This window comes from Ursus arctos, unplaced genomic scaffold (genome assembly GCF_023065955.2).
Source record: "Ursus arctos isolate Adak ecotype North America unplaced genomic scaffold, UrsArc2.0 scaffold_1, whole genome shotgun sequence".
Taxonomy (NCBI): Eukaryota; Metazoa; Chordata; class Mammalia; order Carnivora; family Ursidae; genus Ursus; species Ursus arctos.
Window position 1 is genome coordinate 97,232,322 of NW_026622763.1, and position 72,089 is coordinate 97,304,410.

The 72,089-nt window shown below is 37.1% G+C and overlaps 1 long non-coding RNA gene and 1 other non-coding gene across 2 annotated transcripts; one reads left to right on the plus strand and one right to left on the minus strand.

Annotated features, from left to right (window-relative positions):
- The first annotated feature begins 724 nt into the window (after positions 1–724).
- LOC130544543 (uncharacterized) lies at positions 725–2,853 on the plus strand. The gene is made up of 3 exons (XR_008960913.1): positions 725–873; positions 1,546–1,703; positions 2,603–2,853. It is a non-coding gene; the product is annotated as an uncharacterized LOC130544543 (long non-coding RNA).
- A 14,470-nt stretch (positions 2,854–17,323) lies between these two features.
- On the minus strand, positions 17,324–17,426 carry LOC113250949 (U6 spliceosomal RNA). Its single transcript, XR_003314272.1, has one exon. It is a non-coding gene; the product is annotated as a U6 spliceosomal RNA (small nuclear RNA).
- Positions 17,427–72,089: the final 54,663 nt, after the last annotated feature.

The window sequence follows — 72,089 nt, forward strand, 5'->3', positions numbered from 1 at the left end:
TCAAAGTGGTATGGAGGGGAGGGCATGCTATGAGGTGTAGGCTACGTAAATAGGGACTGTGGAAACAATTCAGAGAGGCTCTTAAAACCAACTTTAGGAAAAGTTGGCCAGCCATCCAGCTGAATTATTAGATGAAAGAATCAAGATGACACTGAAAATGAAAATATTATAAAGCTTAGAAAATCAAATTAAGGGCGCCTGGGTGTCTCAGATCAGTGTCTGCCTTCGGCCCAGGTCAGGATCCCAGGGTCCTGTGATCAAGTTCTGCACTGGGGCCCCTGCTCCTTGGGGAGCCTGCTTCTCCCTCTGCCTCTGCTCTTCTCTCTCTCTCTCTCTCTCTCTCTGTTTGTCTCTCATGAATAAATAAATAATATCTTAAAAAAAAAGAAAATCAAGTAAAGAATTCCAACTATTTCCAAATACACTTATTACCCAAATAATACATTATACATATGCTGATATTTGGGGTTATACCACAAATAAATTTGATGTTTCATTTCATATCACAGCACATTTGTCTCCATTCTCAGTCTATCTTCCAACTCCACTTTCTATTTTCATCCTTCTTCAAACATCCTGATATTTGTCTGCCTTGTCATTCCAAGTGAATGTATGCTGCGATCCATCTCTGATTGGCTCAAGGAGAACGAGGAGGGAGGAAGTCAATCCAGTTTGGCATCTCTGACTAGAATGTCATTTCTATGGCATTCTTCATTCAAGAGCTTTTAGGAAGAAGCACAATCCTCAGCGAAATGCCAAATGGTTGATCTCTGTCTGTGGAATTCTTCAGAAATAAGATTTGGAAATTCAAGAATACAGCCACACCACTAGTGTTCCCCTGAGACCATAAGGAAAAAGCAATTTCATTTTGAGGTAAGAGAAACCAAAAATAAACTTCCTACATTCCTATTACTAAGTGTTAATTATTATGTTTGGGGGATATGATTGTTATCACAATAGTGAACTTGCAAGAGGAGAGTGTGAGAAGAAGCAGGAGCTGTTCTAAATAAGTAGGCAGAGGATGTTTATGTGGGCTCTTCTAGCCGGAGACAACTAGAAGTTTCTCAAAATGTTAAATATGTGCTCAAAACCATAAGAAAGCTGAGAAAGTATTTTCAAATGGAGATTGTGGGGGAGAAGAGTGCTGGACAGAATGGGAGGAAAGAGTTCATTTTTTTTTTTTTCATTTTTCATTTGTTTATCTCATTTCCTTTTGGGTGACATTTGAGATTTTCCCCCTATAAGGCATGTACAAGGGAAATTTTCCTCAAACAATCTGTATGCTTTGAATACGATATTCTTAGAACTAAGTAGGTTCTTAGTGCTGTGTGGGAAGCTGTGCTTCAGAATGCAAGGACCCTGAAAGGGTTCATCCCTTTGAGATAGAATTTATGATTCATCAAGAGATAGGGTCCACTTTCCTCTCCATTTTCTCCTCCATGTTCTGAAATCAAATAAGGATTGCAGTAAGACTTTTTTTCTTTCCTTCATTCAAATGTCAGCTGACAGCATCAAAGAAAGTAATTTCTGTATTTTGCCATCCAGCATAGTTAATCCAGTGGGGTTGGAAGACAGACAGACATGGAGGATCCAACTTCCATTTATCAGCTATGTGACTTTGGACAAAGAACTTACACCTCAGTGCCAGAGCGTCTCATCTATAGAACGAGAAAAGTGAAGATGCTTGTCTCCTGGAGCATTAGGTAAAATGACCTGTAGACAAGTGCTTGACGCTGAACTGGCACACTCTAAGCAATCAATACGTGTGAGTTACCATTACTACTGTTATTATGATTATAATTATGGAATATAGATGTGATTTTGATTAGTAGGGTGAGAAATGAACAATTATTTTCCCACATCCCAATTCCCTATTATATTATAGCTTACCTTTTTTTCAAGGAATTCAGAATATTGCATCAATAGAAATTTCTTAATTCTAAGTAGTTTTTATTTAATTCTGAAAAATGAACTTTTTTTGGTGCAGAGAAATATAATTAAAGTTCACTTTATAAGCACATATTTTTGTTGTTTTGGTTGTTCAGGGTTTAATAAAAATCTTCCCAGTGTTATAAATCTCACCTTGGAGTTTCAAGTTCCAATTTGCAAAAGCTGATCAAAAAGCAATTATCATAAAAAGCCAGTCAATGATATGAACTAACATTAATCATCTTTTACTCAGTTATAAGTGGGTGATAGATGATTTAATCTAAAAAAGTCTTATATTTCTTTTTATCATTCTGTTATAAGAGAGAGCAGTGACAACAAAATTTAGAGTGTCAGCTCTGTATAACCTTTATCTTTAAAAAAATTAATAATTGTTAAAGATCTAAAGCCTGTTCAGGACATCGATAAATATATGCAGACATTTGTACATATATATTTTATATTAAATATTTTATATATATTTCTAATATATGAGATAATTTAAAGAGAATATATTTCTTTATGCTTCCTTTACAGTAACAGCTTTGGCTCAGTTATTTTTAATATACCATCTCTGGATTGCTATAGTCTTTCCAAATTTTTTATCTCCAGGCTTTTCATTCAGAGCTTCAAAACATCTGAGATGTGAATCTCAAATTTTGTTTTTCTTGTCTAGGACATTGAAGAAACACACTAAATGTTCATTAAAGGAATAAGTAAGTGACTGAGTGATGAGCAAATGAATGAATGAATACTCTCTTCGAGGGCTCAAAGTATGTTTAAGTCTCAAAATTGTTAACTTCCTGCCTCTCACCTGCAATGACCCCAGAGACATAAAGAAACTTCCATGTTCAAGAAGAAACAAATGAAGTAATTTTTGAATTTTTACTTAGTTTTTATTTTTTACAATCTACTTAGTTCAGCAATGCCCATGCTCATCAGAAGGTAGCCATTCTCTGAGACCACATTTGTGGTCTGTCCTAGTACCCCCACCTCTTGCTGTCCCTCAGGCTGGGCTGTTACCTTGCTTCGCTTCATCTCCCTCAAGGGGGTGTTATCTGGTTCAGCTCTCTACTTTACCATTTTGCAACAACCAGTGTTCTCATTCCCAAATCCATCTTGAATGACTCAAAAAAGTCTACATATGCAAACCCAAAGTGGCACATCTGGGAGTTATGTGACTTCATTATTAAGAAGTATGTAGATGTTAATTCAATTTAACACAACATGATGGCAGCATGTATGGGGGTGCAGGATGAATTAAAAGTCAACATTTTTCAGTATACTGTTCATCATTTTTTAAAAGATGTATTTATTTATTTGAGAGAGAGAGAGTGGGAAGGTAGGGTGCAGGGGCAGTGGAAGAGAAAGTCTTAAGCACACTCTGCGCTGAGTGTGGAGCCTGGCTTGGGGCTCAGTCTCATGGCCCTGAGATCATGACCTGAGCCGAAACCAAGAGTTGGACAACTAATTGACTGTGCCACCCGGGCAACCACTACTTTTCATCATTTAAATATTGTATGTTCAATTTTCTCCACTTGAATATAGATTCCATCCCTTAGCTAGTTGCTATTGTTATCTACATTTTATTTTCTTGTTTTTTTTTTTTTTAAGATTTTTTATTTATTTATTTGACAGAGGTAGACAGCCAGCGAGAGAGGGAACACAAGCAGGGGGAGTGGGAAAGGAAGAAGCAGGCTCCCAGCAGAGGAGCCCGATGTGGGACTCGATCCCGGAACGCCGGGATCACGCCCTGAGCGCCGGGATCACGCCCTGAGCCGAAGGCAGACGCCTAACGACTGCACTACCCAGGAGCCCCTATTTTCTTGTTTAAGTAAAGGGTGAGATCCTAAGACTGATACTCCTTTTCATAATAGTTGAAAGAGCTAGGTCTTAGTACTTCATCCTTGGTGCCTTCTAGAATTCTCTGATGCAAAGAGAAAAAAAAAGCCAAATGGAACATGAAGTCCATTTTATTGATAGTTACTGCACACTCAATATGTCTCCTCATGCAGGACTTCTCTGGCAAGCACTGCTATATCAAGAGACTCAGGCTGAATTTCAAAGTGTTGTTTCATTCAGCCTTTATATAAATCCAGAATAACTGGCCTGTGGGTGAGGTTCTTTTTTTTTTTTTTTTTTTTAAGATTTTATTTATTTATTTGACAGAGAGAGAAAGCAAGAGAGGGACCATAACTAAGGGGAGTGTGAGAGGGAGAAGCAGGCTTCCCGCCGAGCAGGGAGCCTGATGTGGGGCTTGATCCCAGGACGCTGGGATCATGACCTGAGCTGAAGGCAGACGCTTAATGGCTGAGCCACCCAGGTGCCCCTGTGGGTGAGGTTCTTAATCCATTTACACAGCTAGTAACTGACCCATGCTTAGCCCCTATGGCAGAGAGGGAAGGAGGCAAGGGCACCTCTACTTGGATGCTGGAAGCAAGGAGAAACTTGCCTGGCATATCTCTTGATACTTACAGCATGGTAATTCTTCCAAAAACCTGGGAATTGGTTAATAAAAGTTTCTCGATGGGCAAAATGGCCACGTGGGATGGAATTATCCTTTCCACCCGACTCGTGATTACTGAGTCCGTGTCAAGTGCCAATGCCAAGCTCTTGCCTATTCAATTTACTTGCATTTTTTTCATTTAATCTTCATAAGAACCCTTAGAGATAAATACTCTGTTATGACCTTTTAACAGATACAGAAGTTGGGGCTCAGGGAGTTAAACAATTTGACTAAGATCACATGGTTCATAACAATCAGAATTAGAATTTTCATCCAAGTCTGGATGGCTACGTCTGCTATTTCCAAACATTATGATGCATGCTCTGTTTGGCCAATGGTTGTCAAGATACTGTGTCTCATGTAAATTCATTTTGAAAATTTCTAATGTGTCCACACTGGCAAATCCGTTACTTTATTTCATCATTTGACAAATACATTTATTGGGAGATTTTTTATTACAGCTTCAATTTCCTTGCTCATTATGGGTCTGTTCAGGTTTTCTATTTCTTCTTGGTTCAGTTTTGGTAGTTTATACCTCTCTAGGAATGCAACCATTTCTTCCAGATTGTCTAATTTGTTGGCATATGGTTGCTAATAATATGTTCTTATACTTGTTTGTATTTCTTTGGTGTTGGTTGTGAGCTCTCCTCTTTCATTTATGCTTTTGTTTATTTGGGACCTTTGTCTTTTCTTTTTGATAAGTCTGGCCAGGGGTTTATCGATCTTATTAATTCTTCCAAAGAACCAGCTCCTAGTTTCGTTGATCTGTTCTACTGTTGTTTTAGTTTCTATTTCTTTGATTTCTGCTCTAATCTTTATTATTTCTCTTCTCCTGCTGGATTTAGGCTTTATTTGCTGTTCTTTCTCCAGCTCCTTTAGGTGTAGGTTTAGGTTGTGTATTTGAGACCTTTCTTGTTTCTTGAGAAAGGCTTGTCGTGCTATATATTTCCCTCTTAGGACCACCTTTGCTGCATCCCAAAGATTTTGAACAGTTGTGTTTTCATTTTCATTTGTTTCCATGAATTTTTAAAATTCTTCTTTAATATCCTGGTTGACCCATTCATTTTTTTAGTACGATGCTCTTTAGCCTCCATGTATTTGAGTTCTTTCCAACTTTCCTCTTGTGACTGAGTTCCAGTTTCAAAGCATTGTGGTCCAAAAATATGCAGGGAATGATCCCAGTCTTTTGGTACTGGTTGAGACCTGATTTGTGACCCAGGTTGTGATCTATTCTGGAGAATGTTCCATGTGCACTCAAGAAGGATATGTATTCTGTTGCTTTGGGATGGAATGTTCTGAATATTTCTGTGAAGCGCATCTGGTCCAGTGTGTCATTTAAAGCCCTTATTTCCTTGCTGATCTTTTGCTTAGATGATCTGTCCATTGCAATGAGGGGGCTATTAAAGTCCCCTACTATTATTGTATTATTGTCAATGTGTTTCTTTGATTTTGTTATTAATTGGCTTAAATAATTGGTTGCCCCCATGTTAGGGGCATAAATATTTACAATTGTTAGATCTGCTTGTTGGATAGATCCTTTAAGTATGACACAGTGTCCTTCCTCATCTCTTATTACAGTCTTTGGTTCAAAATCTAATTTGTCTGATATAAGGATTGCCACCCCAGCTTTCTTTTGATGTCCATTAGCATGATAAATTGTTTTCCACACCCTCACTTTAAATCTGGACATGTCTTGGGTCTAAAATGAGTCTCCTGCAGACAGCATATTGATGGTCTTGCTTTTTTTATCTAATCTGATACCCTGTGTCTTTTGATTGGGGCATTTAGCCCATTAAATACATTTATTAAGGGTCTCTTATTTGCCAATTATCACGTGAGGCCCTGGAGAGCCAAGATAGAAAAAGGGAGGAAAAAAAAACTTGTTCCCTTGGAAGCAATCTGAGGAGAGGACAGAAAAATCAATAGAATAAAATGATAGCATCCAATAATTGTTTTCCCCATATTGGGAAAACACAGGTTTCTTCTGGATGCTTAGCAATAGTAGCCTTTGTATTAATTCACAATGCTTGGATTTCATCCTTCTTAAATTTCTTAGAATATTGTTTCTTTAAACACTTGAATAACTGTGCCAGGTACTGAGATGATATGAAGATAATCTCTTCTCTATAAAAAACAAAAGTTAGTTGACAAAAGAGAAACACAGGATGACAGCATTCTAGCAGAAATATTAAAGAGAAAAAAATAACTAGTTACATGAGCAAAGAAAGAGAGGCTTTGTTTCTACAGGTGAAAATGGAAGACTTTCCTGACAACTAACTTCTGGATTTCATGCATTCCCCAGAGAAATTGTGTTTAGAAGACAGGGGAATTGGGAGATCTACCTTCTAGTCCTATCTTGGCCACCAGCAATGTGGTCAAGGAATTTAACCTTACTACACCCTGTTCCTTTGTAAAATGAGAGAACTGAATAAGTGGATCCTAAGTAGGCCTTCTGGCTCTGACATGCCACGATATTAACCATTCAAGAAAGCTGATAAAATCACCATCGTCACTGGTTCTTCATACAGTGGTTTGAGCTCTAACTACCTTTTTATATGATAAACTTTCACTCTGCCTGGATTAGAAATATCCCTATTGAACTGTTACTAGAATTTCTCAACAAGTCAGTGTCTTAGCATTCCTGGTTGCTTTAGCCTTTATGATTCCATGCCCTGGAAAAAATTCACCTTTCCCAGCTTATATGCCACTAATCACTCTACCAAAAATCCACTAATTGACTAGAAGATATATACAAATTCTAAGCCACAGAGAAATAAAAATTTCTATTTTCCCAAAAATACAGAAATTCACAGGAATTCTGTTAATATTAGTTAAAGTTACAAAGACCTTCATCCAACTCAGATCACAACTATAAACACATACAGATATATATATATATATATATATATATATATATATATATATATATATATATGTCCATCATCTTCAACAAGGGATGGTTTTGCCTCCAGGGGACATTGGGTGATGTCTGGAGGCACTCTTGGCTATCACACTGGTGGTGCTACTGGGATCTCTAGTGAGAAGCCAGGAGTGCCAGTAACATCCCACAGTGGCACAGGACAGCCTTCTGCAACAACAAAATTATTCATTCCAAAATGTTAATAGTTCTGAGGTTAAGAAATCTTTGTTTCTGTGGTACCTGAACTTCTAATAGAAAGCCATTATTCAGACCGTGACAAAATGCATAACAAGTTTCTTCACTTTTTTTCCCCCCTAAGTTTATTGTTTAAAAAGTCATGACTGTTCTGATGCAGCGGGGAGTATCTTTCCAGCTTCTCAAACCAAGACAAGTCCCAGTAGCATTACAGCCCAGCCAGAGAGGGTATGGCAGCAATCAACTTCTATTCTTAGTACCATACAGATTCTATTCCTTTATAGATTAGTGGTGAAATGCACAGAGTCTAGAGTCAGAGGTTCTGCATTCAGACTCTCCCTCTTCTACTCCCTTTCTGTCTAGCCTTGGACATATGATTGCACTTATTCTCTGTACCCCAATTTCATTGTCTTTAAAAGAGGGAGAACAGGTGTGCCTGGCTGGCTCAGTCCATTAAGCATCTGACTCTTGATTTCAGGTTGGGTTGTGATCTCAGGGCTGTGAGATCAAGCCCCACGCCAGACTCCTTGCTGGGTATGGAGCCTGCTTAAGATTCTTTCTGCCCCTCCACACCTCTTTAAAAATAAATAAATAAATAAATAAATAAATAAAGTGTAACAATAGTAAACCTCCCCCCAGAGAATTATTGTGAGGATTAAATGAGCTAATATACATAAAGTGTAAGCTCTAGGTTCAAGTTAGCAAACCCTTCCCTGTTGCAGCAATTCAGTCCACGTTATGATGTCATTGGTCCTCAGCCATTCATGCAAACTTTCCAAGAGTCAATAGCATCAAAAATTGTGTGTTTTTTTCCTTTGAATTTTAGGTTGGGTTTTTTTTTTTAATTTTTATTTTTTAAACTATGTCCACCTATAAAAAATTATATTTTAATAGAGTCTTACTAGCCTTATATAACAATATATATTCTTCTACTCTGGCAAATGAAATCCACACAATTAGCTGATAAAAGCTATTTTTTAAACTACTTCTTCCTTAGACTCACAGAAATTGCCAGGCATTTTAACACTTGTCTCACAGTGTGTAATTCTTTATGCTGTCATCAGTGCTAGGAGGGTATCCTGCATTAAATCTTTATCCGCTCTGAGAGGTCCAATATAATAACATACATCTCTTAGTTAATAACTCTGTTAAGTGGTGTGTGGCAAAAGTCAAAGTGTCCTTATTGGGTTTCTTTGCAAATAATGGGGTTCAGGAAATAGATATTACCAATCACCCAGGTCTTCCTCTCAACTTTGTGACTAAAAATCTTTCTGTTTTCATAAAAAATCAAGATGTTAATGAGTTCATCTCAAACATCCACAGAATCAAATCTTAGAGACAAATGAATGCAATGTTAACCCAACAGGAGTTTATCAACAAAGGGTCTGAAATAATGTGCCTGAAATCATTTGATGAGCCCAATAAGGAGAAAAAAATCAGCAAATGAATTCTTTCCCTTTAAAAACAAAAACAAAAACCACTTAAGTCAAGAATTCTTGCTTAAACAAAGTGAAATAACATCTTAGAAAAGTAGAAGCTATTTGTAACTAGAACATCACAACTGTGAAAGGTTTAGGAATATGTATTTTAATAATAAGGGGGTGAGCCTGAATCTGCAAGCTAATGGATAATTCAGAACAGAAGACTGATTTTGAAAGATAGCCTGAAAATGTAGAAGATTTGTTCTTTAGTAAATTTTAATCAATTGTGCATATCTTTTTAGTTAAAATTTTTTCTCTCAGACCATCCCCCTCAAAAAACTAACCCAACCAAGAGCACAATCACATACGCAAAAAGGAGCCCAGACTCCCAACTGCTATTCAAGTGAGCCCTGCTCTCTACTCCCTCAGAAACAAACTGTTGTGGGACTATTGTGACCTTCTCTACAGACATGTAATTTCAAGAGCCCTGTCATTAAATAATTTTTCATAAACAAAAACCACTTAAGTCAACCCACAAAATAGTTCAGTCACATAAAATATTTTGCAAAGAAATTCATACTACACTTCAGTTTGTTGATCCTTTTACTTCCTCATCGAGCTTTGAGAGCATTGCTAAATAAAGCATCGTTTCCACAAATGAACATTTTATGTTGGGACACAACTTAAGCAGTACATACTTCCTTTCGTTGAAATGATTGGTTTCACTAGTGGATATTTCCCAAATGCAGGCATTTGTTTTCATCACTGTGGCAAAAACAAGTATTTTGTTGGGGCACCTGGGTGGCTCAGTCGTTAAGCGTCTGCCTTTGGCTCAGGGCGTGATCCCGGCGTTGTGGGATCGAGCCCCACATCAGGCTCCTCTACTGTGAGCCTGCTTCTTCCTCTCCCACTCCCCCGCTTGTGTTCCCTCTCTCGCTGGCTGTCTCTATCTCTGTCAAATAAATAAATAAAATCTTAAAAAAAAAAAAAAAGGTATTTTTTTAGCCATTACCAGCTAGCCTTGCCACATATACGTAATACGAGAATGTATTTGGTCATCTTCTCTAATGGGAGAAGAGGGTGCCCTCAGCATATTTGCATGAAGTCAGTGAACCTTTAAGGTGATACAGAAGATTCTATATCATTGTTTTAAATATCAGCTTCCAATTAGGCCAGCTACCTTTCTGTCAGCCCTTCTGCAAGGTTTTGCCTATATTTTGTCAGAGTTTGAAAATCATCCTAGTGGTACCAGCTTGTTCTACTAATAAGGAGATCTAGCTCAAGAGGAGGGTTGGCTTCATCTGTGTGTTAGAACTGTGGGATGGACCAGGATCAGTGACTCAGAAAGCGGATAGCAAAGGAACTACTGAAAAATCCATTTTTGATGAGAGACACAAGCAGTAACCTTATCTAGATCATCTTTAACCTCCAATTAGAAGCTAAACTGCACATAGCATTTAAGTTTCTAGATTCCTGTAGGCATCACAAATTTTGATTATGATATATTATAATGTAGTCTGAGTACAGGTTTTTCTGCCTTGCACCTAAAATGTGCTTCTGACATGACTGGGCATACCTGATGAGTTAGCATGGCCAAGCTCCAAGTAATCTGTGAAATATCTAAGACTTGCTGGGAGGCCTCTTACACTTAGGTAAGAAGCAACCACCCAGGATGAACTTGAACTAGTGAGGAGACCCTTGGCAGTGAGAGAAGGATCTATCTCAATACATCATCGTGTCTGGCACTCAAATTTTCCTTCTACCTCAGCTCTACCTAGACTTACGGTAAGCAGAAGTATCACAGGTGAAAGCTAAAATAGCTGTCCTACAGACCCTTGCTTGATCTAGCCCCACCTCACTTTCTAATCTTAAGTTACAACCCCCACCTCCCATCCCCACTCCCATTCTTTAGGATCTAACCACATCATATCTTCAATGCACCAAATTCCATCAGGTAATGGTAACTTTACTCTTATGATTGACATCACTGAAACCTCTTTCCCTCAGGCTTGCCCCAACTCCCTTACTCACAGCTAAGCACAATCCCTAGGGATTCTAAGAAACATCTTAATGCTGAGGAAGAATGATGTTCAAGAGGACAGTGTGATTCTGGAGTCAAAGGAAAGGTCCAATAAAACTTGAGTACTGTGACTCTGACCTCATCTGTTCTCTCAGGTAGGCAAGGTCTGGCAAACTGGGGTTGTGTTTTTAAAACTGGGGTTGTATTGTTTTTAAAAAGATTTCTGATGGGGGTGCCTGGGTGGCTCAGTTAGTTGAGTGCCAGATTCTTGATTTCAGCTCAAGTCCTGATCTCACAGTTGTGAGATCAAGCCCCATGTTGGGCTCTGTGTTCAGTGTGGAGTCTGCCTGTGCTCTCTCTCTGTCTCTCTCTCAAATAAATAAATAAATAAATAAATAAATAAATAAAATCTTTTTTTAAAAATTTAAGAAATGAAAGAAATAAAAAGATGTCTGATGCAGGACACACTCTCTCTCTCATTCTCTCTCTTCCCTTTCTTCCTCCCTCTCTTTTATCAGAAAGCTGTGTATTAGACGTAGGACTAAAACACTTCTCATCTAAGTTCTAATTCCCAAGCTGGTTCCCTTAATAAGTGATGATATAGAACCATTGCATTTTTTGTGGATTTAAGGATGGGTATTGGAAATTGTGTGGGCCAAGCCCGGAAAACCGAGGGCCCAGGAAGTTGCGTTACTTGCTCAGAGTTACATACTTAGCTGCTGGAACTCAGGCTGTCATTCAAAGGTTAGCCCATTTGCACTTTTAGCTTTCAGTTTAAAGAAAGAAGGGTGAAGTGTCACACTGTGGAATTAAGCTAGGTTGACCTATAATTAAAAATCAAAGTCATGTCACCCAGACCTATCTACTCTGCTTAACATTCATGACTATCACAAGCGTATCTCATAAATTACAATTATTTCTTTGGCCCCAGAAATCAATTTGGTAGATAGATGCACCACTTATATACAGAACCCCACTTTTACATTTATCTTAGGACTAGGTATGAAGGACAGGGTTAAATATAGCTAAAGGGTGTACATTGAGGAAAATGAATTACATATGATATTGCATATCTTACTATAATATCAACAATAATCTTTCATTTTTCAAGCATATTGCATATAAAGTGGGCATTATGAACTCCTTGCACTACAAGCAAACAACAAAAGCTTATCGTATGGCAAATGATGAATGCTCCCACCTCCAGGTTACCTTGGGCCTAGTCAGGATGCATGTGAAAAATGTGTTAAATATCTATCAATGCCTTCTGAATCATTGCTATAAAAAGAAGATAATAATGAAGGCCCCAAGCTTGTCTTTCTTCAGTGTTCGATTCACAGGAAAAAAAAATAATTAGGAAAAATTTCTGAGAAATTAGGTAACTTTTAACACTTCAAAACTCGTTCATTTGTTTATTTATTCATTCATACAATAAATATCTGTAAAAGAAATAGTCTATAATATATCAGATACTCATCTGGGACCTGGAAATAGATCCAGAATAAAGCCCTGTCTTTTTAAGGAGTTTAGATTATTTTGGAGCAGTAAGAGAAATAAATTTAAAATATTGGGTGTCAATATGGGCTGTAGAGGCTGGAAACAAGTAAAGGCAACTAGTAAAGAGGACTAGTTTATGAGTGAGCAGGGAAGCAAGGAGCATGGCTGAGTATCTCTGCTAATAATCTACATAAGAAGGTGACATGAGTCAGGGAAGTCCGTTTTAATGACATGCCATTTTTGCAGAGAAATGAAGGAAAAGAGCATGAGCCATGCAGATGTCTACAGGGAGAAAGTCCTAGGCAAAGGGAAGGACATGAGCAATGACACGAACGCAGAAGTGCATTTGGCTTTGGTATGTTCAAAAAGTGGCAAGTGGTCAGTGTGGCTGAAGATTAATAATGAATATGTGTGCATGTGAAGGAAAAGAAATTTTTAAAGAAAGAGAAGGAAGATAGATTTTTAGGGTTTTGCAAGCCATGGTAAAAATGCATTACCACTGTGTGGGAAAAAAAATAAGATTTGCCAGTACTGGTCTGGGTTGTCTGAAGAAACGGAACCAAGATAATATATATTATTATTTTAGGGATATAATGTAATATGTATAATATGCATTATATATAATATATATGAAGGAATTTATTGTAGAAATAGGCTCGTGTGATTATGGAGACCAAGAAGTCCCATGATCTGCTGTCTCTGAGCTGGAGAACCTGGGCAGCCAGTGGTATAAGTCAGGTGAATCTGAGGGTCCAAGAACCAGGAGCACACATATCAAGGACAGGAGAAGAGGGCTGTCCCAGCTCAAACAAAGACAGTGTAGTCAACTTTTCCTCTGTCCTTTTACTCTACTCAGGACCATCATCATCAGATATGCCCATTTGCTTTAGGGAAGATGATCTTTCACCATTCAAGTCAAATGCTAATCTCTTCTGGAAACACCCTCACAGACATACTTGGAAATAATGTTTTGTCAATTCTCTGGACATCCTTTAGGCTAGCCATGTTATACATAGAATTAACTGTCACACTTGTCAAAGTGGTATAATTTCTAGAAAAATACAAATTTAGTATATGGGACTTCACAGAGCAACAGCATCATTACATATCATTTTCTGAAAACATTATAATCAGCAACTGCTATTTAATAATTTAATGTTATGGAAATATATTCTGAAATCAAATTCCCTCATTCTAAATCACTGTCTGTTTGGCTTTAATCATTTATTTAAAATCTCTATACCTCAGTTTCCAAATCTATAGCGTAGGCATTAGAACATAAGAGCAATCTCATGTATGCATATGCATACCAAACAAAATGATAGCAGTCACATCCAAAATAATGTGTTAGAAAAGTTAGGTATATTCAGGAAATGCAAGATTAGTTAACATTCTAAAATCAATCCACATGATTTATTACATTATCAGAAAAATAAAGAAAAATCATATGGCCATCTCTATATTTGTAAGAAAAGCAATCAATGCCTATTAATTAAAAAAAAAACTTATAAAACAAGGAATAGAAAGACAGAAAAAAATTTTCTTAATCTGATAAAATACAAAACACAACAACAACGTATAGCTAACACTATGGATGAGACAAGACAATTCATTATCATTACATTTAGTCAAAAGTATACTGGGGGTCCTAGACAGTTCAAAAAGGAAAGTAAAAAAAAAGAAAAGTAGAAGTTATCAGAATCAGAAAGGGAGAAATTCAGGGGTCACTATGTTCATTTGGCATAATTGAGAAAAAGAAAATTCAGTAGATGTAATTAATAATTAAATGGAGAAAATTACAGGGTGAAAGGTCATATACAATTCCTACATAGTAACAAAACGATTAAAAATTCTTAAAAAGTTACTATTTCCTATAGCATCAGAAACACCAAATACTTAAAAGTAAATCCAACTAGCAACATGAATATGGTTTCCAGACAAAAAATAAAAAAATAAATAAACTGTATTAAAAGAATCAGAGAAGACTTAAAAAAAATAGAAGAATACACCATGTTCGTAGATCGGAAGTCTTGATACTGTCAAAATGTTGATTCTCAAAAGATTGTTTTCTACATTCACTGCACACCAACTAAAGCCATAAGAATTTTTGTGGAAATTGGCAAATGAATTCTAAATATATACATGTGGAAAGACAAAAGGACAAAATAATGAAGACAAAAATTTTAGAGGACTTGAACTCCCAGACATCATGACTTCCTATTAAGTACAAAAATTCTATTCTATTTCATTCTATATACAGTAATCTGTTTTATCACTAATGTGACAGAGCAATGCAATGGAGGAAAGGATGTTCTTTCTAATATATGACGCTGAATCAAATGGGAATCAATATGGGGAAAGTATGCATTTTGGTGCTTATCTTAAACCACATATAAAAATTCATTCCAGATTGTAGATCTAAATTTGAATAACGAACAATAAATCTTCTGCAAAATAAAATAGAAAAAATATCTTCATGAGTTTGAGATGATATTTAGAAGGCAAAGTAAAGTGATGGTCATATTTCTTACACTCTGAAGCCAGCACAGGGCATAAGCACTGGGACAGTTTATATATGTTGTCGCTTATCTGCCAGCTCACTGACATCAGTCGACATTCAGCTCCTTCTGCTCCCACCAGACCTCCTCCATTAGCTTCTTACAGGTGTGAGTACTTGGGAGCTCCAAGTACTTGAGTAGCTCCACAGCAAATACAGTAGAAAAGTTCAGATGAAAACTTGTAGAAGAACCGCCTCTACTTACCAAAATAATAAACCAAAACAAATAACATATTTCCAGAGGGATTTCAGAGATTGCTTCTATCAACAAGGTTTTGAAAGATATAGTGTGATGATCTTACCACATTTTCCTTCAACTTCCCTACTTGGCCTGAGCAGAAGACAGATGGGACTTAGAAGATGGTAGCGTGGTCTTATAAACTTAATCATGTGGGGAAATCTAATTGCAGCTGCTGGTCCAGATGTAGCATCATTACTGGAACAAATCAACATAGTCCTGGCATCTGACCAATGTCTCCCCCTCCCTCTCTCTCACCTCTCTTTCTCCCCCAGCCCTCCCCCGTATCCATCAGTAAAGATTATCAGAAATAATTTACTTTCCTCTGGCAGGGTCATTAATACAAAACCATATTAAATGTCCAGCCCTATGCCATAATATTGTCTACGGGGACTTAAATGGCTTCTCCATTCCACAAGGCGTCATTACATTGATGAGCTATTACATTTACGAGATCATGTTGATTGGGCCCGATGAGCAGGAAGCAGCAGCTACTCTAGACATTTTGGTAGAATACATGCATGAGAGAGGAACAGGAAAGAAATCCCACAACAATTTGGAGACCTATCACCTCAATGGAATTTTTAGGGACAGAGTGGTCTGAGGCATATTGAGATACTCTTTTTAAAATAAAAGACTAACTGCTGCATCTGCTTCTTTCCATTGTTAAACAAAAGAAACAAAAATGCTTAGTGTGCCACTTTAGATTTTGCAGACGATAAACCTCATTTGGGCATGCTACTCTGACCAATTTATTGAGTAACTTGATAATCTGCTAGATCTGAGTTGGGCCCAGAAAAAAAATAATTCTTCAGTTTCCCTACCACTTGGATATGACCTGGCATGGTCTGATGATGCTTGACACATCTATGGCGGATTAGGATACTTTACAGAGACTTTGGCAAGACCCTATAATTAGATCACATAGTAAACATTAAAAATGTTGGATCAAAACCGTGTCATCCTCTGTACACTACTATTATCATTTTGAGAAACAGCTTCAGGCCTGCTACCAGGGTCAAGAAACAAATGAATGCTTGATCATAGACCACCAGATTATCATAAGACCTTAGCTGCCCATTATGAAGTAGGTGTCATCTGACCCTCAAACCGTAAAGTTGGGCAGCACAACAACACTTCATTGTCAAATGGTAGTGGTATGTACAAGATTGAGCTCAAGTGAGCAAGTCGCCCATCTGCCCGCAGGCCATATTCATATTGCATCGACTCCTGCTTCTCAGCCTTCTCTCATAACAATATGGAGATTTCCCTATAACCAGTGGACTAAGAAAACAATGGCCTCTTTTAGAGATGGGAGCATGCATACAAGCAGACTCTGTAGTGGCCTGGAGAATAACGATGAAGGAAAATCCTCCAGTAGACAAAGCTTTGAGCTATGCACCTGGTTGTTTGCTTTGCCTGGAAGAAGAAAGAAATGACCAGTGGTATTAATCTATACTACTTAATGGAGAGTGACTAATGATTAGATGAATGGTGGAGAACTTGAAAGGGATCTAATTGCAATATTGGTTCTGTAAATGGGCATGCATGGATTGTGAATATAGCTGCTCTTCATGTGAACACTTGCAGAGAGTAACCTCAAACAAGAGGATTTTTTTTTAATTCTTTTTTTCTATTTTCTTTTTTTTTAAATTTAAATTCAATTAGCCAAGGTTTAGTACATCATTAGTTTTTGATATAATGTTCAATGACTCATTAGTTGGATATAACACCCAGTGCTCATGATATCATGTGCCCTCTTTAATTCCCATCACCCAGTTACCTCATCCCGCCCCCCCCCCCCCACCTCCCTTCCTGCAACCTTCGGTTTGTTTCCCTGGAGTCAAGAGTCTTAATATGGTTTGTCTTCCTCTCTGATTTCTTCCCATTCACTTTTCCCTTCCTTCCCCTATTGTCCTCTGCACTATTCCTTATGTTTCACATAGAGTGAAACCATATGATAATTGTGTTTCTCTGATTGACTTATTTCACTTAGCATAATATCCTCCAATTCTATCCATGTTGATATAAATGGTAGATATTTAAAATATGGAATGCTTCATGAATTTGCATGTCATCCTTGTTCAGGGGCCATGCTAATCTTCTCTGTATCATTCCAATTTTAGTATATAGGCTGCCAAAGCGAGTATAAATAGGAGGATTTTAACGATCATCTAGACAATATGACCCATTCTATGGAGGTCAGTCAGTCAGATTGTCCACAGACACTGCTATCCTTGTCCAATAGATCCATGAACAAAATAGCTATGATTTTAGGGATAAACTTTACATATGGGCTCAAATACCTAAACTACCACCACCAATGCAATTTTGGCTAAAGCACTGCTGAATGCCCATACTGCCACCAGTAGAACCAATGCTGAATCCCCAGTATTGCACCATTCCCCCCATTTCCTGAGGACATCATCCAGCAAACTGGTACAGGTTGATTACATTGGACCATTCTACAATGGAAGAAGCAGTACTAGTCTCAATAGAATAGACACTCTGATTACAGATTGTCCTTTTTTGCCCATAAGTTTTCTCTCTTTCTTTCTTTTTTTTTTTTTTGGATGCTATTTATTTATTTTTTTATAATATTTTTTATTATATTATGTTAGTCACCATACAGTACATCCCTAGTTTTTGATGTCAAGTTCCATGATTCATTACGTGCATACAACACCCAGTGCACCATGCAATACGTGCGCTCCTTAATACCCATGATCAGCCTATCCCATTCCCCCACCCCTCTCCCCTCTGAAGCCCTCAGTTTGTTTCCCAGAGTCCATAGTCTCTCATAGTTCATTCCTCCTTCTGTTTACCCCTCCCTTTCTTGTTCCCTTTCTTCTCCTACCGATCTTCCTACTTCTTATGTTGCATAAGTTTTCTGCCAAAAACATTCATTCAAAGATTTATAGAAAACATTATTCAACATCATGGTATTCCACATGGCTTTGTTCTGATTAGGGACACAGTCTCTTACCACCTCCCCCATCATCCTGAAGCAGATTTATTAATAGCATGGTGGAATGGCTTTTTAAAGATTCAATTATGACTTCAATTGGTGAGAACATCTGAAATAGGGTCCTTCAGGATGCAGTGTATGTTGTAAATCAGCAACCTTTATGTAGTACTGCTTTTTTTAGTCAAAATTCATTGGTCCAAGAATCAATGCGTGGAAATGGAGACTCTTCTCACCATTAGCTTTTGCATTCCTCTAGCAAAATTTTTTGCTTCTGTCAACAAAATTTTGGATTCTGCTGGTCTCTAGACTATCTAGTGCAGTTCCCTAATCTGTGTAGTCTAATATGGTAGACATGAGCCACATTGAAATCTTGAAATATGGCTTCTGCAACTGTAATAAATTTTAAAATGTATTTAATTTAAAGTAATTATTTTTTTTTATTTTAAAGTAATTTAAGATTGATCTCATGACTCTGAGGTTATGACCTGAGCTGAAATCAAAAGTCAGATCTTAACCCATGAGCCACCCAGACACCCCATTTTGGGTTTTCTGTGTAAGATATCATGTCATCTGCAAATAGTGAAAGTTTGACTTTTTCTTTGCAAATTTGGATGACTTTTATTTCTTTGTGTTATCTGATTGCTGTGGCTAGGACTTCTGGTACTATGTTAAATAAGAGTGTTGAGAGTGGACATATCTGTCTTATTCCTGACCATAGATGAAAAGCTCTTTTTCCCCATTGCGGATGATATTAGCTTCTGCACATCAAAGGAAACAATCAACAAAATTAAAAGGCAACTTTTAGTTGAATAGGAGAAGATATTTGCAAGTGACATATCTGATAAGGGTTAGTACCCAAAATTAAAAATATATATATCAAATTCAACCCCCAAAAAACAAATAATCCAGTTAAGAAATGGACAGAAGGCACGAATAGACATTTTTCCAAAGAAGACATACAGATGGCCAACAGATACGTGAAAATATATTCAACATCATTCATCATCAGGAAAATAAAAATCAAAACTACAATGAGATATCACCTCACACCAGTCAGAATGGTTAAAATGAACAACACAGGACAACAGTTATTGGCAAGGATGCAGAAGAAGGGGAACACTCTTGCACTGTTGGTGGGAGTGTAAACTGGTGCAGCCACTCTGGGGGATGAGTATAGAGGGTCCTCAAAAAGTTAAAAATAAAACTACCCTACAATCCAGCAATTGCACTACTAGGTATTCACCCAAAGGATACAGAAATACTAAATTGAAAGGATGTATGCACCGTGATGTTTATAACAGCATTATCAACAATAGCCAAATTATGGAAATAGCCCAAATGTCCAGTGACTGAGGAGTGGAGAAAGAAGATGTGGTATACACACGCACACACACACACACACACGCACACAGGAATATTACTCAGCCATAAAACAAGAATGAAATGTTGCCATTTGCAAGAACATGGATAAAGCTAGTATTATGTTAAATCAGTCAGAGAAAGACAAAAACCACATGATTTCACTCATATGTGCACTTTAAGAAACAAAATAAATGAACATAGAGGGGAGAAAAAGAGAGAGGGAAACCAAGAAACAGACTCTTAACTACATAGAACAAACTGATGGTTACCAGAAGGGAGGGGAGCTGGGGGAGGGGTGAGATAGGTGATGGGGATAAAGAAGCACAACTTGTGATGAGCACCGGGTGACGTATGGAAGTAATGAATCACTAAATTGTACCTGAAACTAAATTCACAAGGTATGTTAACTAACGAGAATTTAAATAACAACTGGGAAAGGAAAAAGAATCAGTAGAAAATTATAACCCAATATAGGAAAGACTATAAATAGCCCAGATCCTTTAGGAGTAAAAGTTTAAGTCACCACACCAAGTAGGGAACTGTGACCAGCTGAGAGTTTGCTAACGGTAACAATAAGCATGATGCTGAAAGATAATGAGCTGCAATAATGTGGTTCCATGTGGCAATGAAGTCTGTGAAAGTTATGACTATCCCTTCTTTATTTTGATATGACTCTATTTATATAAATATTAATCAACTTCTTTTTTTCTCTCCCATCTCTCAACCACCTCCCATAAGATATACCATAGACATTGAACTTATATCTCAGGATTTAAACTCAGAATTTCAAAATAAGCACATAATTCCACTAGAAGAGTAAATAACACAACCTAAAAAATAAATTACAGGATTTTATGTTCTGTTTTGAGGAGATGGATAGCACATTTTGAGTTGCATAAAGATAGTTGAATTATGTTAGGTAGAAAGATGATTTTTCTTTCTTTTTTTTTAAAATATTTTTTTATTATATTATGTTAGTCACCATACAGTACATCCTGGTTTCTGATGTAAAGTTCAATGATTCATTAGTTGCGTATAACACCCAGTGCACCATGCAATACGTGCCCTCCTTACTACCCATCACCAGTATATCCCATTCCCCCACCCCCCTCTCCTCTGAAGCCCTCAGTTTGTTTCTCAGAGTCCATAGTCTCTCATGCTCCATTCCCCCTTCTGATTACCCCCCCTTTCTTTATCCCTTTCTTCCCCTACCGATCTTCCTAGTTCTTATGTTCCATAGATGAGAGAAATCATATGATAATTGTCTTTCTCTAAGGATAGTTAAAACAAAAAAAAGAAGTTTAGTTAGAAAAGGTATGTATGAATGTCAAAATGACAAGGGTGGCTTTGTCCTTTGTTGACACAACTAAGCTGAAACTAGGTTTTACAGAAGTTCTTTTCTCATAAGATTCTTTGTTAACATTGCCGGAAAAGACATTACAAGTGATATTCAGACGGCCGGAGTAAATCGGGAGCCATATTCCTTTTGCTCTGAAGGTCATTGCAGGAAGTCAGGCATGGTGGTAGTTATTACGTGTTGTCACTGATCTCCAGCTTACAACTTGTCAGCTCTGGGTGATCTCTTCCTTCAGCCTCTCCAAGGCCTGGGCCAAATATGTGTGCACCTCTAGGGCGAACAATACCAGCTATTCTTGTCGCTGATCCACATCCTCAAGACTGGAGATGGCAAGTGACAAAAAGTAGGTTTTGCCTTCTCCTAACAGTTTAGAGATTTTCTCAAGGGTTCCAACTTTTCCTAAAGGGTTCTAGCTCTTCCTTGTGAGTTCCAGTTCGTTCTTGTTCTCTTCTGAATTCAACTTTATTATTTTTTTCCCCAGCTGCTGATCTGGCTGACTTGGAGTGATTTGGAGCTCAACACTAGACATAATGACAGCATCTTCAATAGACTGCTTCTCCAGCTTCAACTACTATAATCAATTTCTTCTTCTATATCACTTGTAATGGTTTGGTTTCTCTGACAAAGTAGAAGACTATTTGTCAATATCTACTAAAGCTGGATATATGCATGCCCTGTGAATCAGCAAGTCCAGTCCTAAATGTCCACCCACAGAAACAAGTACCTATGTACACAAATATACATGAAGAAAAGTGCCCATAGTTCTTATTCATCTGAGCCAAAAGCTGGAAATAATCAAACGTCTATCAACCGTAGAAGGGATAAACCCATCATGGTATAGTCACACATTAGAATAACATACATCAGTGAAAAGGAACAAACTTCTGCTTCATATAACAACAAGGACGAATCTCAAGATATACCATTGAGAAAAAAAATAAGCCCAATGTAAAAGAATGTATATTCACAAGAAATTCCCTAATCAAATGTGATAGAACTCAAGAAAGTGGCTGTTGTTGGGAAAAGGTAATAACCGGAGTTGGTACAAGGTTGTTTTCTGATCACTGGTAATGTTATATCTGGTGTATTCACATCATAAAAATTTATTAAATTGTACACTTAAGATTTGTGCATTCTATTACTTACACGTTGTACTTGAACAAAATGATTAAAAAATGTAACAAATGATACTAAAACAATGCAAAAGGAAAACATGAAAGACCCCAAATTTCCAAAGCAATATTGAGAAAAAAGAAAGCTGGAGGTATTGCACTTCCTGATCTCAAACTATATTACAAAGCTATAGTTATCAAAGCACTGTGCTATTGGCATAAAAACAGACATACAGATCAATCGAGCAGAGTAGGGAGCCCAGCAATAAACACAGGCATATATAGCCTATTAATCTATGACAAAGGAGCAAAGAATATGCAATGGGAGAAGGATAATCTCTTCAATAAGCGGTGTTGGGAAATCTGGATAGCACATGTAAAAAAAGATACACTGGACCCTTTTTTACACCATGAAAAAAATCAACTCAAAATGTATTAGACCTAAATTAAAAGACTGAAACCATATATTTCTAAAAGAAAAGATAAAAGATAAGCTCCTTGACATCAATCTTTGCAATGGTGTTTTCGACTTGATATCAAAAGCAAAGGCAACAAAAGCTATAATCAACAAGTGAGACTACGTCAATTTAAAAAGCTTCTGCAAAACAATGGAAGCCATCAATAAAATGAAAAGGCATCCTATGTGATGGGAGAAAATACCTCCAAATCATATATCTGATAAAGTGTTAATATAAAAAAACCATAAAGAACTCACACAACTCAATAACAACAACAAGCAAAACCAAAACAAGACCTAGTTCAAATACGGGCAGAGGAACTGAATAGACATTTTGCCAAAGAAGACATACAGATGCTCAACAGGCACAAGGGTAGTTGAACATTACTAATCATTAGGGACATGCAAATCAAAACCACAATGAGATAGCACCTCACACTTGTAAGAATAGCTATTATCAAAAAGGCAAGAGATTGCAAGAGTTGGTAAGGATGTAGAGAAAAGGGAACCATTGTGCCCAGTTGGTGGGAATGTAAGTTGTTGCAGCCACTATGGAAAATAATATGGAAGACCCTTAAAAATTAAAAAATATAACTACCATATGACTGCACAATCCCACTTCTGGGTATATATCCAAAGGAAATGAAAAGAAGATATTGAGGGGATATCCACACTCCCATGTTCACTGTAACATTATTTACTATAACCAATGCATGGAAGCAATTTAAGTGCCCATCAATGGATGAATGGATAAAGATGTGATACAAATATACATGTGTGTACATATATAGAGATAGTTATGAGTATATAGATATAGATAGATATACATATACATGCATATATACATATATGTATCTTGATATATAAAATATATATCAAGATATTATATATCAAGATATAGATAGACACACACACACACACAAATGTTTTGTTTTTGTTTTAAACATTTTATTTATTTATTTGAGAGAAAGAGACACAGCTAGTGACAGAGATAACAAGAGAGAGCACAAGCAGGTGGAGGGGCAGAGGAAGGGGCAGAAGGAGACTCCCCAGTGAGCAGGGAGTCCAAAGAGAGGGTCCATCCCAGGTCCCTAGGATCATGACCTGAGCCTAAGGCAGATGCTTAACTGACTGCGCCATCCAGGCACCCCACATGGTGACTATAGTTGATAACACTATTATGTAATTGAAATTTGCTAAGAAATGAGAATTTAAATGTTAAAGAAAAATAACCTATCTCATGGTCTGTGAAGATTGAATGACGTAATTTATGCTTAGCATAAGAGTTTAATAAATATTATGTAGCATAATTTTATTATTACAAAGCCAGTAACTGGAATTGAAATATTGCCTACATCCAGGTAGCCAATATTATCTTTGGGAAGAAAGATCATTTTATAACAGGTGAAAAGTTAGACCTAAATCCATAACATTAGAGCACAAGGTTCATTGTTTATATAATATCACAACCTCACATTTTAATTTGAAAGGGTATTTACAACAAACACAGGAACAGAGCAACTGGAAATTTATTCAGGCGACAGTCTGTCTGCCTGACCTCCCCATCTCCATTGTTCTCAGACATAGTTCTTTGTATTTCCTTCACAGAAATCCTCAAAAAAAATTTTTTTGCTATTTATTGCTTGACTTGTTTTATTAGTATGTATGCTCCATGAGGATAGTTATATTCTGTTTTCTTTATCTTTTCTCAGTATTAAGGACAATGACTGGCACAGTAGGTTCTTAATAAATATTTATTTAGTAAAGCAGTACAGAGAGCATGAATGTCCAGCATAAATAATCAGCAACTATGGCATGTGAGTCAGCATCTTGACACCTGTGACATTGATGGCTGACCTCTAGCCTAGTTCCCTTCTTATAGAAAGCCATTCTGCCATAGTTAAATTTTTGCTCTGTGGAGTTGTAAGGGTGATTGTTTCAAGGTCGTCAATTTCTGAATACTTGACATTTCTGATCCAACTGTCCTTGCACTTTTGTTAATGAAATGACAACATCACAAATCCTTTCCAAAATGAAGTGGAAAATGAAGGTGAATAAATAAATAACTAATGAAGGGACCACAGTCCAGCTAATTATAATCACAATATCCGAAAGTTCATGTTAATAAGAAGTGTGTGTCATTTTACCTTGCATTTATTCATCATCTGGAAAATGGTGACAGAAAATCCTTGTGTCATCAAAAAAAAATCTCTCTAATAATCAGTGAGACATAACCACTATAAATAATTTAAATCATATCAAGTAAAAACAAAGATTAACTGAGTTTTGCCAACTAGGCTTGGGGCCCTTAGACATCCCCGCAGCAGATGGGAACTGTCAAAGCCCATAAACATTCCAAATTGTAAGACATGACTTTTAGACTTTTAGATGACAGAAAACAGAAGAATTCATGCAAATCAATGAGCCCAACACACCTTATTTAAAGACAGTCCTTGACAGTCAAAAGAAAAGATGTTGTTGAAGCTGAGCCATTGGAGATATCTCAGGTTTTAATTAGTCAAATGTCACCATTTCCTAAATGGAGGCTCTTCTTAGAGAGCCCCTTTGAAAATCCATTAAAAAATAGTTTTTCCTCTATTGATCTTGGTGCTAACTCTATCCCCAATTATACTTTTTTCATTACTCAAAACTTCACTTTGGTGATATCCAATGATATAATAAGGAGACTAAAAAAATCTCTGTAATAGATCTGGCCAACTTAATTTTAAGTAAATCCATGTGGGAAGGGTTTTGATTGATCTATGCTTGTAGATATAAGAAACTTACAGGTTACAATGGTAATGCCTCTGGAATTTTTTTTTTTAATAGGTGGAGCAAAAATACATTTGAAATTAGCAACTCAGGACGTATGATAATCTATTTGCATAACAAGCATACTGCTTTTACTTTGTACATCCATTTATTGTTACTGTTGGTAGGTACTGATAGAGCTTTAGAAGTGACAACTCAACTATCACCAAATGTTACTCTTGTGACTTCTGCTGAAATATGAACAATAAAATAACTGACATATATATGGCACTTCATCATCTCAAAAAATGCTTTCATATGCATGACCTAATTTGTTCCTGAAGTTAAACTAGTGACAAGGATATTTTTATTGGCCCCATTTACAACTGAAGAAACTAAGGGTTAGAGAGGTTGAGTAACTCATTACAGATCACATTCACAGCAAATGCAGGACCCAAACACCGGAGCATTTTGGGTCCAAATCTCTTGGTGTTTTCTACTTAACTATTTTAAGGGAAGAATCAAATTCATCCTGTGAAAATATAATAATGTTCAAAAAGGAACTGTGTGATATTCATCATTGCATGTTCAATGTATACCTTTTATATGTGAGGACCTGGTGATGGACAGGGAAATGAGAGACTCAGCTTCTATCCCCTACCAAGATGAACAGGTGATTGTACCATCGTCACTGTGAAAACTGCTGTGATGTTGTTAGTTCCCAGATGGAATGGGATATCTCAGCCAAACCTTCAAAGTTGAGTAGAAGTTGGTTAGAAGAAGAGGCAGTATGTTCTAAGCATAGGGAACAGCATGTACCAATGCACAAGAAACAAGAAAGTGTGACGCAATCTAGGAACTGAAATAAATCCAGCTTAATCCGAGCATACCGAGGGACAGGACAATTATGACAGATGGAACAAGTTGGGCAAGCAAGGGCCAGATCACAGAGGACCTTATAAATCATTTTTTAAAGGTATGCTTTTGCTTGAGAACAATGGAGAGCTTTTTAAGAACTTTAAGCATTTTGAGTGCATTGACAACACATTTGAAAGTTTATATGCAATCCTAAATATAAGAGGGGATCTATTTTTGGAGCATGTTGGATTTTCTTTTCTTTTTTTTTTTTTTTTAAGATTTTATTTATTTATTTGACAGAGAGAGAGACAGCCAGTGAGAGAGGGAACACAAGCAGGGGGAGTGGGAGAGGAAGAAGCAGGCTTCCTAGCAGAGCAGGGAGCCCAATGTGGGGCTCGATCCTAGGACCCTGGGATCATGCCCTGACCTGAAGGCAGATGCTTAACGACTGAGCCACCCAGGTGCCCCCACGTTGGATTTTCTTTGGAAACTTGCCAATAGGTAAAACTGCAAATGGCCAGATGGATCTTAGAAGGAATAATATTTCTGCTCCAAGCCAATATACATTTCATTCTTGGGGTAATAGTAATGCATACAAACATCACTGACCCAAAGGAGAATTAAAAAATATAACAAATACATTGGCTTTTTATAATGTAGGTGATTTATTCCTACTTGGGATAGATTTCTTTTTAATACTGTACTTGGTTCTATAGACTAGAGAGAATTGGTTATTTGGAATAACTTTAAATAATTTCATAAATCTGGGCAAGATCCCCTGGGCCATTGGAAGATGGGCTCTCTGCATGCTACACTGCAAGGTTCAGCATATGGTCCCTAACACTTGCATAAATAAAATCTTTAGAAAACATTTTCAGTGAGGTGTCTTTTATATTTGTCTTTCATCCACGATGCCTAAATAGTGTTTCTTTCATAACACACCACATTATTTTCTTAGTAATAATTTTCACAAACAGCTCAAAGGCTGTGTATATAGATTTTTAGTTTACCCAAATACTTTCCTTTGCATCAATTTTGTACTTAGTTGGTGGCCAAGGATGAATGAAAGTTCTTATTTTTCCATTCTCACTATACAGTAAAGATAATTCCTGCTCATGCATAATTCAAGGCTTTACATGAAAAATTTCCATAATTGGTAACCATTTCTTTTTTCCACATTCTTTTATTAAAATACAATTAACATAGATTAAAAGTCACCCTCTTCTGGTACAGTTTAACAAATTTAACAAGCAAATGTGGTCATATAACCACCACCACAGTCAAGATATACAACAGTTTTGTCGCTCTAAAAAATTCCCCCAACCCTCCTTATAGCCAGTCCCTTCCCCTCTCTAGCAACCTGGAAACCACTGATCGATTGTCTATCCCTACAGTTTTTATTTTTTCATGAAGTCATATAAATGGGACAGCATAGTATGTAGCTTTTTGAGTCTAGATTCTTTCTCTTAGCATGACACAGGTGAGGTTTGTTGTGAGTTGAAGTGCAACCCTAAAAATTCACACATTGAATTCCTAATCCCCCATGTACCAGAATGTGACTTTGAAAATAGGGTCCTGTAGATATAATTAGTTAAGTCAAAATAAGGCCATACTGGCATAGAATAGGCTCCTAGTCTAATAGGACTGGTGTCTAGAGGAAATTTGAATATAGATGGGCTTCTATGGAGAATGAAGACAGATCAGGGTGATGCTTCTACAAGCCAAGGAGCACTAAAGATTGCCCACAAACTGGCAGAAGCTAAGAGAGAAGCATGAAACAGATTTGCCCTCAGAAGGAATCAACTCTACTGACCTTTTGATTTCAGGATTTCCAGTCTCCAGAACTGTGAGAAAATGCGTTTTTGTTGTTCAAGCCATCCAGTTTGTGGCACTTTGTAACAGCAGTCCTGGCAAACAAATACAAGGTTCTTCCATGTTACTGTATGTATCCATAGTTCATTTCTTTTTATTGCTGAATTTATTCCATTGTAAGTATGTATCATACACTGTTCATCCATTCACCAATTGAAGGGTATTTGGATGGCTTCTTATTTTCAATGATTACAAATGGAACTGCTATAAGCATTTGAGTACAGATTTGTAGGTGAACATAATTTTTCATTTCATTGAAACAATGAAGATTAGGATTGTTGAACCATTTGATAAGAATATGTTTAAGATTAGAAGAAATTGACAAACTGTTGACTAAAGAAGCTTTCCCATTTTACATTCCTACCAGAAGTGTATGAACATTTTACCTTCTCCACCAGAATTTGGCATTGTTGTTCTATATTTTTTTATTATCATTATAGGTACGGTTTTAAAACCACTGTGGTTTAAATTTGTTTTCCTAGAAGTATTAACAAAGTTGCACACCTTCCATGTGCTTATTTGCCATTCCTGTATTTCCTTTGGTGAAATGTTTGTTTAAACCTCATGTTCATTTCTTTATTTGACTGGCTGCTTCCTTGTCGACTTTTGAAATTTCTTTATGTATTCTGAATGTAAGTCCTTTTTAAGACATTTGACTTGCAAATATTGTCTCCCAGTTTGCACACATTTTCCTTTTCTTAACAATCTCTCTCAAAGAACAGAAGTTATTGTTTAATAAAGTTCAATTTACCAAATTTTCTTTTATGGATTGTGCTTTTGGTCTTCAATCTAAGAAATCTTTGCCTAATTTAAGGTCACAAATATTTTCTCATATATTTTCTTACAGAAGTTTTGTAACTTTTAGGGGCGCCTGGGTGGCACAGTGGTTAAGCATCTGCCTTCGGCTCAGGGCGTGATCCCGGCGTTACGGGATCGAGCCCCACATCAGGCTCCTCCGCTATGAGACTGCTTCTTCCTCTCCCACTCCCCCTGCTGTGTTCCCTCTCTCACTGGCTGTCTCTATCTCTGTCGAATAAATAAATAAAATCTTTAAAAAAAAAAAAGAAGTTTTGTAACTTTTAGCTCTATATTTAGGTTTATAATCTATGAGGAGTTACCTTTTTATAAGGTTGGAGGTATGGATCAAAGTCCTTGTAGGTTTTTTGATTTGGGGTTTGAGGTATCCAACAGTTTAAGCACCATTTCTTGATTTGTTAAATTTTATTTATTTATTTATTTGTGTGTGTGTGTTTCCTTTTAAAAAAATAATAATATTGTTTTATTATATTATATTACGTATTGCATGGTGCACTGGGTGTTATACGCAACTAATGAATCATGGAACTTTACATCAAAAACCAGGGATGTACTGTACGGTGACTAACATAATATGTTAAATTTTAAAATATTGGCATCTACATTCATGGTGAATATTTTTCTGCAGTTTTCTTTTAATGTCTTTATTTGGTTGTGAAGTCAGGTCAATGCTAGCCTCATAAAATAAGTTGAGAAGTATCTCCTCCTCTTTAACTTTTGGGAAAAATTTGTGTTGAATTGGCATCATTTATACTTAAATGTTAAGAAGAATTCACCAGTAATGTCATCGGGCTCCAATGTTTCCTTTGGGGGAGAGTTTGTAACTACAAATTCAGTTTATTTCATGGGTGCGGGCTATTCGTGTTGTCTATATTTACCTATCCTTTCTATCTGTATTTTTGTCTTTTTGAGGAGCTCTAGTAGTTTGTGTCTTTCAAAGGATTTTTCATTTCAACTAAATTACAAAATAAATTGACACATATTTGCTTATTTCCTTATAATCCTTTCCCATTTCCCTAAGTCCTGCAGTTATCCTCCCTCTGTCATCTCTGATATTGGCAATTCATGTCATATCTTTTTTCCTGATAGTCTGACTACAGATTTATCAAATTGTATCGATTTTCTCAGAAAACCAGTTTGATGTCATTGGTTACTTATCTATCTATCTATCTATCTATCTATCTATCTATCTATCTATTTCTTTGTAAGAGTGTTTTTATTTATTTATTGAGTGGGGGGAGGGGCAGAGGAAGAGGAAGAGAGAGAATCCCAAGCGGACTCTCCACTGAGCAAAGGGCTCTATGCTGGGCTCCTTCTCACCACCGGAGATCATGACCTGAGCTGCAACCATGACTCAAACACCTAACCAAATGAGCCACTCAGGCAGCCCTTATTGGTTTTCTTGATTGCTATTTTATATATTTCCTTGGTTTCTTTTGCTATATTTATCATTTCCTTTGTTTTCCTTACTTTGGGTTTAATTTACCCTTAATGTTTTAGTTTTTAATGATGCTATAGATTTTCTGGGCTTTTTTATTGCTATAAATTCCTCTCAAAAATGCTGTTGCTGCACAACACAATTTTTGATATATTATTTTCATTTTCCTTCAGTTCAAAATACTTCTTAATTTTCTGTTTTATTTACTTGTCAGCTTTGCTGTAGGTTATTCGTTCCCAACCTTCAGAGACTTTTTAATGATATCTTTCTATTATATATTGTTAATTTAATTCCATTATGGTCATATTTTGTGTTATTTGAATACTTTCAAATTTACTGAGACTTGTTTTATGGCTTTGAATGTAGTCCACTTTGAAAATTTCTGTATATGCTAGAAAAAACACATATCCCGCTATTGTTGAGTGAAGTGATAATCAACTAGGTGAAGCATTGTTCAAGTCTTTTGCCTCTAATCATTATGGATCCAATTTTCACTGTACCTTTTCTATTGATTGTAGAGAGAATGGTGTTGAAATATTTGTCTATAATTGTGAATTGGTTTATTTATCCTTTTGGTTATTTATGACAGCTTTTGCTTCATGTATTTGGAAGTTTGTTTTTAGATATTCATAATTATCAATGTCCTCATGAATAATTAGCCACTTTATCTTTATGAAATGACCTTTTTTATCACTAATTAAACTCTTCTCTGTACCCACATTTTCTAATATCATATAGACACTCTTACTTTCATTAGTGTTAGAATGATACATCCTTTTCCATCCTTCGTATATCTTTTTCTATCCTTTTACTTTCAACTTCTTTGTGGCATTAAAGTAAGTTTCTTATAGGCAGCAAATAGTAGAGCCTTGCTTTTTTTTTTATAGTCTGACAAATTGATAATCTCTGCCTTTCAATTGAGGTGTTTAGACTGTTTATATATATTGTGATTACTGACATAGGTGGGTTTAGATCTACCACCTTATTTTTTTTTATTTTTTATTTTTTGCTTTATTCGGTCTCTTCTTTATTCTTTTTTTCTCTCTCTTTCTGCTTTATTTAGAATTAATTATCTTTTATGACTTCATTTTTTCTCCATCTTGGTTTATTAGTTTTAACTACCTATTTGTATCTCTTTGGTACTTGCTTTCGGGTTTTCTGGCATTTATCTTTAGCTTATTATGGTCTACCTTCAAACAGTATTATACTACTTTAAATACAACAAAATATTCACATTTAATCTATCCCAGCATTTTTAATATTGTCATAAATTTTACTTCTGCATCTGTTATAACCCCACAATGCTCTGTTATAATTTTTGGTTAAGTGCTTATCTTTTAAACTGATTATTAAAATAAAAAAATTAATTTGTATGTATCTAACATGCAACTAATTCTGGTGTCCTTCATTCTTCTGTGTAGATCCAGGTATCTATCTGGTATAATTTTCCTTCTGTTTGAAGAACTTCTTTTGACATTCTTATATTAAAAGTCTAATAGTAATTAATTTTTCATCTTTTGTGTTTTAGAAAAATATTTTATTTTGCCTTAGTGTTAGAAAGATTTTATACTGGGTATAAACTTACAGGTTGACAATTTTATTTTCTTTTAGTACTTTAAAAATATTGCTCCACTGTCTTCTGGTTTGCATTGTTTCCAAAAAGAAAGCAGTTGTCATCTTAATTCTCATTTCTCTATATGAACTATGAGTTTTTTCTCTAGCTGCTTTTAAGATTTTCTTCCCTATCACTGGTATTAATCAATTTGATTGTGAAGTGCTTTGTTGTAGTAATTTTTCTGTGCTTTATTTTTTCTGATCTTTTTTCTTTCTGAAAATTTTTCTGATTATTTCTTCAAATATTGTGTTTTTCTTTAATGATCAAGAAAAAAAAAAAAAACACCTGAGGCTGTCTTCTTTCTTCTTTCTTCTTCTTCCTCTTTCTTCTTCTTTCTTTCTTTCTTTCTTTCTTTCTTTCTTTCTTTCTTTCTTTTCTTCTTCATTCTTTTCTGGGACTCTCAGGTCATGTGGAAATAATCTGATCTTTTTAAAAGCTTATTTGTGAGCTTTGCTAGGTGGGACCAGAAAAGCTTTTAGTCAAGGGCTGATTTTTCTCTACTATGGAGACTATACTATTTTATAATACTCTACTCATGGCCCATGTTTTATGACGTTTTTACATCCTGACTTCTGAGGACATCAACTCTTAAAGACTCGGTATAGTTCCAGGATTTTTCTGTCTGCTCTTTTCCTGGACCGGTAGTTTGCTTGTATGCATGCACTGATCAGCATTCAGGTAAGGATGCGGAAGAGGGAACCCTTGGAATATTTCTGAAGCTCATTCTCTTTCTGTGCAAATTTCTCCTCACCATTTGCCTGTCCAAGGAACCCCCACTCCTGGTCCTCTTAAACCTTCCAATCCTTCTCCTTATTGTAGGGTAACCACATGGTTTTGCCTCCATTTCCTTCTGTACCATGGTCTGGAAACTCTACAGGTAGTAAGGTGGGGCAATTGTAGAATGTAGCTTGTTTACTTCCCTCTTCTCCAGTATCACTGAACTTCACTGCTTGTTGTCCAGTATTAAAACCATTTCCTAAATAAAGAAATTTTGTTGAACACTGGAAGGTTAAAGTTGTCCCTTTTATCCTATCTTACCAAAAGTAGAAGTCCAGATATTTATTTTGTGAATACATTGTCGTGACACCCTAACTCTATAATGTAGAAATTAAGAATTGTTAATAATTGATTGCACACACAATTGCTGTGTAAATAAGGCCACACACAAAAATGGGTTTCTTTTTGTAAAAACCTTTTGTTAATATCAAAAAAGTTTAGTGACCAAAAACATTTTATATTCAGTAAGTCTGTAAACATTCTTCATGTTGAACATCTGTTTGGATTTTAGTAGAATCTTTTGGTCCCCAGGCTTGAAATTAAAAATGAGATTATGTGGTCATTTGCAATTCAAATACAATTAATATTACTTACAGGGACAAAGTCTGAAATCATCTGAATTGAATGAATTAAATGTAATCTTTTATGAGTGCAAAGCAACAGAACTACAGAGAAAATTAGCTTAAATTTGAGCACAAATATTGTCTCTGCCTACAAATCACTTACATGTATGTCAAATTTCTTTTATGTGTGCCTCCAAATGATTCAGCATACACAATCAAGAAAATTCATTTAGGAGACGTTGGAAAAACACATACCCCCACAAGTGTTTTTCTGGTGTATTTTTTCCCCTGTTGATGAATAGTTTTCAGATAAACTGCTAAATTAAATTTGTTTAGTGGTGATTATGGAGTTTCACAACTTTTGCTCAGGAATTTCTTAGCTCATTTGTTCTAAGAAAAATATGAAAGTGACAAGTGAAGCCAAGCTCTGAAGGGGGAAAAAAAAGACAATCTGATCCAAATCAGGCACATTCTGAAAGTGGCTTGAGCTTGTTGAAAATGGGTCTAATGTACATATTTGGCTCTGAAATGTAATAGGACATCATGTCAACCTTTCCTTTCTCAGACACAGACTTCTTTGATCTACCCTGAAAAGTCTAATTATGCAAACATTCCACATCACTATAAAAAAAGTTTTGCCAGAATTAATGGTGAAAACATAACTACATTCAGTGGATGTTGAGTTTACCTAGACACAATTATGCGAATTTTGCTGATGATTCAGAAGTAGGCAAGAGATCAAGCTTAGATCCAGATCAAACCACCATCAGTAGTTGCATCCCATAAGGCAAATCAAATGAATTAGTGAGAATCATCCATTAAGAAAATAAAATTATCTCTAAAACCAGGGGTAAATTCAGGTATTGTAAAATGGCAAAGAACATCTATTTCAATTTATAGAATTAAGAATTGTGAGAACTATAAGAGATACTTTATGATAGCAAATCTTGGTTAATAATGACATTCATGTTAGCCAAGTTTGACAAACAAAATGTTTTCCTTCAAAAGTTATCTGTTGCTAGCTATGTCTTCTGTGCTTTCCTGTTTCTCTGCTAGAACTCTATAGTCGATATGATTAATGCTTCTTTAAAAAAAAAAAAAAAAGACAGCCCTGGGGGTATTTATTACTTTCCTCAAGAATGTAGAAAACCCTTAATGATAACATTTCTGCTAACTGTGGTGTCAGAATTATGTATTTACATCTAACACTTTTTTTCCCTGTATAACAGGGATTACTTAATTACCTAGTACTCACATCCAAGGAAATTAAAGTTATTTTGAAGTATGAAGAACATCTTTTTAAGGGAATGTTTTATTTACTGTTTCTGAAACATATATTGGAGGTCAGAATTACCAACTTTTTAAGAATTGTGAATACATCTCTCACACAGTTTAAATTTCTGTATATATAACATATATATGTATAAAGTAATTTTACTTTTAAAAATTTAATGAAGGTATAACTTGCAGGAAAAATTCAAAAAGTATGGTTTCAAGACAGTGAACTGTTTAATTCAAATAACTTGAGACCTGTTATGGTTATAATTGCAATGGTGGGAAATTGGCAGTCCTTACGCCATAGCCCTAACATGAATTGGTATAAATAATTACATGTTTATACAGCCCAATTTAACAAGATGACTCTAGCAGAAGCCATTTAAAACATACAAAATAAAAGTTAAAACTCTAAGCAACTAAAGCAATTAATTCAGTATTAAAATCCATGTTAATCACAAATAATCCAGAAATATTCTTAAAGACCAAACCAGTAGAACTACATGTCAAAGCCCTTTTAGACATAGATAGACAATAATATTTTAAATAGAAAGCATGTTTATGAATCCCGGCCACACATTAAATGTATGAAGTTGCATGGCATTATTGATCATCATTAAATAATTGTAATATGTGCTAATTTATATTGTATAAATCATGTAATTTATAAATATATTACCTGTGTGCTATATATGTGTTACAATGTTGCTGTACATTTTATAGGCCCACAGAATTTATAAAACAGCTTCCAATAAATTTTCTCACTCAGCTCCCTTAATAAGTCTACAAGGCAGCTGTTAACTCAGTTATTATTACGCCCATTTTCTAGTTAAAGAAACTGAGAGTCTGAGAGGCTGTGCCCGGCTCAGATTGTCAGACTCCTAGCTGATAAACGTTAGTCAGAAGCCATTCGTCTAAGCTTATTAATAACAAAACTATTTCAAACGAAATAGTTAATTCTCCTGTATGATTATCATTGTCTAAATAGTATTCTTAACTGCGTGATAGAGGAGAGAGAATCTGCTTTTATAAATGATTCTGATGAAAGTCCTGTTAGAAGGAATTTGTTCATGTTTTTCCTGATTTTATTCATCATGACACAATTTGAAAATCGACATGAACTTTTTTTAAAAGCTTCTCTTTGGTACTTGTTGTATATTTTGCAATTAAAAACCATGTTTCCAAAAGTCAGTCATTGCTTTCAACCTAAGTGCAGGACAAAACACAACTACCAACGAACAACTTCAGAAATAATCTACGGTATCTTTAAATGATGCCCCTTTATATTCCGACACTTCTGCAGCAGAAAGGGTAGAACAATTCGGGTTAAACACTTACAGCGTGTCCTTTGTTTCCTTCTTTGAGCTTTGCCATTTGAATGTGTCTGTGTTTTATGTACGTACTGCTCCAGACATATGCTAAGACATAACCTTCTGACACTCTTTATTTGCCGGAAAGATACAAATTGAAGACCTGAAATCTAATATGCAATAAATCAAAAATAAATGTGTCAGGAGATTTAGCACAAGTGGCACATGAGGGGACGTCTTTTCTTTTTTTTTTTTCCTTAATCTGTAAAAGGCAAATGTCATAGTTGATACATTGACTAAACTACAATGGAGAAAGTGTTCACTCCAGATGCTGAGTCCAGGGCATCAGGGCTGTGAGCAGAGGATGGAGGATAAAGGCATGTGACTTCTAACTCCATCTTGGGAAAGGAATAAAGGGAACTTTCTCAGGACTCACCCACAGGGGTGAATGAAAATGGCTTAGGGAGATTTAAAAATAAAAGTTGAAATTCCCAGAAAATGCCTCCCCGAGAGTTGCTGAACTAAAGGACATCCAAACCCAGAGCCTTAGAGCTCTGTGGATGTGTTGCATGCTAAAATTAAAATCTAGGGGCTCCCAAAGGGATGACCAGAATAAAGCCATGCTTCCCAAAGTGTGAGACAGGTTCCACTGGTGGAAGATTATCTCAAGTGCTTTGCAGAGAGATTGTTTTTTTTTTTTTTCATTTTACCTATTAAAAATTGGATTAGGCATTTAATGACTACATATTAAAATATAATAAGCATATTAAACTGGTCATTTTGGGGATTAGTAAGATAGAAATAAACTTAAATTAAGTTTGAAAGAGTTTCTTTAAAGAAAATAGTAAGGAAATAACAATCCAGATGAGATGTGATTTTGGACAAATATTCTAAAGGTGGCACTCAAAGGACTAAGGCTGTGTTAAATGCTGCAACAGATCTTAACATCATTTGGTAAAACAATTACCCTCTTCCCTTTGTCCCTTTTTCTCCTTTCTCTGGACATAGGGGGTATAAGACAGCCTCTTTTAGCCTAACTTACCTTTCAGAATGATGCATTGTGCCCAATGTTATACTCCATCCTTATTCTTCACTCCTTTCTCACTCTCACCTCCACACCCCAGAGGGCAGATTCTGCATTCCAGGCATTCAGTGTCTAGGCACTTAATAAACGTATGAATGAAGGAACACCTGCTTTATCCCTATATATCTCTGAACTTCAGCTTGACACCACACACACACACACACACACACACACACACACACACACACAGCATCAGCAACAACTCTGCTTTTGAGCTCACAGTATTGCCCCCTCAAGTCACCTTTACTTGCTCTCTGACACTTCAAGTTGGTTCCCTTAGACTTACAATGTGACGCACTAAAGCACGGTGTGAGATTAAGAAGGATTCCAGAACGACTTACAGAGTGTGTTGCAGTCTCAACAGTTCCTTCTGCATTGTAGAGTCAAGTGATTTAAGATTTGTTTTTTAAACTGTAGGCTTGGCCCCGATGAGCCCACAACAATCAGGATAATTGCCCTTTTCACAGTGGTTGGAGAGGAAAGGGAAGGTCTATGTCAATGAGCAAATGGCATTTCTCTTCCTTAGGGAGACTGGTCAAGAATAAGCAAGTGACTCAATTGCCAAAGGAGATGCAGAGAGACGTTTGCGGTTTCTGAGAAAGAAAAGAAATCTCACTACTGAAAAATCCTTTGGAAACAATCATCTATTTTCCACTGGATCTAGTTGGGTTCAGATATGAGGGCCTAGCACTATTATCACCATTTTGTTGCTCGGATGAAGCGCTGGAAGAGCCAAACAGAACCGGAGACTGATGGGAAATTGCATCCGAATGAAGGCTGATCGAAACTCCTGGTCTGACCTCAGTCTGAAGCCCCTAATCACAGCCTTACATTCAGCAAGACAATGAATTCTACTTATTTGACCACTTTAAAGATGTTTTCTCCTATACCTTGTGGCTATATATATATATAATTAAAAATACATATATACATATATACACACATATATTTATTATATATAAACAGATATATGTGATATATATAAAGATACATTTTAATCTACATAAGGTCTAAATCTGTTATCATATAGCCATTTTCTCTCTTGAGTCACTGGTAAAATTCCAAAAAGAAGGAAAGTGATCACATCATTTACCTAATAGTTTTGTTTGGTTTATTTAGTGCTTTCTGTTTCTCCACTATACAAAGAGCCAAAATAATAATAATAATAATAGTAATGGTTAACCCTTAATTAACATTTGCTATCTACCCGACAATCTGCTAAATGCTTTACAGGGATCATATTTAATCCTCCCAACAACCTTTTGAAATGGTTCCCAAATTTATTCTCATTTTACAGATGAGAAAACAGAATGTTTAAAATATCTGTAGTCTCAGAATGAACACCATTGATGTGGTCAGTGGCCAAATAATACCGTGTTTTCATGAATTCTGCCTACCTCACTAAACTAAATCCTATGACTATTCTCTATTAAAACATGTATATTCTCCTAGTATGAATTGTCTTTCAATTTTTCTGCTTGCTATCTGCTTTTCTACCACTCGCATCAGAATTTCAAGAGGAAGTTTTTCAGTCTGGTTGTTTTTATCCCAGTATCTAGCATAATAGATGCTCAATAAATACTGAATGAATGAATGAATGAATGATAAATGAATGGAAAAATAAACACATTTGCCTGTGTTAGTTGAGGCTGCTGTAACAATTACCATAGGCTTAAAGACCAAAAATATATCTCTCACTATTCTGGAGCATGAACGTCTAAGATCAGGGTACCACCACGGTTGGGTTCTGGTGTGAGTCCTTCTTCTAGTTAATAGAAGGCAATCTTCAAGTTGTATACTCACATGCCTGGGAGCAGAAAAAAGAAGGAAGCTCTCCTGTCTTTTCAAATAAAGACACTAATCGCCTCACGAGGGCTCCATCCTCATAACCTAATTACTTCCCAAAGGTTTTATATTCAAATACCTTCACATTGGTGAACAAATGAATTTTGTGGACACACAGAAAAAATGCAGTCCGTACCATTGCCCAAGAGTACATAGGTAATAAATATCACAGTTGACCAAAGGCTAACACCCTTAAATGCTAGGATATTCCATAAGAGCACAGAAGCTGGATGGTCCCACTCCATCCAGCTTCACCAGAATCACCAGACTTCAAAAAATTGCACTGACTTTGAGTAACAAGGGGAATCTCTAGGGAATCCCATTTTTATTAAGCGCATCAGATACTTATGTTTAAGACCTACAGTGATAGACTGAATCCTCACAACAGAGGAATGCAACATATAAAGCTCTGAGTAGAGACTGTTCAAAAGTTCAAATGGTTTAGTTCACTTTCTTTGAAATCATGCCTTCATTTCTTTTTTAGAGAAGTTTTCCAAATCAATGCCTTCAAGTTAGCTATTAAATACAATTGTAACCCTACACCTTCTACCTCCTTAATACTTGGTAGCTGCTAAAGAATTTTTGAATATTGTCTCTTAACTAAGCCCATAACGCTGCCCTGAGACCAGTGAGACACATACCAATTTACATGTGACGGCTCAGAGATGTGAAATGATTTAATTATTAGCACATAGAGAGGGGGTCGATCAGCTGTCCAGCCAGCCTGGTTCTTGCTGTTGTCTTATTTTTGGCAGCTTCTCCAGTTCCATCAAGTGTTGAAAAAGTAATCTGTAAGCCAAATCTTTGAGACCACCTGCCCTGAGCAAATGTTGAGCTGACATCCGGGCTAAACCTGAGCAGAGGTGGCCATTGCTATAGTAACTCCCCTTGTTTCGTGTTTGGCTGTAACCTCAGATTCCTTGCTTTCATGGAAACTTCTCCCCTGAAAACAAAAGTTGGAGCCATGGTGATGTAGAGGGAAATGCCTGCCAAGGCAATGAAGGAGGGCTTTGCTCCTGTCCTTTATCAACCTTCAGTACACATGACCCAGGTCAGTGTCACCTGCCATCTTTAGTCAACTAAAGGATGAAGCCAATTTGGGAAACATGTAAAGTAAACTCTCCAGCACATGGGGGTATACTTCCTGGCATTATTTTGTATTGATTTTGAGTTTTCTTTTCCTTATTCTTTCTTTATTTTTTTAAGTTTATTTGTAGTGAAATAGGATTTTGAGATGTGCTAATTAGTAGTTTATGAAGTTAAGGACTTTATATTCACTTTCAATCTCCTATTTATTGAAGACCCAAACACACAGAAAAAAACCACTACATTTCATTAGAGTAAAAAATGTTTTTTTGCAAGTTAATTTCAATTGCATTTTATCATATGAATAATTTTAAACATCAATTTAAAAGCAAATTATTTACCTAAAAATTGTCACAAGCCTAAATATAAACCTCTCTCTAGATGGTATTACATATCTCCCTTGTACAAAAATGCAATATATAATACCAATGTGAGAAAGCTTGTATTAAAAATAAGTTTAATACATGTTTCTTATTAAGTCTTTCACACATCAAAATTATTGTTTGTTTCCAATAACAAAGAAGTAGAAGTCTTTGGATTTGGAGCTTTGAAAAATACTGCCAAAGGATATTCTCATTAACACTCTCTGCTCCTGTTAAATTCTACAGAAGTGAAAACATGAAAATTGAATAAAAGAATATACCCATAGAACACTTTTATAAATATTAAAAGTGTCAAAGATGAAATAGTAGCTTTGCTATTTTTTAAAATATATTAGAGAGATTTGAAATTCCCCCATCACCACAGCATCTGGCTACAGTCAAAGTGCTTAATGAAAAAGATGAGTCTATGTGTTATATTCACAAAAGAATTTTGTACAAGCATGTACTATGGAAGAGATAAACAAATTACTTTCAGAAAGTGCTATGTCAAAGACATTAATTCTGGCACAGATGCATTATTTGTTGGCTATAATACAAATATTATATATTTCCTTCAAAAATTGCTAGTATTTTACCAAATAAATGAATACTATTTTTAAAAAGCCAAGTACTTTGAAGAAACTAATAAACTTCAGAAAGCCAGAATGCATGTATTTATCTAGCTATTTATTTGAAAACTCACAGAGCGACCATGCATTTACATATTAGATGGTACCACTGTTTAACTGTTTTTCTAGGTCAAATGGGCAATTATCAGCAATTCATATGGGTCAGCCTAACAGAATGTCTATTATCAGGCCACACCATTCTTGCTTAATTGCAAGTAACAAAGATGACAAGGACAGGCTCAGCTATCCCAACTGTAAACTAATAAGAATCTTGACCTACAATACTATTTAAGTGGGTTCTAAGGTAGAATTAAATCCTATGTTCTAGTTACAAACTCTTTTATTGACTATTATCTACCTCTATTGTTTCTTGCCTATTACCATATTGCCTTGTCCAAATCAATTTCACTTCTGACTTAAAGCATTTATACGCATCTCTGAGTTGTCATATACATGATACTAGCTTTCTCTTAGTCGTGATGATACCAGTTACACGTTGGTCATATCTTCATAAAAACCTCTTCCTGTATCTTATTCACATGATGGTCTGAAAAGTTTTTGGGTCATAATTTTAATTTAAAAACATCCTTATTTAGTCATCTTTCCTCCCGAATTCAGTACGGTATGAAAAGAATCTAAGGAAAAACAATTATTAAGGGTCATACTAGAAATGAGAAAACTAAAATTGTACTGTTAGGCTACCTGGAACAGATAAAATCACACACACACACACACACACACACACACACACACACACGAACCACCTTCACACAATATTAAGAAAGAAAGGAGGCATGCTGAGTATTCTCTGAGGCTCTCTCTCCTACTCAAACTTGATCCAGCAGACTATTCTCTACTTTTCTCTACCCTGCTCTCCCCCTTGTCCCCTGATTTCTTGTTGGGTTAGACCAGTGAGAGGCATCAGTGAGAGACCAAAGGGCAGTTATGTGTGAGAAGGTGAAGGAATGACCCCTCCCCACACCCTGGTCCCTTTCAGTCTCACTGTGCTTCAGCAGAAACTGTTCTTCATGTCTCAGCTTCAGGTAAGAGGCCCCTCTTCCATGGGCTTACACACCAGGCTCCAGGAACACTTCCTGTTCCCTCTCAGACCTCTGCGTGATGATGGTTTCACTCTGTGGCTGATCTCATGTGTGTCACCATCCTTTGCTGGTTTCCTTACCCCTGCTCACACCTCTGTAATTTAGATTCTTTTCAGCTAAACTCTTTCATGATGTTATTTATTTATAATACTTTCCAAATCACAGAAGCACAGCATTTTGTTTGTTTGATATAAGCTTTTTATACTATTTGCAATATTTATAATATTGTAAGCAAGTAGGCAAACAAATAAATACACACATTAATAAATGGACTTTACAAACAGTTGAGAAGAGTTCTGAAAATACCTTTGTTTGCCACTGGAGAAGACTTTAAAAGTGGTGGTTTTATTGTATTAGCTTTCCAAGGTTTTTTTTTTTTTTTTTTTTTGTAATAACTTTAATCAAGAAGTTATCACAAAGGGGATTTGATTGGAATATCTTCTTTCATTCAACAAATGACTAATGATACAGCTGTAAATAATGCAAATAATGCCTGGCCTCATGGAGCTTCATGTTGGCAATAAAGTCTTTAAACAAATAATGACAAATAATTACACCTATGACAGTTGTTATAAGTATTAAGAAAGAGAGATACAGTGAAAATTAATCTGGGTCCAAGGGAATGATTCCTAAGCTAAGAAATGAAGGATGAATTAGCTAGGTGCAGGGGTAGGTAAAAAGCTGCTTAGATGTGCATAAAATCTCTATGGTGTGAAGGAGCACAGGGTAATTGAAAAATTGAAAGTAAACCAAAGTGACTATATCATAGACAGTGTGTTGGGGGATGGTAAGATATGAGGCTAAGAGACCAATGCGTGACATAATTTTAAGACCTTATAGTTAATGTTAAAGATTTTGGAGGCTATTCTAGGAGCACTGGCAAACCATTGATGGATAATAGAAGGGGGATAACATGATACAAATTTGCTTTTGTAAAGACAACTCTGGCTGGTTAGAGAAGAAAGAGAAAGAGGCAGGTTATTGAAGAAGTAACAGTGAATAGGAGGAGAACAAGTACAGGACACTATTGATTTAGACAAGGATGTTAGATATGAGGAGAGGTGAGCAAAATTGAGAGAATGGAAAGTAATTGAGTGTGGTTGGGGGTAGAAGAAGGCATCAAAGGTGATAACCAAGATTCTACATTGAGAAGAATACTGGTCGAAGGTGTCATTTATCGAGATGGAGAATCCAGGTCAAGAGCAGGTTTGTAGTAAAAGAGAACTGATTTGATTTAGAAGACTTGAGTTTGAGGCATTTAACCCATGGACCAAGTCAACAGTTGAGTTTGAGGGAGGGGAGAACCAGACATTGCCTGGAAAGGGAGCACTAGAGGGAAGGGTCAAACTTCGGATGAAATGTCAACCTTGAAGATTGAGTGGAAAAAAAGAGATAGGAGGGCGCAAAGATTGACCGATGAGTTGAGTGAAAAACAGAAGTTTCTGGTGTAGGTGGAGTCAAATCAAGAAACTGTTTCAAGGAAGAAAAAAAGAAATTGTTTCAAAGAAAATCAAATACACTGAAAGTGTTTGAGATTTCAACTAAGATAACAATGAAAGCTTGCCTTTTGGACTTTATGATGCTGAGGTCAATGGTGGCATAACCAGTTTGGGAGTGGAAAACTGATAGTATGGAGTGCAGCAGGTAAAGACAATGAGTAGAGACACCTCCTAAAATTGTTGGGAGGGAATCAAAGTAAAGTGCAGGAGTGGGAGGAAACAAAACAGAGGGAAGATTTTCTTTTTCTTTCTTTCTTTCCTTCTTTCTTTCTTTCTTTCTTTCTTTCTTTCTTTCTTTCTTTCTTTCTTCCTTCCTTCCTTCCTTCCTTCCTTCCTTCTTTCTTTCTTTCTTTCTTTCTTTCTTTCTTTCTTTCTTTCTTTCTTTCTTTCTTTCTTTCTTTCTTTCTTTCCTCTTTTCTTTTCTTTCTTTCTTTTCTTTCTTTCTTTCTTTCTTTCTTTCTTTCTTTCTTTCTTTCTTCTTTCTCTTTCATTAAAATGAAAGAGGCAAGTTTAGCTGAAATAAGAAAGCTCAAGTAGAGTAACAAGACTCAGGAGACAGTAGATAATGTAAAGTACAATATTCCTGTGGTGGCAGGAAGAGAGTGACTTGAGCAACAGTGAAGAAGTTGGACTTGAACGGAAGGTGTAGAAGATCTACTATCACTTCCATTGTAGCAGATGGGCATATTTGGTTTCAGGAATTGAACATCTTCCTCTCTAGCAGCTTATACTTTCTCTGTGAAGCAATAAGTAATCATTTACTGAGCATGGAAAATGGTGGAAGCCTAGAGGTTTGACGCTACTGTGAAATACTGAAATAAACAATATGTTATATGGAATTTCAAGTCAATTTAAAAAGAAAGAAACAGATCTCCCAAGCAGTGTTGAAGGTCCATTTAACATTAGCAACTATGAACTTAGAGGTACTGATAAATTCTATGCAATGCTTTTTCAACTAAGTTTAGTATGTCCAACAAGGAGCATTATTGCCTGAATGACAGAGAACTCATCTCTTACTACATTTCTATGCAATTTTGAGTATATACCTCTGTAAATTGCCATGTCCATCCATGTACCCATGCATTGTCACCACATAAAGATGCTCCTTTAATGCTCTTATTCTCAAATTTAGTCTTGAAACCACTTTTCCTAATCTATTTCTTGTTCAGAAGCCATTTCTTGGAGCTTAGGATCATTTTGTGTTTACAACTATAGTTCACCTCTCAAACACCAAATTCCTATGGTTTTGCCTATGATGATCTTTCAGCATATGCTATTTTATGCTACCGTAAAGAAATGATTTTCATTTGAAAATTAGAAGTGCTCTTTAGTCACTGATGTAAGCCCATGATTAGGGTAAATAACACAGTTATACTGTCTATACAACCTAGAGCAAGACTTCTTGTCTACCCTCTTCTAACACATTCTCTCTGTTACTGTCATAATAATAATATTAATCCCTGTTTCTAACAACAAAGTCCTCACAGAAATGCTCTATCAAATACAGGCTTTCCACATACTAAAACCAAAATTTAAAAAAATTTTATTTATTTATTTTAGAGATTGAGAGAGCACAAGGGTTAGGGTCTAGAATACCTGAGCTAGTTGAAGAAATCTCAAAGTATAGGCTGATTTTACCCTGAGTAGTGATTAGTTTCTTGGAGAGCTATGAACTGACACTCATGGCTAATATTCAGGGTTTCTGGGAAACTCTTAAACATGTAATAAAATACATGTGCATATGTTTGTTTATGCATTTTTCAGGGAGAATACTCATAAGTTTCATCAGATTTCAAAAGGAAACAATGGTGCCCAAATGTGTAAGTTTTACTTACTGGAGAAGTCTTGAAACTAACATTTGTACAATTTGGGTCTACTTGCTGCTAGGTGTATATACTCCCAGTCCCCTCACCCCCCCCCACCACATACACATTGATCCTTTTAGATCCTTGGATTTAGTGATTTAAATCCCCAAGAATAACTTCAGAATAACTTGATTTAAATCCTTTTGGAGATTCCTTCCTTCACTCAATATTAGACAAGTCCTGAGTTGGTCACAAATTTGATTTTATGAGAGGTGCCTGGGTGGGGCAGTTGGTTTAGTTTCTGATTCTTGGGTTCTGCTCAGGTCATGATTTCAGGTGTGTGGGATCAAGCCCCGCATCAGGCTCTGTGCTCAGCATGGGGTCTGCTTAATACTCTCTCTCCCTCTCCCTCTGCCCCTCCTGCTTGTGCTCTCTCAAAAATAATCATGCTCACACATCTTAATAATACCTGTCCTAACAAGGTAGCATGTTTCTCTTAATCCAGAATTTAAAAATTAGAGTAAAGCTTTACATTCTTAAATGATACATGTTGTAAGATTTTAGGTGTTTTTAAAATTAATTATCATAATTCAGGAGTTACTCCATAGGAAAAAAAATAGAGAGATGAAAGTGAGATTAGAGAATCATAGATCTAGGCTGGAGGTAGATTTACCATTCATCCTTGTTTGCTCAGGCAGGTGAAAGAATGTTTCGCAGGATATAGGGCTGTCAGCACTAACACTCAGCAAATCTCTGGGAAACTGGGATGAATTGGTCAAGCAAATAGGCAGATGACATTATTGACTCTTGGCCAATGCGGCATGCCTCAGAAAACTATCCTTTGTCAGCATTATCAATTCAAATTTGTGCTAAGGAAAAATTACAAGTAGTAATAACTAAAATCTGTGATAGGCAGAGAGATGAACACTTTTGCAAGGAATATAGCTTTTTAAATCTAGCCTTATAATAGAAGTATAATTATTACACATCTTAAGGATGAGATTCAGTAATTAGTTCAAGTCACATAGTGAAAAAGTAGAAGTCGAACATTCAAACACAAGATATTTGACTCCTGGGAGTGAACTTTTAACCACAGCGCTAATACACACTAAGTCTTTAAAATCATTTGAAACCTGTAGAAAGCATCAACTGTCTGCTTAAGAATAAAAAGGTTATACTATTTTCCAGGACATAATTACTCTCATCTCAAATAGCTAATGAGTTAAGGTACAGAGATACCATATGTGGACTAAGTAAGATGAAGCTAGACATTTCAAGACAGGTTCTGATACTAAGATAGCCATTTTTATTTAATTTTACTTATTTTATTTTGAATTCAATTTTTAAATAAGTGTGACTAATACAGGTACAAGGCAATAAAAAATGCATACAAATAAATCCATGTGCTTAAAACAGAGACAAGAGGAATTAAATAGTTCACATATTGGTCTTAATAGTTTGGGCAATATAATTTCATAAAAACACATTTTATGTTCTCATTGTAATTAGAGAAAAGATGTTCAAAGAGGATGTCAACCTTAGAATCCTTTTCAGAGAAGTATGTGCATTAGAAAAAATAGACCAAATTAGAATTTTGGAGAAATTATATTTCTTGGCTATTATTGTTTGAAAATACAGTCATTATCCTCTTATGAACCCAAGTTTCTTTTTAACATCTTTGAGAACACATGAGAATATTTAGGTTTGTCCTGAAATTAGATACTTTAAATGTTAAGGACAAAGGCATTCTCCTCTATAGAGACAGTAGAGGGTATCATATTTCTAATTAATTCTTCTCTTCAGTTTTTTTCCCAACCAAACACAGCATGAGCCTCCTGTATATTTTGAGAGCCGTGTTATTAGTGCTCAAGCATGAACTGGGCAACATTTATTTGGCCACTATATACTGGATTTAAAGATCAAATAAGAGTACAGATTGATGACTACTAATAGCCTTTCAATTAGACTTTCTCTAAGTCTGCGCATTCCTAAACCTATAGAAACTCTAAATTTTCAAAATGTCATTTCCAATTCTATTCATAACTTAAGCCCAGAATTTAACCCTACTGGCATCTATGAATCAGGTTAGGGCATTCCATTAGTTTCTACAGCAGCAAATATTTAAAATGTTGGAAAGGTTTGAGAAACCTGTGAGATGTGGAGCTCTTTTTCCCCCAGATAAATCATAAATTTTCTTTTAAAGTAAAGCCAACCAAAACGAGACACCATCTGTAAAATTTTAAAGTCAGGTATTCATCACTGTGATTTAAAAAAGGATAAAGGCAACCCAGATGGATGATTCATTGGGACAGCATCACAGAAGGCAATCTGGTGTAATATTGAATGCACCTGTTGGAGGTGGAAGAGGGGAGAAAGTGAGAATATTTTTATCTTCCATTATTATCCAGAAATATTACAGTAAAAATATTTTACATAGCCCAAATTAACTGAAGATGGACGGTTAGGTTCAATTTTATTTCTTTTTGTAGGATGTGCCCACACTTGGCAAACCAAATTGACTGTAATAATTCAGTGAAATGGTATGTTTCCCTAAATAAAAGCAAACAAAGGGTTAAAATGGTTTTGGCTGAATGCTTCAAAGATTAAACTCATCAATCACCCAATGGAATCAATTGTTTATGCATGCAAACATAGTCTTTATTTTTTAAATTCTCAAACAGAATGAGTTTACATGAGAAAAGAGAATTAGGTATAGTCAGGAAAAAAAAAGCAACTTTTAAGATGAGCAGTGAGTAAAATTTATGGAGTAGGGGGTGGGAAAGGAGGAATTACCATTTCTCAAACTCTTTTCCTTTTCCCATTTTATAGAAATTGGAAAGAAAAGATGAGGGAAACAAAAGAAGCAAAGAGGACAGGTGTTTAGGAGAAAAGGGGAGAGAAAAAGTTAGAGCCTTGTCCTGGAACTCTCTCCCAATATGGGAAGTGGAAGAGCATCCTTTCCCTCAAGGGAATGGCAGTTTGTTAGCTTGGCGTTCCCTGTGATTGACTACCAGCACTCCACTCACCACCGACACCACCTGGAATCAGCTCAAAGTTCGCTTCCTCTGGAGCACCTGCTAATGTATGATGGTTGAGCATGGCTTATCCTCCTACCTTCTACCTGCAGTCGGATGTGGAGGATTTAGGAGGTTTGGGAGTCTGTGACAGAGTTGCATTCTCAGTTTTGTTCCTAATAATCCTGTAAGTTACAGTTCACCTTCATTTCCATCTCTTTCCCTTGACTTAAATTATTGCTAAATACCACATTCTCAGGGGATCTTCCCTAACTGCATGCTGGGTGGGGAGCTTGCTTAAGATGCTCTCTCTGCATCTCCCTCTACCCCTATCCTCTCTCTCTCTCTCTCTTTCTCTTTTTCTCAAAAAAATAAAATAAAATCCATAAGCAGGCATTTAGATCTGTCTTGCCCATTGCTATGCCCTGTACATAGTAGACACTCAATAAATACCTGCTTCTTGAATGAATTATTTGTCTTGGCCACTATATCTAGGTTATATCAGAAGTATCCTACTTCATTTGTCACTATCTCTTTGAGGGCAATAGATAAGATAATGGTCAATTTAGGGCTCATGTGTGACAGTGAGAGAGTGTAGATTCTGGAGGCTACAGACCTGGTTTTGTATCATTGTCTCACCACTGCAACCTGAGATTTGGACACGGAACTTCAGCTTCCTTTCTTTTAAGGTGAGAATTAATATAAAACCCTCTTTTTGGTGTTACTCTATCAAATAACTTTTGTGAAAAAAATTATATATAGTAAAAAGTTATAGAAATGTTGGCTGTTTCTGTTTAGTAAGTCTGGCTGATTTATCTGAAGTAGTAAGTAGTAGATTGGCGCCTGCAAAATGTATTAAGGCATTTGTACTCCTTGGGTATGATCTGCGGTAATAACTGGCTGGACACCTGAAATACTTTATTTATGCTCCCGAGTAGTTCAATCTTTCTTGAACCGCTAGCTTTAGAGACCCAGTTGGTCATTGTAGCTGAATTATATAATAGCATCTATCTTTTTTACATAATGTTATGATTGAACTGAAATAATTACAACTTTACTTTATATGCAGCATGCATTTTTCATATCATATAACCTATTCTTTAGCAAATGCACTTAACTTTTAAATGTTGAGAAAGAAGTCATTCTTTGGTATGTTTATTGTCACTTGAGAAAAATTGGTGTGGTAAGTTTATTGTCTCGAAAGAAAATTGTTGTTTGACTCTGTAAAATAGCCTACTTTTCATACCACTGCTGTATACAGCACTTCATTTTAGAAATGTGGTATTTTAATATTGTAGGAGCATGAAAAGGAGGGGATTTCAGTCACCAACTGAGAATCATGAGCTCAAAGTCTTTAAGGAATGAAACAGCTGGAAATGAGGGCAGAATGGCTGGATTTTTTTAACCTTTTATTTGACGTCCCTCTGACTTCACCTCCCACGTGATTCAGATTCATTGTACAGTATTAAGTCTGATGCCAAGCAGAAAATCTTAGGCTGTAGGAGAAGTCGCAGCAAGCTGAGAAGCAGGTAAGCCTACCTTACACCGAGGGAGTAATTCAGTGCCATTTGCTTTAATTAGTCATGCTGATTCCTCTGCAAGTTAATCCCTCGAAACCTGACATAAACCAAGCGTGCCCTGCTAGGCTGTTACTTCTGCTGAGGACTGAACATACCCTTGTCTGATTCTTACTATTATTTTAGTCATTCTTCTTTCTTGCCCTAGAGACCCTTTTTAAAAACTGATAGAGGCTTCAAATTCTGCCTTGTTGAATTAGTCTAAATGGATATAGAGTGGATAAAGAAAAACCACCATATACAGTATCAACAAGGTGAATAGTGGTCACTGATCGAACCCCACTCACTCTATAGGAAAGGAAGCCAGGGTGGAAGAAGTTTGAGTGATTCATTCAGAGAGTGAGAGATGGAGATGAAATGAAGAGTGGAGTCTCCATGCCAAGTCTAAGGCTCTATCCATGGAATGTTCTCTACTTTGAGTGTTCTTTTTGGCCTACTCAAATATTTGTAAATATTAGAGTATAGCAATGAAATGATTTATTGCCTATCCATCCAGGAAAGGACAAACTACAGAACTGGTGCAGTTGGGCAGATGTTTATTCCTTAAATGGGAAAATACACAGTCAGTGTTTAGGTCAGTGGTTTACTAATTACTCAGTGAGTGTTAGTCAACATGCATTTATCAGGCACTGAGATTCCCTGTGTAACAACATCTGAGGTATTTGTGAATTCTCTCAGAATTGGACAGTATGAACCACTTACATAGTCATGCATTAGCTCTTGTGACTGTGGACAATACATATAATTCTGCAGCTCGTTTTCCTCATCTACAAAAAGGGAAAGCCAATATTAACCATCCAGTGGTGCAAGCATAATACCTAGAATTTAATAGACGCTTGTAAATGGTGGTAGCCATTGAAATCTCATAATGATATCCTCATCGTACAGCAGCTAATGACTGAATATTTTAACCCAGATTTGAGAAATAGAGATAGATTAAAATTGGCAACCATCTCACTTCCCTTTATTTCCACGCACGTGGACAGACTCTATTTCCTTACCCCCTTAGAGTTAGGTGTGACCATAGGACTTTCTTTGACCGTTGACATAGAGCACAAGTGTCATCTCTAGGTGGAAGCACGTAAGAGTCAGTGCATTATCCTTTATCCTTTCTTCTGAACTATTTACTGGTGTTCTGGATTATCACCGCCCGCTCCACCTTGACACCTTCGGTAGGGACCACAGGGAGCAGAGCACCCTGCCAATGAAAGACGGACGTGTACGTGAGGAAAAATTAAGGCTGTGTTGTTTTCTTCCCCTGAAATTTGGAAAAATCGTTTTCCCTTATTACAGTGTAACCTACAATATCTTGATTTACACAAGAAGAGATTCCAAAGTTAAATCTTCACGGTAACTATTCCTGCAATAACATTCACATAAATCCTTACTAGTATTAAACTTTTCCTGTAAAAATTCCTTGTAACTTATTGATTTTGTCCCTCATACGTATCAATAAATCCAGTCAACAATATTTTCTGAGAACACCTGTGTACATAGCATGCCATATTCCCTAATTTCTAAAACAGTGACTTTTTTGTAGTAGACATGCAGTAGATGCTTATTAAACTGAATTATTGAATTGAATTAGATCGTGCCATTACTACTCAGAAGACCACAAATTACTGTGTTTCTCTTAGGATAACTATTAGCCAGTATGCCATTATGGATCTAGAAGAATGAGCCAGACATCTAGCAACTTAAAATATTTCAGCTCAGTTTCACCTACAAATAGGAAGGTACTTCTTATGTCCACCATAATTCTCCTTTGCAACCCATGAGTTCTATATGATTGGGTTTAATGTGGAGTGAACGTAGAAAATTATAAAAGGAGAATAAACCTTAGGCCAAAGTATACAATTTATATTTGGCTCTTTCGTGCACCCCCCCCCCCCCCCGCAACACCATTTTCTGTCTTTCTAGTCCTCCCCAAACTCTGGACTTATATGTGACAGAGTATATCTGCCCATTAAGCCATATAGCAATTCAGTTTTTCTTGCCCCTGATCCCCGATCTTAGTTCATGAAGCCGAGCCCCAGGATTAGCCAATCAACGGTTTCTATCAACCTAATACGCAAGCCTTAGACTAAGGCTTCTGTTGGCATCTTGCCACAGTGATATAAGAGCCTGCCTAACAATAAACTAACACAAAGGGAAACATTAGAGAGAGAAAGAGAGAGATTATCCTTTTTCAGTATTCTCTCCCCTTTCCAGTCTCACCAATCCCTTTTCCAGACTTGGGAACCTACCGGCTTGGCAATTCTCCATACCCTACAACTTAAACCATTTCCTCTGCAGCCTCTTGAGAAGTCAGGTTGCTCTTCTACTCAGGTTGCACAACAGGGAGTCTCAATCAGTGGTCTCCCAGACCACCAATCATCACCTCCACCTTCTTATGATATAGTCCCCACAATTGGCTATTACAAATGTTCCCTATTCCCCCCAAGCTCCTCCTCCCAATTTCATGTCTACTTCTTCAATCCTAGAAAATGGCTCTGCCTCCTAATTCATCTAAAAGTAGAGATGATTAGGAATGAATTCTCACAAATTCCTATTCCCCTAATTGGATATATTTATATTTAATCCACCTTTTTTCTTTGCCTCAGTGAAAGAATTATTATTATTTTTTATATTTCAAGTTAATTCCTTCCCATGAGCTCTCGATTTTTTCCCTTCCTATTATCTAGGACTCCTCTTATATTCATAGTCTCTCTCTCAATCTCTCTCTCTCCCTTTTCCCCTACTAACAGATATTTACTCAGCTATTAGGGTGCCAAATTTAGCAAATAAAAACACAAGACATCCCATTAGATTTCAGATAAACAATGAAAAATGCTTAATCTAAACATGTCCCAACTATTGCATGATATATTTATACAAATATTATTTGTTTTTTTTAATCTAAAATTTAAATTTAACTGGACATCCTGTATTTATCCTGGCAAATCTATTCAGCTACTGTGCATACAAGTGTACAATCCTTACAGGCAAGTAGGGTGGCCCATCTCATTGCTTTCTCATCATTTGTATCAACTATCAACTCATTGCGGAGGAATGGTCTTGGTTTCATGCTAGCATATGCTTTCAATTGCTCCAGACCTTTTTCTCACAAATAGTGACCTCGAGAGCATCACTTCAGTGTTATTATGGCAAAAACTCCTTACTGGCTAGGAATAAAGACTGATAGGAGGGGATAAGGAGACTGGAGGAAGCAGGAAAATCTGTTCTAATGCACATATACGTCCAAGTGCCCCACGGCACACACTCCTACTCATTCGCACAAACGCTCATCATCTTTACATCTCATTCCAGCCATTACCTTCTCTTTTTCCTCTTCACAGAATTCTCTGCACTACCCAATTCCCAACCCTATGTAATCTGCCATCGTTCTCATCATTCTAATAAGTCTGCTGAAAATAAGGTTATTAACCAACTTCTAATCATGAAATCCAGCAGATGCATTTAGTCCTTACCGTACCAGTTCTTTGCTTGGTTTCCTATGTTTTACTGTCCTTTCTTCTGCAAACACTGGTATGGTTTGAGTTATATCCCTCAAAAGACATAATGAAGTCCTAATTCCTTATACCTGTGCATATAATCTGATTTGGAAAAATGGACTTTGCAGATGTAATCAAATTAAGATGAGGTCATTAAGGTAGGTCCTAATCCAACATGACTTATGAGAAGAAGGAAATTTGGGGTGCCTGGGTGGCTCAGTTGGTTAAACGTCTGCCTTCGGCTCAGGTCACAACTCCAGAGTTCTGGGATTGTGTCCTGAATCAGGCTCCCTGCAAAGCAGGGAGTCTGCTTCTCCCTCTGTCTCTGCCCCTCCTCCCTACTCGTGCGCGCTCTCTCTCTCTCTCTCTTTTTCTCTCTCTCAATTTTTTTTTTAAGAGGGAAATTTGGACACAGACACACACACAGAGGTGAATGCCATGTGAAGATACAGACACAGGGGTAGATGGCCATATGAAGACGGAGGCAGGGACAGAAGTGACACAGCCACAAGCAATAATGCCTGGAACCTCCAGAACCTGGAAGAGTCAATGAAGGATCCTCCCCTCCAGGTTTTGAGGACAGCATGGCTCTTCTGATACTTTGAATTTGTGCTTCTGGCCACTAAATTAATTGGGAGAGAATACATTTCTCTTGTTTTAAGCCACCCAGTTTATGGGATTTTGTTACGGCAGCCCTAGGAAACTAATATACTAATATACCCCCTCCTTTAATCCTCAGGACACTATTTTCTGATATTTCCCACTTCTTTTCAGATGTTTAATCTTACTTGTCCCTTTCATATGTAAATGCTGTTATTCACCAGAGTTTGACGTTCAGGCCTTTATCCCTCTCATTTTATGTGATTTACCGAAGTGACCTCATCTGCCACAGAGCTTTAACTACCACCCATGTACTGCCCACCATGTATAAATGCAACTGCTTATTGCAATTCATATTAGCAGTATTAGTCAATAAGGAATAGAAACAATGGCTCGTTATATCTCTCGGTCCTAAATGCAAGTAGCACCATCTTGAAAACAGGTCACGTTTAATCCCTCTTGAATCAGTGGAGGAATTTGTGACTGAGGAAATGCACTCACCTTAACAAGCTGCCCATTCTCACCTTGTGTCCCAGAAGTGAGTCAATCAGGGTCCTCACCCCTAACTTTCCCAATTGTCATTAAAATGGTTAATTCTGAGAGCAATGTAAACATGTATTCTAACAGTTATTATGGGGCATAACAAGTCACGGAATGAAAACTGCTGAGCAAGACTAATTCTGATTATCGGAGGAAACCACTGAACTGAGCACCAAAGAAACTGAGTCCCAATCAGGATTATTTTAAGACCACTGTGTTGGCCCTATTTATTTATTTATTTGTTTAGTTAGTTAGTTATTATTTTACAACATGATGTTCATTTCGTTCTTTCAACTTTTCGAAGTGACTTACAGAAAATATAGAAAATAGAATAATAATGAAAATTAATGACCTTACAAAATGTCCTTAATAACTAAAGTTTCTAAGAGTGCTGTGTTGCTTAAATGGGCAAATATGTGAAACCGGGTTTATTCTTATAAAGCAACAAAATCATGAAAGGTATTATTATTTGGAGAAAAAGAAAGTTGTTTTTCGAAGAAATAAAAATCTTTTCTATCGACTTAGGACTCCACAGTACTCAAATCTAGTATGAGGGCCCAGTTTGTGTGAAACAAGCATGAATCTGACAAACGTCCTGGCCTCTCTTCTTACAAAGCAGAGTGAAACCAACGGAGGTCAGCTAGCTCTGGGAAGAGCTGGGAGAAAGAATGCAAACGGCAACAAACCATAGCCAGAAAATGACCATCTCTGTTGTAGACACCATTTTTATGTTATTGGAGTTTATGAGGATTATGGCAGCCTCCCCAATCCCTATTGGATCTTGATTTTTTTTTTTTTAATTCGAAGTGATACTTATTAACCTGACTTATATTTGAAAACTGTCCTCCTAACGGAGTTGATGCACAGGAGTCTTCCCGATGGGTGCATCCCATCCCAGTCTCCTACTCATCCGTCCAAGCACGTGGGTTTCCTTGTACAGATGGAACACACCTGTGACTTCCCTGGCATTTGGCACAGAGCTGGCCTGACACACTCTCATTCCTGAGTGGTGCATTTGCTCCTTTTCGCTCAAAACGTCTCCTTTTAGGAAAACGGAAAACACCTAGGTACGCAACAAAGCACGTTGTCATAAAGGGCCTTCGGCGAGGCATGAGCCAGCCAAGATGGGAAGATGTTTGATTACTGCCAGCGCGGTCATCCAGGAAGCATGCAAATGGGAGTTGCAAGGACACAGAGCAATAATGTTTTCCACTGCGCCAAGCTGCAGTGTTGCAATTACAGGCCCATCTGCAGGAACTCGCACTTTCTGGGAGTCTAATAGAAAGTCTTCAATTTCGTTTTTCTACCTGCCCCGAAAGCCAGATATTGCTATGTCATGTATTCCAGTATTTCGGTTTCAGTCTATCAAATCTGGTAACGAGGTGACTTCTTACCTTGAGGGACACCCCAGGCGCTGTCCCGCCCTCTCATGGCCGGAGAGCGCTTAGATCTTCAGCCCGCTCTTCACAGAGTCTGAGAAAATCTGCTGACTGGAGGACATTTCTCCTACAACAGGCAGATGAACAAAACAGAATGGATGAAATAATGAAATAAAGGATGAAGGAATTGGCAAGCAGGAGCTTGGCCAGCAGAAAAGAATCTGCTAGTTAATAAATTGAGGTTGAACATGATGGAGTTGAAATGTAACCTTTACAAGTAGAATCCACAAGAATTCAAACTTGAAATGTTGGAAAACACAGTGAGAGACCCGTCTTTGTTTAACGGTGACCCTGGTGATTTAAGAATTGTAAATTCTAGTAAAAGTGAAAGATAGAAGAAAAGAATGAAAACGGTAACTTTTCAGTTCTTCTAAAATAAAATGGATTAGAAAAATATTTGTGAGGGCACTCAAATAAATGAATGAGATCAGATACATAGCTGTGTCTTCTTTGAATTTTCTTCCATAAAATGACTTGCAAAATCTATGCAACTCAAATATCATTGAGAAGATCTGCCTACATTTCCAGATTAAAAAAGAAATATTATATACTAAGATCAAGATATACAGTATAACTTTGAATTATTAAAAAAGAAAGAAAGAAAGAAAACTCTCCAGCCTGTTTCTCTTATGTATGGGTTTCCTGGGGTTTTTTTAAACTTTTTTTTTTAAGATTTTATTTATTTATTCTACAGAGACAGAGACAGCCAGCGAGAGAGGGAACACAAGCCGGGGAAGTGGGAGAGGAAGAAGCAGGCTCATAGCGGAGGAGCCTGATGTGGGGCTCGATCCCATAAGGCCAGGATCACGCCCTGAGCCAAAGGCAGACGCTTAACGACTGAGCCACCCAGGCGCCCCTCCTGTTTATTTTAAATTTGTAATTTTTGTACATATTTTTCTACCACCTTGATTGGGTTATAAAGGAACAGAAGGGATTTTAAGCGGCTGTTCTCTTACCAATGGAAAGACTATGTTAATTAATGTTAGCCCAGTTATTTCATTGTACGAAATCACTACATCACTAGTCTCAACTATAAAACCTAATGTTGATGTCGGAGTCTTAGTCCAACATTTTCAGTTCATAGAAGGGGAACCTGAGGCCCGACAAGGATAATCCTGACACAATGAAGCACATTTCAGAGTTGGATGTATTTATTTTTTTAAAGGATTTATTTATTTATTTGAGAGAGAAAGAATGAAAGGGGGGAGGGCAGAGGGAGAGGGAGAGTCCTCGAGCAGACTCCTTGCTCAATGGAGAAGCCAACATGGAGCTCAATCCCAGAACCATAAGATCATGACCTGAACTGAACTCAAGAATCAGACCCTTAACCAACTGATCCTCCCAAGTGCCCCCAGTTGGATTCATTCAAACAAAATTGTCCCACACAGCTCCTTCAGAAACCTTGTCCACTGATGTCAGGTTTGATCTGTTTTACTCAGGACCTGGAAAACATAAAGAGGCCTAGTATCTCAGAGATGGAAAGCCAGTTAGAGGCCACCTTATCCCACTATTTAATAGATGGAGACATCAATAGTTACCGACACAAGAAAGTATTTCCTTAGGGCTATGTAATTAGTTAACTTGTTAGTGTTCGAAGTTAATGATCTTTTACCCTTCTTTCAATAGTTCACCCAGAGCAGATAGAATTCAGTCTTATTCTAAATCCAATGAACGTTGGGAAAGGTGCTTAGCTTATATGGTGACTCACTTACCAAAAGTGAACATCAGAATATTTTATTCTCTAAGCTGTGTTAGACAAAGCATCCTACCAACTAGCTTCGCAGAGGACCAAGGAAGGGGACTAGGAGAGGTAAATCCACCACCCAAACACATGGAAGGCCTGAAATCCTCCGTGTTGCAGCAGAGAAAGATGCTTCCTGAATGCCTTCAGGTCCTCTTTGTATGTAAACACCTGCTCTGGCGTTCTCAACGTCCCTCTCATCAGGCTTGCGATGCCTCTGCACTGGTATCTCCGCATTAAGACATCCTCTCGGGAAAAGATTGCTATCACTCGTGTCTTAATGAACTTTTCAATCAGGGTTCAACTTTGGCCAAAGGAATTTGTATTTTAGGCAACCTATGTATTTGTAGAAAGTTTTTTTTTTGTTGTTGTTGTTGTTTGTTTTTTGCTTTTTCCTCCCTGTAAAAGCAGCAACAAGTAGGCAGGAAAAGCATTTGGGAGTACATTCAAAGTTTTTATCTGACATCCTTGAAATAACACTATATGGTTGGCTTCCTTTGTTGTCTTTGAGTAAGCCAAAATCTGGTCCCACATGGCCTGCATGCTAACCAGGGCATAGTCATATGACCACACATTTGTAGAGCCCACCTTCCTAAGTGTGGCTTATGACCTGAAAGGTCATCTCTTTTTAGTGACCCTCCCAGAATTCCCCATGTCAATATGTAACAGGTGACTGATAAGTACTGAAGGATCAATTTAATTTAACTTTGTTTTTGTAATATCACTGGAGAGTCTAATTAAGGTAAATGTTTCAAATTCCAATATAATTACTTACTGCACAAAAATGGTTTTGTAGTTTGCAAATACTAATAGAACACCTTCCAAGTTATTTATCACTTTATTAAACCTATAAAAGAAAATGCCAGAGAAGCATGTTAGAAAGATTGAGTGGTACAATCTAATTCCAGCTTTGCAACTGATCTGCTCATTCATTCATTCCTCATGCATGCATGCATTCAACAAACTTGTATTGAGCTCACACTATATCCACTCTATAGAACTTCATTCTAACAGAGAAGACAGACAACAGCTGTAATAAAGAAGCAAAACATATTTTATGTTAGAAGGTTATATATGCTATTGAAAAATGAAAGAAAAGAAAAGGTACATCAAAATTAGAGGAATGGGGAGAGCCCAGAATTGGGCATGATTTTGAGGGAAGTTAAAATTGCAATAACTAGGAAGGAAGGGATATTATGGAAGACATGACCTAAGGAATAGACTTGAACTATACCTATGAACCTCTGAGTTTTCTAATTTTTGAAAGGAAAACATGTAACTTAGGTTAAAATAATGGCTGAAAGAGAGTAAGAATTATAATTAACATCTACCTGCGTAAGCTTTGCTATGGAATGAGAAAGATGTGGATTTCCATCATTACCACCCTTCCTACATACTCCAATCCGTTCCTAATTATATGTCTCCCAAACTTGCCAACGGGCTCACAACTTATCCGTTCTCTTCTGTTTTTTGTTTCATTGGAGTTTTTGTTTTGTTTTGTTCTTTTTGTTTTGTTTTTTGTTTTGTCGTTGTTTACTTTTTCAATCTATTCTGCACGCAATAGCTTAATTTTGTTCTTGAAACATGACTGTACATGATCCGTACATCTTCAGAATGCTTTCATTGTTCCCCACTGCCAGTAGTTCAGGAGTCTGAACTTTGTAGAGTCTTTGAATTGCAACCAATTGCAACCAAAATAACACTGATGACTAAAATTAAAAATATTGACCACATCAAATACTGGGAAGGATGTGGGAAACCATTATTCATACATTGTTGGTAGAAATGTAAAATGCTATAGCCACCTAGAAAATAGTTCAGCAGTTCTTTATAAAATCTATCATGCAACTACTTTTTCTGAATTGTACTTTAGGCATTTATCTCAGAGAAATGAAGACATATGCTTATACAAATCATATACACAAATATTATAGCAGCTTTATTCATAATATCCCCAAACTGGAAACAACTCATATGTCCTTCAACAGGTGAATAGTTCAACAAACTATGGTACAGCCACACCATAGGATACCAGTCACAAACAAGAAAGAATAAACTATTGGTACACAAACATCCTGAATGAATCTCCAGAGAATTATGCTGAGTGAATAAAGCCAAGTCCAAGGTATATACTGCAGGATTCCATTTATATAACATTCTTGATATGTGATGTACCATACCTATGGAAGGTGTTACCATTGGGATAAATTGTGCAAAGGGCACATGGGATCTCTCCCAATTATTTCTTGCAACTGCTTATGAACCTACAACTATTCCTAAAAAAAAAAAAAATTATTTTTTTAAAAAAGCTACATTTGTTCTCCCTTTGGTCAAGTTCCCATTAATTCAATTAGTATTTGTCAAGTTTCGATTGTCAGTCTCTACTCTTAAGATTCCATTCAATACCTGAATGGCAAGAATGTATAATCTCACAAGCCATATGGTCAGTTAGTGGTGGCTTCCTAGAACACTTTGGTGAACTGGGTTGTGAGTCCACACATATCCAAGCAGGCAAGAGTGCCATAATAACCTATTAATATCTACAATGAATATGGAGATGAGGGGTGGCAGATGGCCTCTCTGATCTCTTGAGCAGTGTAAACACATAAACAAAATTTACAATATTAGAGGGTAAATAGTAATAAACAGAGGTAATAATTCTGCCTGAGGAATGTAAGGAAGACACAAAAATTATAGAAACATTTTTTTTTATAAAAGGCATAATGTAAGGGAAAGAACTTTCCATAGAGAGGAAAACATGTGCATGAGCATAGTGAGAAGTGCTGGGTGGTGGCAACAGAGCAATCCTACATAACTATGGTGGGAAGTGAACTGGAATAGACGGCTTGGGGCCACCTGGTCTTGGGCTCTCCATAGCATGCATGTTAATGATATCAGTTACTCATAATTTTTAATGATGATTAGAATCAAGGGCACATCATGATTTTAAATATTTTTTCAGCAGCATACAGACGGAGTGTCTTTATCATCATCACCACTTGGGCATGTGAGCAGTATCACTTATAGAAAAGCAGACAGAGTGAACGTGCTTCATACTGGAGAACTGGCCTCATCCTTGGAAGTTAGTCTTTTTTCCAAGTGCACCTGGCTCACTCAGAAGTATCATAGATCAGGAAACAGCTTGAGAAAAATTAGTTTAAGTTGAATTCATTTTCACAACTGGTTCATAGAGATGCAAACACCATGTTTTGGGGCGTCACATGTGGTGCATCACGCAGGCTAGTCTGGAGTTCTTAATACACAGCATCTGATAGAACAGTAATTCCCAACCTGGTTGACCATCATTCTTATCCAGGGAACTTAAAAAATCTAAATTCTCACACCATACTCGAAATTTACTCAACAAATCCCTTAAGGAAGACCTAGGGATGTATTTTTTTAAGCTCTCAAGTGGTCTTAATTTGGGGCAAGTTTGAAAACAGTACATTTAAAACTTAAGGCTTCTGATGGGCTGAATTGTGTGTCCCCAAATTCACATGTTGAAGCCTTAACTGCTAGAACCTCATAATATATTTAGAGATAAGACCTTTAAAGAAGAAATAAAGTTAAAATGAGGCTATTAGTGTGGGCCCTAGTCAATCTGACTGGTGTCTTTTTAAGAAGAGGAAAGAAGAGGAAATCTGAACATGCAGAGAGATAGCAGGAAAGGGCATCCACAGTGAAATGACCATGTGAGCACACAGGGAGAAGGTGGCCACCTGCAAGTCAAGGAAAGGGGCCTCAGAAGAAACCCAACCTGCCAACCCCTCGATCTTGGACTCCAGAAGTGAGAAAATAACTTTGTTGTTTGAGCCACCGAGTCTGTGGTATGTTGTTGCGGCAGCCCTCGCACACTGATAAAGGCTGAAATCCCATAGAATGCTGAATAAAATTATGTTAAAATGCTTGGTCTGGTGGGAAAAGTGAAGATCAGAGCAAAGCGGAGAAGACACAATAACAGCTAGAAGATGAGTGAATGGGGAATCATCCACAAGAACTGGGAGGTGCAAACTATAGCCCACTGGACAAATCTTCCCCATTACCTATTCTTGTCAATAAAATTTTACTGAAAGACAGGGGCACCTGAGTGGCTCAGTTGGTTAAACATCTGACTTTGGCTCAGGTCATGATCTCAGGATCCCAGGATCAGGTCCTACGTTGGGCTCCTCGCTCAGCAGAGTCTGCTGACCCTCTCCCTCTGTCCCTCTTCCCACTTGTGCTCTTTCTCTCTCAAATAAATAAATTATATTTTTTTTATTTTAATGTTTTTTATTATATTATGTTAGTCACCATACAGTACATCCCCGGTTTCCGATGTAAAGTTCGATGATTCATTAGTTGCGTATAACACCCAGTGCACCATGCAATACGTGCCCTCCTCACTACCCATCACCAGCCTATCCCATTCCCCCACCCCCCTCCTCTCTGAATTCCTCAGTTTCTTTCTCAGAGTCCATAGTCTCTCATGCTTCATTCCCCCTTCTGATTACCCCCCGCCATTTCTTTATCCCTTTCTTCCCCTACCGATCTTCTTAGTTCTTATGTTATCTTTTAAAAAATTTTCATTGAAAGACAAGGTTGTGCTCATTCATATACAATGTCTCTATGGCAGTTTTCAGCTACAATGGCAAAGCTGAATAGTTAAAACAGAAACCATTTGGCCCATAAAGCCTAAAAAATTTACTTTCTAGCCCTTTCCAGAAAAAAAAAAAAGTCAATTCCACACTAGAATATAAACTACAAGAGGGCAGGAACTTTATTTGTCTAGCACAGCACTGCCAAGATAAGTTTCTGCTTTGATCAGACTATTCTGTCTGTGCTGTCAGTATGTCTGTGCTGTCAGTATGGTAGCCACCAAACACATGAGGCTATTTAAATTTAAATTAATTACAATAAAATGAAATTTAAAATTTAGTTCCTGAGTCTCATTAGCCACGGTCAAGCTTGCCATAACCATATATGTGGTTAGCGGTGACCCTACTGCCTAACACAGGGCTAGTGTCATTCATCACTATATTCTCAATGCCCAGATCAGTGCTTGGAAAATAATAAAGAAACTTTCCAGAAATCATCGCTAAATGAATAAATGAATGAATCAGTACAGAAGGAGAATGACATTTAATTGCTCATTTGTACATATGCTTTAAAATTCACATCGAATGAAATTCCAAATTATACCACTGTGGTTGGCAGATTTATAAAGAGATGCCTTCTAAAATCCCCATGTTCTGGCTTTTCAACCCTAATCAAGGTACTTCTGTAAAGGAACTTGCCAGTTGTCATTAAGGTTATGAATCTTAAGACAGAGAAATGATCCTGGAATGTCCATGTGAGCCCAGTCTCAACATGGGAACCCTGAAAAGCAGGGAAGTTTCTCCGGCTGAAGTCCGAAGACGGATGTCAGATGAGGAAGGCAGGTGCAATGAGGCAGAAGGGGAGCAGGAGAAATGAGAAGTGTCAAAAGGATTTCTCCACCCTCTGTTGCTGGCTTAAAGGAGGCCTAAAGCCTTTCTCATGCAGGTGGCCCTCCAGAAGCTTAGAACAACCGTCAGCCAGCAGCTGTATGGTTCTGAATTCAATCAACAACCTGAATGAGCCTGGAAACGAATTTCTCCCTTGAGCCTCCAGAAAGGGACATGGCCATGTTCTGAGGCTCTGAGTGGGGAACCAGTGCCTGAGTTTCAGACCCAGAAACCCTGAGATGATAAGTAGATGGTGAGCTGCTCTGTTTGTGGTCATTTGTCACTTAACCAGCCACAGTGCAGACATGAAGTCTCCCCAAATTAGATTTTTAGAGTGACTATAAATAAAGCATGAATAATTATATATTTGAAAGGAAAAACAACCCCCAGCCCATCTTCCAGCTATTCTTTCTTAAGGATTTGGGGCAAAGGCAAGCACTCCATTTATGTGAGACCATCTGGCCTCGTTCAAAAAAGACATCTTTGGAGTCAGTGTGAAAGTCAGCTGTGTTGGCCAGTCAGATAGAACGCAAGAGCGCCCAGAGACACCTCCTCTCAAGGCCCATACCTTACCAAGTCCTACACTATCGAGGGCTTTGTGAAGAAAATGCCAAGCCCAATTAGACCAAAGCACCTCTTCCTAATGTGACAAAAAAACAAAAAACAAAAAAACCACAAGCCACATAACCATGCACTCACCTTTTATGTCACTCCCCTCTCAAGTAGTCCAGTTTTTTCCACATTATCTCTTGACATACCCAATTAATTATGTTTAACATAGAACTGCAACATTCTCCAGGAAGCCCAAACAAATATAAATATGGCAAAGTTATGTCTGCCCCACACATTTAACATCTTGTAAGTTATTTTCAAATACTTTTAAGGCAATGGCAGACATTTAGAAATAGCATTGGCCTTAATGATAATCTAACAACCCACGACCCTCTTCCAAGAGCACACATTCTCTCTGTGATCATGTGAGACCTAGAATCCCCTTATTTTGATTCTATGGCCAGTACTTTTCCTATTACCTTTCTGGTATTTCGTGATTTTCACATCTTGGTGGATACTTTCCTGTAACTTTCAGAGTGCAGCTTTCTGATTTTTACTATACAATGCACACAATAGTAGTAAAAATACAGAAGATACTTGTCAAGTTGTTAGCCAAACAGAAAACCAACTTTTATACTTTTTTACACTATGTATTTCGCAATTTCTTATCCGTTTTTCTTTGTTCTCTTAGTCCTTGTTTCTCATCTTCTTGGCATCTCATCTCATCTTCTTGGCAAAAAGTAATGGGCTTTTTCTGTATCCGAAGCCTCTGCCTATCTGCTTAATAAATCAGGAGTATAAATAAGCAAGCTGTCCTTATCTTTTTCTTTTTAAAGATTTTACTTATGTGAGAGACAGAGAGAGAGAGAGAGAGAAAGAGCATGAGTGGAGGGAGGGGCAGAAGAACAAGGAGACACCCTGCGGAGCAGGGAGCCCGATGAGGGGCTCCATCCCGGACCTTGAGATCATGACCTGAGCCAAAGTCAGATGCTTAACCAAATGAGCCACCCGGGTGTCCCAAGCTGTCCTTATCATTGAGTCATATGAATTATTATGAATTAATAAATCATATGAATTATTATGCCATTATATAACTGATATATATCAAGTCTAGTATTAATATTAGGACTGTTTGGTCCTAATTTGCCTATTACCGATGAGGGACAAGAACTTCTAAAAAAGATCTTAAAAAAGTTAATTCCGTACTGTTCAAGATAGAGTAATTTATAATATTTCTGATTGTTGGTTTTATGTTTTTCTCTTTCTTGTGTTAGAGCTTAATTCACATTAAAAAAATACTCTCATCTCTACTGAAGTATCTTTTTGACATATTTGGATGGTCTTGATTGGTTAACTTTAAGGCAAGAAAATGAGGGACAAAAAAATAGAAAAGAAAAAACGAAAAGTCATTGTAAGTGGTCTTAATAGCAAATGTGAGAATCAGGTGATATTTTCATATCTACATTTCCACATGTCAGTGTGATTGAGGCAACACTTTTGATGATGATAAATGTACACATCTTGACATTAGTAATCAGATTATTGGTACAAGGAAATTCCTTGAGGACACTTATTCAGGTCTGCTGAAGAAGTGTTTCCCAAAGCATAGTCCACAGAACACTCAGTCCAGAAATGTTAATAGGTTCTCCTCATCAAATGAAATTTATGGTCAATTTATGATACAATTCATGATACAATTGAGCAACTCTTCAGGCTGCATCCCATTCTTAGAAAGTTGTAATTAAGATAAATGTGTGACAAGTCTAGAACAGTCGTTGAGGAATTAAAATTCCTTCATTTGGTGAAATCCAGAACTCTCTCAAATTCATTTGACTAAAGGACTCTTTTCCAAAGAACATCTATTAATATCTCATGGGAAATGTTCTGCAAGAATAATCTTGTGTCAATTTTTTTTTCTATACTTAGTTGTAGCTCCAGTTTCAGGCTCTACAAAATGGTGAATATTTCCTGCTGCACATGTTTTACTGTGGTCTGTATAAAATGTTTTAAGTAACCTGCAGGAATGTATGAAATAATAAAAATGTTCCCAAACCTGAAGTGCTGGGAAGAGAAAAAGATTTTTTTTTTCATCCAGGAGCTGTTTCATCTGTCAGTCTTATTCTAATTCCCCATCTTTGCTTTCTTTGCACACAAAACCAAGGGGAGAGATTGGCAGAGCACTGCAGTCAAAGCGAACTTTGCTTCTGGTGAGTCCCTCGAAGATGCATTGGAACTTAATATTGGCGGATTTTGTAAGAGCCAGAACAAAAGAGAAGACATTTTAAGGGAAGAGAACATAAAGGAAAGTCAGAGAGGAAAAGAAGCAGCAGATTTCTGAAGTTATTTTGAACTTCACTGGAGATAATGCATATAAAGCTCTTAGTAAAATATGTCTTACACAGGGTTACAATATTATTACCATGATTAATTTCCATAAGAGAATCCCTTTCTCACTCTATTTTCTGTTTTCTGGCCAAAGAGAAGAAACCAAAAGCACCCCTCCCTCAACACTCACTGTACCTCCCTTCCCACCCTGACTTCCTTATCTCGGGGAGTAAGCATAATTAGCCTGATGGGGTAAAACATGCCTTTATCAGTACACGTTGCCCTAGTGGGCAGAGTCACTGGGCCTTAAAGGAGGACTTTCCAGTGCTGGGTCCTCTCTGGCCTACCTGTGTTTGAGCATAGAAGACCTTTGGACCTCTCATTGGTAGTACTTTTGAGCTTCCTATTTCTGCTTGGCATAGAAGCGAGACCCTTTATCTCTTTCTTCCCCTCCTACGTGAAATAGGCCCACATTTCACACAGCTGGATGGGTCCAGCTGCTGTCAATTCAGAAAAGTGAGAGTGGAAAGATCCTCATGATCTTGGGTTTTAGCCACATTCTCTAATCCAGCTCTCACCAGAAAGTTCTACAAAAGAAATTGTAGGGTGCCTTCAGCTGCAAAGAACAAAATATCCAACAAAAATGATTTAAACAATTGAGACTGATTTCACTTATGTATGAAAAAAATATCCATGGGAGACCCCCGAGTTAATCCAGAGACTCAATGACAGCAGGGCTGCAGATGGATTCTGTGGCCTTTGTCTTGGACTTGTGTGAAAGGTCTGAAGCAGTTTCACGCATCATATCTTCACATGATGTTGTCCAAAAGCAGCAGCACGGGTGAGACTATCACCTCCCACCAGTCCTCAGGCAACTCCGTAACTCCCCTGGCCTGGATGAGGTCACATCACACACCCATGCTATGGCAACAGGGGAGGCTGAGAAAGGGAGTATCCAGCTTTTCCAGCCTCTGTAGTGGTCTGGGGGGTCTTGCCCACAAGGAAGAAGGGAGATGAGAGTCGTTATCAGGCATGCAGCAATGAGGATCTAATCTGACTCACTCATAGTGTAATAAATGCTCTCCTAGTTTATCAGCTGTCAGGAGAATCTCCCAGTGAACCATCATCCAAGTCCCTGAAGGGTAGGTTAAAGAAGTTGTAGATCCTTAAAGCCTAATATTTATAAAGGAAGAGGAAGGGGGAATAAATGTTTATAGGAAGCAGCAGAAGGAAATAGAAAGGGGGGAATGAAATAAAAGACTGAAGCCAGGTCATAGGAGACAAGGTACTAGCTCCTAAGAGTCCTCACCCAGGCTGGTGCACCTATCCTCTAACTGTCGTGAGTGTTGGCAGCAAAGGCTCACAGCCATAGCATTCCCTGCAAATCATGGATGGCTGAAGGGAGCTGCCTCAACTGGAGATGCCTGGGACCCACTGCATCAGTGGGGGGCTGCAGCCCCTGAGACAAAGGAACAAAAGGCAGTCTCCTTGCCCTCAAGATGGAAAAACTCCTACAGCATTCATACTCCAGAGCTCTCTTGGGATCAGGCGAAAGCTAGACGTCAGCTGAAAGCACGTCTGTGCTTAGCTTCTTCCTTTGACCTCCTCTGCTTCCCTCTCTTCCTTAATGGGTTCTGCTGAGAACAGCTCCTTAATCATTTACTTGCACAAGAACTCTTATCTCATATTCACTTCTAGGGGATCTGAGCTAAGGTGGTCAGGAGTGCCAAGCTAAGAAGTTTGGATTGTTTTATAAAAACAATGCAGAGCCATTGAAGGTTTTAGAGCAACCGCAGATGAAGATGATTCATCTGGCAACAGCCTGGAGAAAAAATTAAGGGAAACGGTTGTCCCTGCATTACTAATTATCATACAAAATGTGTGGTCTAAAATTGTATATTAGGAAGAGGAGAGACATTCTCAAAGATCTCTTCTTTATGACTCTATATAGATTTACTCCAAAAAGAGTTGCAATATTTTTCATTACAAAATTTCTGGCAAGAATTTCTATGGATACCATTTGCCAGAAGCCTATAGTTTACAAGTTTTCTTTTGTGCTTTGTTATGTAACCTTGAAGTGTGTTATTTCTCCTTATGACATTGCCCACCCATATCCACTAAGAACTGAACAACAATAAAAAAAAAATGTATCTTTATCAAGAGTGACTTAAGCTAGCTATAGATTTTTTTTAAGGCCTGATTTAAACTCAGGAAGAAAGGTAGGCCCTTGTAGATTTTCTGACCCTGGCAGTTCTTTAAAAAAAATAAATAAAAATTTTAAAACACCTGTGCTTGGTGGTTCGAATGTAAATTAACCTGAATTCATGACCATGCTCAGAATTCCCCAGGAAATCCCCTCCGAGGGATGATTCCAGGTAAGTGAAAGGGCTTAAAATCACAGAATCTAAATCTGTATTAAACATAAGACAGATGAAAAAAGGTACTTATGCTGCTTTTGTGCAAAATGTTTACAGTTGATATGCTAAATATTTCTATATAATGTATTTGCTAGAAATCAAAGGAAGATATTCATGTTCAGAGCGCTTGGAAGAATCTAAAGTAGAAAGAGATTTATTTTATGTTACTGCCCCCAGTGAGATTATAACTATGTAGCAACAAAAGTTAGGTCTGTTATTTGCATCAAGAAAGATTAGAAACTATTTACTAATGTAGCTTTCTACTCAGATAACTCTCAAAATCATGGTCCTGGGAAAGAGCTCTGAATAAAGAGGAAAAACAGTAAGAATAATAAGGTTCACCTATCTCAGTCACTCAGAGTAAGGGAGTGTGATATTTAAGGTAATAAAGCACAGTACTTTTGGTTTCACTCCCTAAACAAAACTTCTCTAAACCACTAACATGTCTAAAATGTGGTGCTGTGAGCTTATGTGACGGAGATTTACATAGTAAGCACTTAATTACTTATCCCCTGGCATTAAAACATTATACATATCCTGCAAGGAATTTTAATTTTCAAAGCTATCAGTAACATGCTACAAAGCATAAGAATTTCTTGGTGATGCCAAACTTCCTGGAACTCCTAGTATTGTAATAAATGGTGGTAAAGTGAGTTCTTGTTCACTCATGTGTTTCTCGTACAAATAGTTTTTAAGCATCTGTATTTCTTAGGACTGCTGTAGGCACTAGAGACAAAGCAGTAAGCCAAGTAGACAAAAACCCCTGCCTTCATAAACACTGCATTATATTAAGAGACAGACATTTTTTTAATGAGAAAAAATATATAATATGATAGATGGCAACAGACGCCATTGGAACAAATAATAATTCAGGAAGGGAGTGAGTTCTGTCTAGGGAGAGGGGAGCAATGACATATTTAAATAGGTAGTCCAGAAAGATCTCATTAAAAAATGAGATTTTCCCAAATAACTTATCTGAAGGAGGTAAGAGTGAGTCAAGCAAGTATCTGGGAGGAAAAATTACTCAAGCAGAAGAACTGCAAGTTCAAAAGAGAATGCCTGGAAGCTCAAGGAACAACTAGCATGCCAGCATGGCCTTAGCCAAGGGAAAGCATAGTAAGAGAAAAGTAAGAGAGCTCACAGGGCATTGTCAGTAACTTTTTCGTTTTCGCTTGAGTCATATGGAAGGCATTGGAGATTCTGGACAGGATCATGACATGACCCATCTTATATTTTAAGAAGGAAAGAGATAGAAAGAGATTGCAGTGGGGTCAAAGAGACCAGTTCTACAGCTTTTGCTATAATCAAATAGGAGGACAACAGTGATGTTGACTAGGGTAGTGGCTGCAGAGGCAGGGAGAAACAAAGAAACTCAAATAACTTTGAATGCAGAGCCAAAAGAATGTGTCAACTGATTGGATGTGAAGTGGGAGAGAAGTAGTCAAAGATGATGCCAAGGTTTTCTGCCAGAGCTTGGGAAGGATGGAGCTGGAAGGATTAACTAGGATGCGAAGACAATGAAGGAGCAGGTTTTCGAGAGCATGTGAGTTCAGTTTTGGACATTGTATTAGTTTGCTAGGCTGCTATAACACAATAAGGTGTCTCGAACAGCATGCACTTACTGTCTCACACTCCGGAAGCTGGAAGTCTAAAATCAAAGTGCCAGCAGGGTTGTTTCCTGCTGAAGGCTGTGAGGGAAGGATCTGTTCCAGATCTCTCTTGTTGGCCTGTAGACAGCTATCTTTCCTCTATGTCACTTCACAGTATCTTCCCTCCTTGTGTGTTGCCGGGTCCAAATTTCCCTTTTTTATAAGGACATCAGTCACATTGGACTAGCACCCACCCTAGTGACTTCCCTTTAACTCGATTACTTCCGTAAGGACCATAGCTCCAAACAACGTCACATTCTCAAGGACTGGGTGTTAGGACTTCAACATATGAACTTGAGGGGACACAATTCAATCCATAATAGATATAATAAGATCAAGTTGACAAAATGCTGTGTTATCTGTGTCCTCTCCGGGTTGAGGGTTATTGGGAAGACATAATCATTAATTCTGGAAACAGAATGCCCCTAAAATGTCAAAATGCAATTCTCGAAGACAGAATTTGTCATTCCTTTTGCTTGTTTGTTGGTTTTTAATTTCACTCACAATGTATCTTGAATATAGTAGAAATATTATCTGAAAAAAATTAGCCATAATTCACAGGAAATCTTGCTAATAGAAGCTTTTCCTACAAGCACATCTATAATCTTCCCTAACAAGAAGTATGATGGCAGGCAAATAGAGGATTAAATCATTCAGCCACTCAGTTATGTCCCCAAGGGTGTTGGGCTGTTTATTTTTCATTTCTGCTATTCATCGTGTTGTTGTCATCATCCTAAGATGGCTGCTTCAGCTCCAAACATTATATCCTCACAAACAATGACCAAAGAGAAGAAGGAGAGTTATTTCTAACAGGTTATTTTTGGTTTTTGGTTTTTGTTCCACCATGGAGTCAAAATTTTCCTAGGAAACATATCCACCAGCTCTTGCAGACTTCCTTTCAGGAACTCAGGATTTCATCACATGCCCTCCTTTCTAGGGAGACAAGGAATTGGGTATCTTGTAGTCTCCATCTTCCACAAGGGCAAGGCTGCCCTCAAATTATAAGGAAGATCAGAAGGACAATGTCTTCCATGATAAATCCTCAATGAATGTTTAATGGGTGAAGAGTGCATAATCCTACTGATAGAAAGTCAATGATGTCAGTGGTTACTCACTGTTTTATTGGAGCAAACTCTAGATTCCATAAGATATTTCCTTTAATATTAGACATTTCACCTCTTTAATTTCCAGTTAAAGAAGAGGTACTGTACATATTACCTCCAATTTACTTTACTTAGATTTTCAACTTAGACTTTTTAGGGGAAAAAATAGCATGGGCAGAAAATCAAGAATAAGAAAGGCATCACACAACAAACAGAAAATTTGACTAGAAGCCCTAGTACCATAACTCCTCTAATTACTTACTACCATCTGAAAGGTAATTGTTAGTCAATGGGTAATATCGAAAGCAATTGATGAAAATTCTATGAGAAGTAAAACTTATTTACAGTGTGAGAGTTCTGAGAAGTGGTGCTATCAGAAGTCCTCTAAGTAAGAAACGAAATCAGTTGACTTAAGGATTTCTTCTCAGGATTTACAGTATGTTTGGTCTGTCTCACTCAGCACTGAATCATATTAGCACTGTTATTGACTTACCCACTTACTATGTGTATGATTTATTTTCCTACTGAATAGAAACTCTTTGAGGACAAAGGATACCTCTTTTACAGCAGCATTTCAACCAGGGATGATTTTGCCCCTCAGGAGACATTTAGAAAATTCTGGAGACAATTTTGGTTGGTTCCAGGGTGAGGAGGTGCTGTTAACATCTAGTGAGTAGAGTTCAATAATGCTAATAAGTACCCTCCAATGCGCAGAATAGTTCCCTCCACCACCACCAACTAAGAACTGAATCATGAGCTTAGTGATGCTAAAGTTGAGAAACGTTTTTTACATTAATCCTCAAAATTCATCATTTAATATTACAGGTATTTAACTCTGCCAATTCCTATAACTAAGGATTCAGCTATAAATAAGCGTCAGCATCTTCCTTTGACACTTGCTAGTGTGAACTGTTTAGGATCAACAGATTTCCCTGTGCATGGAAATGTCAGTGTT